Source organism: Dasypus novemcinctus, chromosome 26 (assembly GCF_030445035.2).
Source record: "Dasypus novemcinctus isolate mDasNov1 chromosome 26, mDasNov1.1.hap2, whole genome shotgun sequence".
Lineage (NCBI taxonomy): Eukaryota > Metazoa > Chordata > Mammalia > Cingulata > Dasypodidae > Dasypus > Dasypus novemcinctus.
In genome coordinates, this window is record NC_080698.1 from 55638437 (window position 1) to 55708990 (window position 70554).

The window sequence follows — 70554 nt, forward strand, 5'->3', positions numbered from 1 at the left end:
ATTTTTTCTTTACTTCCTAAAATTTGCGGATTGGATTAATCACCCTCATTTTAAGACTGTTAAAAAGGTTTAAATTGGGGAATTACAGGACAAACCATGGTTTTTAATTCCCTTGCTTACTTTTTTTGTTTTTGTCACATCTAACCCTTTTCCCATTCTTCCTCATTCTCCTCATTTAAGGAAGAGTCCACAGGGCCCCATGCCTTAGAGTCCCACTCAGAGGTGGCCAGTATCCTCCGAACCTGGACTCAAGGCAGCCTGCAGCCCCTAGCCCGAGCATATCAATAGCCAGGGTTTCTAACTGATCATTAACTTGGCATAGGCTATTGGTTAAAGAATCTTTCATCTCTGCCTGTGCCATGTACCTGTTCCTTTTTAATTTTAACTTTTCTTCTAAGTGGTGCACACAGGTTTTTGCAACTTGTTCTGCCTCAGTAGCCACCTGCAAGGCTCCTAACGGGCCTATAGCTATAGCTGCCACTATCTGGCAGTTTCCCTTTTTCTTATTTAAATGCAGCTGCTCTGCTACCTGCTGTTACACAGCCAGTATACCTGCTGGAGATTTTAGGGCATCCCCTTATTCTCTTGGCAGTCCCCACTCATCCTGGAGGGCAGCCACCCCTTCCCACATGGACATTATAGGCTGACTCAGGATGTCGCCCATGGATTCTCCCTTCCAAGAGCTCATGCCCACTACTGCCAGTGGTCCTCAGTCTCCTGACGTGGTGGCTCACCAATTGTTACAACCCAGCTCCTAGAGGGCACGGGTTGGGGCAGTGGCAAAGACCAAAGGATGCACTCAGCAAGGGGCAGATATGAGCTTTATTTATTCAGACTTGTAGACAGGAGAGATTCTTTTCGGTGGCAGCTGTCCAGAGAATGAAGATAGCGCTCCACAAAGAGGTGGGACTATGAGGGGCAATGTAATTATAGGGTGTTTACAGGGGTCTGGTTGCAGGGGCAGAGGGGCAGGGAGCTCACCTTCGACCTGGCCCCTTATTTATACCTTGGTTAGGAACAAAGATAAACCACCAGCCCCTCTTGACACAAACTGGATGTTACTATGGTTTTATACAGTGTTGGGGATTGACTCACACCTTCTTTACAAGACATGCTCAAGTCCTAACCTTCCCTCCTGAGGGTGTGAACCCATTTGTGAATAGAACCTTTGAAGGTAGGCTTTTATCCATTAAGGGGTGGGTTCATTTGCAAATAGGATCTTCAAAGGTCCTTTTTCAATGAGGCCACATTGAACCAGGATGGGCCTTAATCCATATGATTGGAGTCTTCACAAGCAGAGGAAATTCAGATGCAGTTAGCAGAAGCTGGAAGTCAGCAGAAACCAGAGCAGCAGACAGAAGGAGAGAGGGGGTGATGGAGGATGGCCAGAACACCACAGGCATCAGGAGAAAGCACACCCTGCCAACACTTTGATGGACTTCCAGCCTTGTGACAGTTTGAAGCTCTATTTGTGAATCCCAGAAAAGAGCATCTTCTTAGAACTAACCTGTTCCTATGGGTGTGGGGCCATTTGATAGCATTAGATTCAGTTAAGGGATCTTTGATTAGATCACTTTTAATTAGAGCGACTTAGGGCTTTTGATTGGACTACATCAGTGTGGTGTGATCCAGGTTACACCTCCACCCTCCTGACGGGCCTTATATAAACTGAGAGTCAAAAGCAGAAACAGAGAATGACTGCCGCCATTTGACCCTGCCATGTGAGGAAGAGGACTGCAGAAGACAGAGAATCTCCAAGAGGCTGAAAGAGGTCCTGGGGCCTGGAGGCTGTGTATGCTCTAAACCATCAGAGCAGAGTCACAGAAGAGGCCCCCATGAGGCGAGGCCCAAGGAGCAGCTCAAAGCTGAGGAGAGGAGCCCCACCATGAGCTTGCTCACCCACAGCTGAGCTCTCAGAGGAAGAGGACTGGGGCAAAGGCAGAGACCCCGACTGAGAGCTGCCATTTTGCCTGGCCATGTGGCAGGACTCCAGGATCTGTCAGCAGCCGACCTTGGGTGAGAAAGCATCTCCGATGATGCCTTGATTTGGATGTTTTTGTGGCCTTGGAACTGTAAAGCTTTTACCCTAATAAATTTCCCATTATAAAAGCCAACCCATTTCTGGTATTTTGCATCAGCAGTCTTAGCAAATTAAAACAGGCCTCCAAAACCCTGTGCCAATAAATGCCTATTGTTTAAGCCAACCAGTTTGTGGTATTTGTCATAGCAGCATAGCAGATTAAGATGTACAGATTAGAAAACTGAGGTTCCGAGAGGCCAGGGTCTCATAGGTCCTAGCAGGCAGAGTTGGGAGAAACTTAAGGACTATCTGACCTCAAAGCCACACCTTAATTTAGAAGAAATTCTTATTCCATGAAAGAAACACACACCTCCACACCGAGACTCCAGAAAGTAAGTTTCAGCCTCCATAAGCTTTCTCCATTCCTATCAGGCTTAAATTTTATGTTATATTTACTAGAGTTTGGGGTCCCACTGCCAAAGCCTAACCGATGATAACTGGGCCTATCACATGGGTTGCTAAGGACAAGGAGCAGTCACCTCAGTCATCCCTCCTCCCCCATCTCCAAGGCCTGGTCCCATGAAAGGATGTTGGCACAGCGTCTCCTGGATATGGTGGGGTGACAGCAGGTGGAGAACCAGACTCCACTCGGCCTTCTGGAACTTGTCTTGGCTCCCCAAAGTGGCCTGTTCTAGAGAAGTCAAAGGGTTTAGCAAGGGTCTGCCTGCATGAAACCAACAAGACACATGTCCTCACCCCAGCATCCCCTTCTCTGGGATCAGAGGTCAGTGCTGTCCTTGGGGTATCTTTCTCCCACTGCCCCACCACTGGCAACGCATCCTTTGCTCCTATCCCTGGCTCAGTTCAGGTGATGGGCAGTCACTTCCAGGCAAACAGAGCCCCAGATGGAGGGCAGGTGGGGGTAGAAGTTGCAGAGGGGGCACAGGGCAACCAGAGGTCAGGGATGTGGGGGGCCTAAAAGTGGGTGAACCCTTAAAGAAAAAGAAAGAAAGAAATGCCTGCTTCAAAATGAAAGCCTGGGAAAACACGGCTATGTAATTCACTTTGTATCAGAGGCTGGGACTACGGGCTCAACCATGACTGCGTTAGGCATTCTGGGGGAGGGAGGAGGTACAAGAATTGGGAATTAGGGGACAACATTGCTCCTATAGGGTGGCCCAGGCCTTTTGCTTGAACTTCTGGAATATCATGGTGGGGAACCAAGCTCCATTTACTCCCCTTTTTACCTCCAAATTACACACACCCTTTAGGGTAGAGTGAACTACAACCTGTTTCATGGAGCCTTGCCTGCCCCTCATTACCACCAACTCACTTCCACTCTGCCTCCACGAAGCCCTACGGGGATCTCTATTCTAGCATATTTCACGTTGCACTTTAATGATGTGTTTCCCATCTGTCCGACGCCCTCGAATCTTCCACATCATGGGCTTTGCCTTGTTTGTTTGTTTCCCCAGAGCCTGGGGAACTGAGGTCCATGCAGCACTTGGATAGACAAACAGATGGGCAAATAGACAGAAAGATGGATGGATGCATGGATGGAAGAATGGATAGTGGACAGGAGACATAGTGATGTGAGAATAACCTGGCAGAGCAAAAATGTGGCCCCATTTGTAGGAGAAGGAATTGTGTAAGGCTCCAAAGAGACTTAGCTACATACCATGCTCAACCAATATTCATTCCACGCCCAGAAAAATCTCCCTAGCAAGCTTGAGAATTCAGCCATGAGCAAGACTTAATCTCCAACCTCACAGAGTTCCCATGTTGGCTGTGTCCTCATGGTCAAAGGGCTCCACCTCTCAGAGCTCAGCTGCCTCATCTGTACGTGGGCAGTGCTGCCACCCTCTGGGGTTGCTGTAGGGCCAAATGCCATAAGGCGCGTGCCTGACCTCTTCCCTGTGTCATCTCATGCCTGCCCACCCCACGGGGAAGCCAAGGAGACAGAGGGCGAGCAGCGGAAGGTAAGGTGTGGCTGTGAGGGAGAGGAGGGGGCAGCGGAGGGAAAGGGAGAGGGGACCACAGTCAGCCTTCGGGTCCTGCTCACGACGACAGGGCCTTCTGGAGCACACGCTCGTCTGCCACCTCGTGGGGAAGCGTCACCGCCAAGCCCTTGCTCTCCTGCATCGTCTGGCAGATGATCTCGTAGGCCTTCCGGTTTCCAGACCAGCAGCGCCGGGCCACCTGCCAACACATGGGAGAGAGGCAGTGGTTGGTGTGGACATCCCGTCCCAAGATACTCTGAGCATACTTGAGCTCAGTTGCCAAATTTCCTGCCCTCCTCCTCTTCAGGGACTCTCCATTGCTATCTGTGGGACAGGCAGTCTTATTTTATTTTATTATGGTTATATATATCATAAAATTTGCCATTTTAACTATTATTAAGTGGCCTTAATTACAGTTACAATGTTGTGCTACCATCACTGTCATCCATCACCAAAACCTTTTCATCACCCCACGCAGAAGTCTGTACCCATTAAGCATTAACTCTCATACCTCTCATTCCCTGGTGTTCAGTAGCCTCTACTTTACATTCTGTCTCTTTGCCTTTGCTTTTTCTAGATATTTCATGTAAGTGGATTCAACATGTCCTTTTGTGTCTAGCTTATTTTACTTCACATCATGTTTTCAGCTTTCATCCATGTTGTAGCATGGATCAGCTCGTCGTTCCTTTTTATGGCTGAATAATATTCCAGGGCACAGATAGACCACGTTTTGTTTATCCATTTGTCCACTGATGGGCACTTGGGTTGCCCACCTTTTGGCTCTTGTGAATAATGCTGCTTCAAATATTGATATCCAAGTATCTATATAGACCCTGATTTCAATTTTTGGGGGTATATCCCTAGTAGTGGAATTGCCAGGTCATAAGGTAACTCCATGTTTAACTGTGTGATGAACCAGATCAGCGGTCTTTTGCATCTCCATCCCAAGTTTGGGCCCCCTCCTCTCTGTCTGGACCACAGCCGGAACCTCTTCTCTGATCTGAAACCGAACCATCGTTCCACCCAGCCCGAGCTCCCCCACCTTCAGGGATGGCAGCATCTCCACACCAGGCCAGGAGGCTGGAAGTGTTCTCAGCACCTCCCCTGCTCTCCTTCCACCGAGCGCCCTCATCGACCTGGCAGTGCTACCTCCAAAATCTTTCTCCAGTCACTTACTTCTCCCCATCACCGTGACTACCACCTGGCCTAGCCCTCATCACCTCTCTCCTGGATGACAGTCACAGCCCCTCTCCCTGACCCTGCTTCCATGTCCCCCCCCCCCATCCCATCCATACTTCCCACCCATCCATTCTCCAAACTGCAGCCAGTGGGATCTCCTAGAATGAACACTCCATCATAGCCCTCCCTGACTCTCACTGCCTTCACCACCTGCGGATAAAGACTGAACTCTGTGGTAAGCTCACGAGCCTTTGCACTACCAGCTTGAGGTCAGCATCTTCAACACCACCCACCACCCTCATGATCACCTCCTAGGACCCACCGGGCTGGCCTGCTGGTCATCAGAGAGCAAACTCAAATCTGGACCCTTGCACCCAAGCCCCCACCTCCCAATTCACTCACACCTGCACACAGCCACCCTGTTACCCGACCTCCCATTTGTGATGCCTTCCCCTACTCAGTTGCCTGTCATGTGGTCATGGAAAGGAATCACACCCTTCCCCCTCCCCTATGACACCCACCAAGGGAGGCCTCGGCGTGGTGTAACAAAGGTGAGTTAGAGTTGCACAACCAACAGCGGTTATATCTTAAGAACCTCCAGTAAAATGGAGGCCTTGAGAGATGGTGGGGAGATGGTAATCCCCACAATGCCAGCAGTGCCAGAGGCCAGCCTGGGTATTCAGACACCAGACCACCGGGGTAAGGCCAGAGTCAGGGAGACCAACAGAAGACAGTCCGAAGACTCCAGGCGATGAAGGGAGGGTGGCCAGCTGGAGTGGGAGTGGGGGTAGGGAGCTCGAGAGAGGGGACATTATTAAGTAGCAATTGGCAGGCTGCACTCCAGACTTCTGATGGAGAAGAAGGAGGCAGTACTCTGTTTCAGGGGTGGTGTCCATGGAAGAGGCAGAGCCACCAGTCCAAATTAGAAGGGGAGGTGGGGTGGCCTGGGGGCAGGGGTGCTTACCCCGTTGGAGACATCCCAGCTGAGCATCATCTTGGCTTTCTGCTCAGCCTCTTGGGTCCCATCCAGCACGAGGCCAAATCCCCCATTGATCACCTCACCCCTGCAAGAGGCAAAGAGGTTTAGCAGACATACTCTGTGCCCTGACTCTCAGGGGAGCAGGCCAGAAACATGCATTTTGGAAATGTTGCATTCGAGAGGTGAGGCAATGTGAGGCACAACCCTGGTACCACCTGCTTTTGCAACCTGCCCATCCTTTTGACAAACTCTGCTTGAACGCCAGGAATTATGAGGCATGTTGGCAAATGCAAGGCGGCCCTCCAGGACTTGCTGCACACTCCAGTCCCTACCCACTGAGCATGGGTGCTTTGGCACCCTCAACCTTGCACCCACCCTGCAGGACCACCACTCAGACGTCACCTCCACTGTGAAGCCGGCTTTGACCAACGAGTGTGATGTGACCATCTTCTCTTCTAAGTTCTCATACTGCTTCCCCAGAAACATCTTTTCACTTGGAGATACACTTCCTTGGTGGCAGCTCTTGTATTCCTTTATTGACCTGTCATTATTGCTGATTTTCATCTTGATTGCCTTAATCATCCTTATTCCCGCTTTCTTCTTTTTTAGGTTTATTTTGGGGTGCCTCTAATTATTTGAAAACTGAGTTCCTTTATTTACAAAATATCTTGCTTTCTAATTCATGCATTTCTCTGAGTACTTCTGTGACTATCTTGAACAGGTTTTGATATGTCCTTGCTTTCTGTCAGTTTTTAATAGCTGTCATTTGGATCTCTTTTAAAGACATGAGTACTGTTTCACTTTCACTGCATATTTGTCCTATGGCTAATATCCACACACCTGCATTGACCTTCTACTCTCTCTGTCCTTTTCCTTGGAAGGTGTTCTAGTCTGCTAGGCTGCCGAAATGCAGATACTGTGAAGGGGGTCAGCTTTTCACAATGGGGATTTATTAGCTTACAAGATTACGGTTTTGAGCCTGAAAAAAACGTCCAAATCAAGGCATCATCAGGTGATGCTTTCTCCCTGAAGGCCAGCTGCCAGTGATCCTGGATTCCTCTGCCACATGGCAAGGCACACGATGGCATCTGCTGGCCTCTCCCTTCTCTTCCAGTTTTCCAGTGACCTTCAGCTCCTTGCTTCCTGTGGCTTTCTCTCTGTTGAATTTCAATCTTCTTATAAAGGTCTCCAGTAAGAGTATTAAAACCCATCCTGCTTGAGATGGGCCACACCTTAACAGAAGTCACCCCTTAGAGGTCCTGCTTTCAGTGGGTTCACACCCATAGGAATGGATTAGGTTTAAGAACATGCTCTTCTGGGGTACGTACAGCTCGAAGCCACCACAAACCCTAAACATGCTGAGCCCAGGAAGGTGCAGATAATAAAAGTAGCATTGTTGATTGCTACTTTCTTGATTGACAATTGGGGGCTACTCACAGAAGATGTTGGGACAATAGAAGTAGAGCCCTGCCTCACACCGTAGAGTAAAATAAGTTCCAGGTATACCTTAAAGAGGAAACTATCCAAAATTATGAGATTATAAGGAATATTTAGGAGCATTTTTTTTTCCAATTCTGAAGTGAGAAGTGGGGGAGACCTTATAAAGCAATATTTTTTAAAACCAAGAGCAAAAGCATAAAGCTAAGAGTTAGAAAATAGACTAGATAAAAATTTAAAACCTCTTTGTGAGGAGTGGCTGGACAGGCTGTGCAGGTTCCCCTGAAGAAAGTCTGGCTGTAAAGCATGTGGTCGGATGGCAGCCTCCAGCCATTGGCTCCTTAGGGTCCTCCTCGGCTCTCCAGACCATGTTCTGTTTTGGGTAGCTCAGGCAGTGAACGCAATGAGGTGGTGGGTGGGGCTGCCCATTTCTGCCAATGCGGACTTCCCTAATGGGCCATCTTGGCTCTGGGGAGCCCCACTGGGCTGGCAGAGACCTGGTCAGGTCTGCTGAGGGCTCCTCCTACACAATCCTGCTTCCCCCTTTCCTTTCCTAGGTAATATCCCCCTTTTGTGGATTGAAATGTGTCCCTCGAAAGGACATGTTCATGTCTCATCCTAACCCCTTGGCCCTGTGGATGTGACATATTTGGAAATAGGGTCTTAGAGAATTAGTGAAGATGAGGGCAAACTGAAGTACAGTGGGTCCTCAATCCCCTGTGACTGGTGTCCTTTTAAGAAGAGGAAATTTGGACACAGGCACAGAGAGGAGAAGGCCTGGTGACAGTGGAGACCAGGAGAAGGCCAGGTGAGGATGGAGTGACCTGTCTACAAGCCAGGGGATGCCAAGGAGTGCTGCCAGCTGCCAGGAGCTGGGAGAGGGTAGGAAGGGTTCTCCCCTACAGGTTTCAGCGGGAGCATGGACTCCCAACTTCCAGAACTGAGACTAAGTTGTTTTAAGCCAACTAGTCGGTAGTGCTTTATTCCATCAGCCCAATAAACCTTGTGCACACTCCTAACTCCACCTCAACTTCTGCCTCCTGGAAATCCCAACTAGCACAGAAACCGTGAACAAAGTTCAAAGGCAAGTGACAGATTAGAAGAAGATATCTGCAACACATGTCACAAAGGATTAATATGCAGACTACATTAAGAGCTCTTACAAAAAGAAAAATGCATGACAAAAGAGAAATGGGAAAACACTGAGAGCAAGCAAGTCACCAAAGAAGATATGCAATTGACTAATAAACACACAGAAAAGTGGTATAACTACCTGTGACCATTGGTCACTGAAAGCAAAACCACAATGATTTCTTTCTTCTTGCCTGTCGGTGTTTAAAAGAGGGAGGGCATCCAGTGTTGTCATGGTTATACAAACCAGGATGTTTACAGAGGAATTTGGCAGTAGCTATCAAAGTTTAAAATGCCCAGGTATTTTGAACCTGCAAGTCCAATCAACAAATAACATACACGTGATAAAAGTTAATGTTTGTGGAAGATTTGTGATGTGCTGGCTCCTTTCCAAGTGAGCTAAAGTAGCTGAGAGCAGGGATCCAGGCCTGTCTGCCCATATTCCAGTCCCAGCTCTGCCGCTTACACACTGTGACACTTTGGACCAAGTTTCTTATCCTTTCTAGGATAGTACCTGTGACAGTTTGAAGCTTTTGTTTTTTGTGGACCCCAGAAAAGACATATTCTTGGAGCTAACCCATTCCTGTGGGTGTGGGACCCTTTGATTGCATTACTTTCAGTTGTGGGGACTTTGATTAGAGCACTGCAGTAAGGCGTGGCCCAGGGTGGGCCTTGGCCCTCTTGCTGGAGTCATTTATACACAAGAGAAATGTCAGAGACACTCAGGGAAGGAGCTGCCTTTTTACCCTTCCTTGGGAGAGAGGACTCCCGGAAAGCCTGTAGTCACAGAAAGGCAGAGAAACCTTGAGAGTCTGAGAGAGAGCCTGGAGGCTGGAATCAGTGGAGCAGCCAAAAACTGAAGAGACAAGGTCCAGGGAGAGACAAGCCTTATGTCTGATCACCTGCAGCTGAGCTCAGGGAGAAAGTGAGCTTGGAGGAGAGGCTCAGAGAGATGAGCCCAGTCGCCATTTTGCCTTGTCACATGGCAGGAGTTCAGGACCTGCCAGCAGCCAACTTTTGGTGAGACGGCATCTCTGATGAAACTGACGTGGACACCTTCACAACCTCAGACCTGTAAGCTTTTACCCTAATAGATTCCCTTTATAAAAGCCAACCCATTTCTGGTATATTACGTTGGCAGGCTTTAGCAACTAAAACAGTACCTATTTCATAAAAGTGACTGTTGTGGCAGTTAGGTGAGTTAATACACATAAATTGCTTAGAAAAAAGCCTAGCACATATGAAACATGATGTAAGCATTAACTATTATTATTAACATATTGAGTCTCCACCACCATCCCACAAAGCTGTTACTAAAATTAGGACTATTTTGCAGATGAGAAACAAGGGCACAGAAAGCTTCACTTAGGCAAGCCACTAACTTCAGAATCCATGCGCTTAACCATTATGCTACAAAGCTGGACACGTGAGGAAGCTCCCTACTGGCCTGGTGGTAAAAGGGGTGGAGGACACCTGTATGCACAGAATCCTCCAAATCCCGGCGACTCAAGAGTCGTCCTCGAGCCAGCAACGAGGCTTGTTAGTTAGGGTTAACCTCAGGCCCCACCCGAGACCTCCTGAATCAGAAGGTCTGCATTTTAACCAGCTCCCCCAGTGACTCCATGCCCATTCAAGTTTGAGAAGCACTCTGAGACATTGGTTAGGGACGGAAAAAAAAGTCAGTTTCCAGATACATAGATTGAACATGCACATTTACCCCTGCCCCCTGCTAAAATGCCACACAAATAGCTATAAAGGAATTTTTAGCCCACAAGGACAAAGAGAAAGTAAGAGGAGAATCAGCAGTGCAATTCTGGGAGCCAGAGAGCGGTCGCAAGAAAGCCGATACCCCGGCAGCTGTGGGAGAAGGCCAGAAGCAAAAGCCAGGAGCCAGAGGCCCCAAGGACCTCCCAGAGTGGCAGTGAGAGCGGAGCTAAAAGCAGGAAGGACGGCTGCCAACCCGCTGACCACACGAGAAGTTCCCAGATGCCCTGCCCCATATTAGGCTGGCCAGAGGCTGCCTGTCCCTGAACTGCACCCAGAAACAAAGTTGCACCTCGAAGTGGGTGACCCACAGGCCTCTATGTGGGTATCAGGACAGCAGGTGGGAAGATGAGCATGAAAACACAGGGACTGAGGACAAGTCTCCACACTCAACCACGAGGCCCCATCCCTCTTAGCTCCCGGACAGGCCCATACCCTCCCTCTAGCAGGCAGGAGACGAGAAATGTCCTCTCTGAGTTGTCCAACCAGCACAAAAGAAGAGACCAAAAGACAGTAGCCACTGGTCTCCCCCGACACTGCAGCCCAGCCACGTCACCCCACCATGCAGCCCAGGGTCCCGTCTGAGCGCAGGGCCGTGAGCCGTCTCTCGGCAGGAGGAGACTGTCAGGACTGCTGGACAACAGCAGAGACGGGGGCTGGCGATCAGCAGAGGGAACTCTGAGGAGACGGGAGACGAAGGAGGGGACTGAAAACAGCCCAGCTATCATAAATAGTCTCGGGACACCCAGAGCTCCTTGGACATGGGGAGCCAATAGGCAAAGGGAAAAACAGAAGAGGAGAATCGAGACGTTGTAGTCTACATGTGTAACTTTGAAACGTGGATTTAAGGACTGCCGAGGAAAAAAACGCAGTGCTCGTCGAGTTGGAAGTGGTTTCTTCTTGGAGCGGGAATGGCTGTGTGGCAGGTTCTCTCTCCTGTTGCTTTTTGTAATAAGCCTGATAGAAGTGTTTGACTTATGAAATGACGTGCATGTGTACATTTCATGGACTCCAAAGTGAACTATCCCAAAGAGTCCTCGAGAAAAGCAGAGGAAAAGGGTATTGGTTCCATTTGCTTGGGGCATTCTCGAGGGGTGGTGGGAATTCTCTTGGGGGCCCTGAGCACAGGGACTCAGGGGCCACCTGCGTCCTGCCTGGATTCGAGCCCGCTGCCCCTGGCCCGGCCTCCTGGATCTGCTCCGCCCGTCTTGCCCTCTGTCGATGCCGTGAGGCGGCATGTCTGGGCTCAGGTCCTGGACCCACCGCCAGCTCTGTGGCCTTGGGCAGTTTGGGTAGGCTCTGCTCACCTCACTTTCTTCATTTCTGAAGGCAGGGCAGAAAACCCAGCACAGAAACACCAGGTACCCAGTGGCCAGGCGTCTCTCTCCTGGTTTTCCGCAGCCCGGGTATCAGAGAGAGCATGCACTTGGGTCATATTTTCCGTTAATTAAAGCCACCTGACTGGGCAGCTGCACAGAATTCCAGTCCCGCAGGGCGCGAGGCCAAAGTTGCCCCATCTGAAGGCCCTGGGAAGCTCAGCTGCTAACAGTCTTGGCTCTGGAGGGTCAAAAAACTTGATCCGGCCAAAAACTTGACAGTCCAAAAACAGGCTCAGAGGTCACTTGAGGGGGCAGCGGGACGGAAGCTGGGGGACCACGCTCCTTTCTGAGGCCACAGCGCCCCCTGCTGCTGAGTGGCCAGGAATCCCGCTTGCCCGTGAGCCCCAGACCCGGACAACTGGAGGAGGGGGCCTGTCACAGGTGCAACTCCTGAGCGGGGGAAATCTCCTTGTGCCTCAGTTTCCTCATCTGTAAAACGCACTTTCTTCTATTAGGTGAGTGAGTTTAGCAAGCACCTGCCAGATGGCCAATGCTGAACCACAGTTAGTTATTCAGTGTTCTTAGCAGTGACATCTTCGTGACAGAGCTGCAAATGTCAGTGGGAAGTCCCCAAGGAGCTCCTTCCCTAAACTCCAGTGCCCTCGGCTCGCAGATTAGAAACAGGCCTGCCAAGGTCTAGAACCCAGGTCTCCCACCTCCCAGCCCCATCTGCCCTGGGAAACGGGGGCCGGTTCTGCTCTCTCCAGTGAGGCGATCAGAGTGGGAGTAAAAATATCTCAACCAGGAAAGCACCGAGAAAGTTCCATGAGAAAGCACCTGCGAAATCAACTTGAAAATGGAAATGAAAATGGCGTTTGCTCTTCTTACTAAACATCTACAACAGGGTTCTGTTTGAGAGACGAAACCCAAAGAGGTAGAAGAGCCTGTGCAAGGTACTCCCCCGCCTACCCCCAGCCCTAAGGCTCCAGCCCCGTGATCTCCAGCTCAGACAAGGAAGTGGCTGGGGAGGTGGGCCCAGGGCTCCAGCCACCAGGCCTGACCACGGGGGGATTCCCAAGCCCTGTCCTGTAGCACGTCTACATCAGCCCACATCCCACTACTCCAAACCTTCTTACCAGCCCACGCCCCCTCCATTGTGAAGCGCTACCCAGGTGGCTCCGCGAAAGGCATCTCCCACGAAGTTCTGCACGGCCATGTCTACGGAGACACAGAGACCACACACACATCATTCTTTGCATGGCGTAAACCTAGGGGCCAGGCCAGGCTTGGGCCAGGGTGAAAGAGGAAAAATGCAGGCCCCACTGGCTGAGCCACCCCTGCTCTGACCTGAGGGGACAGGGCAACGATGGGACAATTGGGTGACAAGGAATAGGCATTTCTAGTACCAACAATAGTTGACATGTGAGAAGCCCAAGTGCAAGCAGGATGCACTGACAAACACCTCCCCAGTTGCCCACTATTATTCTTTGATATAGTTATACTCTCTAACACTGAATACCAGATAAATTGTCCTAGGAAATGAAAGAGCAAAAGGCTAAAGAAGGATGTGATACCAGTTTTAGCTCAGACATGCAGAGAGTCTAAGAGTGCCATCCCCATCCTTACAACAGCAACAAAAATAGCTGGACAAACTGCAATTTAACAACTTGACCCCATCAGAGTACTTGAAATCTGGGGGCAGACAGGTGCCTGCACAGGGAAACAGAACCGAAGCTGGTTACTTTAAAGTCTCTGACAGATCGCTACCAGACAAGCATGTGCTAGCCTCAGACCCTGGAGCCCCTGGGGCCACTGATATAAGGTCTATGCAGGCTTTTCCTCCAAGAATGCCATTGGATACTCACAGGGAAAATGAAGGAGAATGCTGAGAAGGCTTTCCTCCTAGTGTTGGGCTGGGTAAACTCTGCCCAGACTCATATCTCCTATCTCCTGCATAAAATAAAAGCCTTAATCTTCAAGGAGAAGGGTGACAAAAGCTATCACCTTAGGGCACTGGAGGAAAAGGAAAAGTAAAAAAAGCTCTAGCCCTGGGACGGACTGGAGCACATGTGCAGACTGTATCCCCAAGACCCAGATACAGTGCCTGCCAGGAACTAATTGGGGGGAAACGGACTTGGCCCAGTGGTTAGGGCATCCGTCTACCACATGGGAGGTCCACGGTTCAAACCCTGGGCCTCCTTGACCCATGTGGAGCTGGCCCATGCACAGTGCTGATGCATGCAAGGAGTGCCATGCCACGCAGGGGTGTCCCCTGCGTAGGAGAGCCCCATATGCAATGAGTGCGCCCCCTAAGAATAGCCGCCCAGCGTGAAAGAAAGTGCAGCCTGCCCAGGAATGGCGCTGCACACACGGAGAACTGACACAAGATGACGCAACAAAGAGAAACTCAGATTCCTGGTGCCGCTGGTAAGGATAGAAATGGTCACAGAAGAACACACAGTGAATGGACACAGAGAGCAGACAACTGGGGCGGGGGGAAGGGGAGAGAAATAAATAAAAAATATATCCTTAAAAAAAAAGAACTAATCAGAACATCAGAGAATGCCAGGTGAATAAGCATTGAATTAAAAAATGAATGGAATACAGCTGGGGACAATATGGAGACAGATTCTGGGGCACAGAAGGAACAAACATTGAGAAAATGACCTCTAGTAAACCAACCCACATGCTAAACACAAGGTATCACTAGTTGAATTTGAAGGCTCTGGTATACTGAGGAAACCTACTGCAGCAACATGCCTCAAACTCAGCCCAAATCCTCTTATGATGAACATAAACTTCCACATCTAGCAGAAGGAAAGGTAGGCTCCACTCCAAGTATAAAAATTTTTCCCTCAGTATTGAAACAGAACCAGACACTTATGTAACACAGTTCTTAACACAGGCAATTTAAAATAACTACGATTTATATGTTAAATTCTAATGAAATATGTAGACAACATGCAAGATCAGATGGGGAATCTTTTGCAGAAAGAAATTGAATGGAAAGTCCAGAAATATGAATAAACAATAACAATGCAATAGAGTTGAAGAATGCCTTGAACAGACTCATCAGTAGACTTGACATAGCCAAAGAAAGAATCAGTGAACTCGAAGATTGGACAATGGAAATTACCCAAACAGAACCATGGGGATAAAAGAAAAAGAAAAAAGAACATAGTAACGAGGAGCTATAGGACAATATCAAACAAGAGAGCATATATGTAATCCCAGAAGGAGACTAGGGAGGGGATAGAGCAGAAAAAAATAATTGAACAAAATCTGATCGAGAATTTTCCAAACCACAGATCCAAGAGGCTCAGCGTACATAAATCAGGATAAATAAAGAAATGAAAATCATCACACCTAGGTATATCATATTCAAACTGATAAAAGAGAAAATTGTGAAGGCGGCCAGAAAAAAAAGGTGCAATATCTGCAGAGGAGCATGGATAAGAACAGCATCAGACTTCTCATCAAAAACTGTGCAAGTGGGGAAGTGGCTGTGGCTCAATCACTTGGGCTCCTGTCTACCATTTGGGAGGCCCTGGGTTCATGTCCTAGGGCGTCCTTGTGAAGGCAAGCTGGCCCGCATCCTGTAGAGAGCTGATGGCCTGCACCCACGGAGAGCTGGCACAGCCACATGATGCAACAAAGGGAGACAAGCAAACACAGAAGAACACACAGTGAATGGACACAGAGAGCAGACAGCAAAAAAGCCACAAAGGGGGTAATAAATAAATGAAAAATAAACCTTAAAAAAAACTGTGCAAGTGGACACCAGCAAGATGACAGCAGAGTAAGGAGCTCCTAGAGTCAGCTCCTGCTACAGGGAAGTTAGTAAACACCCAGAGCTATCTGGAGCTAGATGAAGCACCTGCTTGGGGGCTCCAGGAGACCAGAAGAACATCTTGCAACATCCTTGAAGGAATGGAAGGAGGAGACTGCCCATCTGCAGAGATAATTCATGAGTAGAACGCTCCACACTACAGAGGCTGATGCCCATCCTCCACTGGAGGCACAAGCCACTTAGGGAGCTGTTCCAGGGCTGGAATTGAAAGCTCCACATCCCAAAAATGGGGAAGGAAGAGACAGTTGGGCACCAACTTCAGCTACTGGTGAGTACATTGAGTGGGTTAAACTATAATCCTGAGAACAGCTAAAGTTTGAGCCTGTCCAAGTCAGAAAGAGGCCCAGCCACCATCTTAACTCTGCATCTGGCACAAGGGGAAGCAGGGCAGACTGGAAATCACCATGCTGGTAGGGACCAGCTTCTTTCTATCCAGATCAGATTGCAGGTCTAGCCTAAGCCCCAGCCCCACCTCTGGGAGGGAGGAAGCTGGGGGGACCTGCACCAGCCTCTCCAGGAAGTTACCAGCCAAGCTGCAGAGGCCAGTGATTGTCCTACTTTGGCAGTACAAGTTGCCCCAGGAGCTGTTCTGTGGCTGGAATTGGAAGCTCCATTTCCCAAAAATAGGGGAGGAGGAGATGGTTGGCCACTGATTTTTGCAACTGATTAGTAGATTTGGCTGGCTAAGGTATAACCCTAGGAATAGCTAGTGTGTGAATCTGTCCCAGTCTGAAAGAGGCCAGTATCCACCATTTTGACTCCACCCCTAGCTTGAGGGGAAGGCAGGACCAAAAATCAATCACAGTGACAGCAGGAACTGGTTTCTTTCACCCAGATCAGCCTTTAGCCCTGGCCTAGGCTTCAGCCCCACCTCTGGCAGGTAGGAGGCTGGCAGGCCCTTCACCAGCCTTTCCAGCTAACTGCAGGTACCTTTGGTTGGCACAGACTGAAAATAAGAAGTCTACCAGGGCAACTGTGGTCATCTTGGACCCACACTGCCTAAATTGCTGCCCATACCTGCAGCTCCATTCCTGCCCCAGGCAAGAGAGAAAGGGGCATAAAGCCTCATCAGTCTCTCTGGGCAACTACAGTTTAGGCCTGCATGACTTGGATTATTCCACACAGCTGTGACTCTGTCCTAGCCCTGGCAAAGGAGAAAGTTGGGAGAAGCTTCATTGGTCCCTGGGGCAATGAGGGAAGCTTGAGCCTCCACAGCTCATAGTGCCAATTATATCCTTGGCTCCTACTGCACAATTAGCAAGAGAGAAAGAGCAGGAAGCCCTAAACTAAAGAGAAAAACTGTACCAAGAATAAATACTCTACTAAGCCAGATGCCAAGACACCAATAAAAAATTATAATCCACACCAAGAAACAGGAAGCTATGGCCCAGTTAAAGGAAGAAGATAAGCCTCCAGATGACATACATGAGTTGAGAAAACTAATCATAGATGTTCAAACAAATTTCCTTAATAAATTCAATGAGATGGCTAAAGAGATTAAGAATAGTAAGAAGACATTGGATGAGCACGAAGAATTTGAAGCATACGCAGAAAAATAGCATATCTTATGGGAATGAAAGGCAAAACAAATGAAATTTTTAAAAATATTGGAATCATATAATAGCAGATTTGAGGAGGCAGAAGAAAGAATTGGTGAGCTTGAAGAAATGGCCTCTGAAAGTGAACAAACAAAAGAACAGATGATTTCTTTTGCAGAAAGAAATCAAATAAAAAGTCCAAAATGGAAAAAATGGAAAAAATTCAACAAGGTTTCAAAGAACTTAAAGACAGCAAAAGATGTGCAGACATACGTGTCATGGGTGTCCCAGAAGGAGAAGAGAAGGGAAAAGGGGCAGAAAAAAATATTTGAAGAAATAATGGTAGAAAATTTCCCAACCCTATTGAAGGGCATAGATATCCATGTCCAAGAAGCACAATGTACTCCCATCTGAAAAAATCTGAATGGACCAACTCCAAGACATGTGCGCATGAGCATGTCAAATGCCAAAGACAAAGAGAATTCTGAGAACAGCAAGAGAAAAGCAATGCATAACATATAAGGGATCCCCAATAAGATTAAGTGCTGATTTCTCACCTGACACCATGGAGGTAAGAAGACAATAGTATGATATATTTAAGACACTACAAGAGAATAACTTCCAGCCAAGAATCTTATATCTGGCAAGATTGTCTTTTTAAAATGAGGGTGAGTTTAGAATATTCACAGATAAACAGAAACTGAGAGAATTTCTAACCAAGAGACCAGATTTTCAGGAAATGTTAAAGGGTGTGCTAGAGCCTGAAAAGAAAAGACAGGAGAAAAAGGCCTGGAAGACAGTCTAGAAATGAAGATTATATCAATAAAAGTAAAAAAGAGTGTCAAAAGAGTGGAGAAAATAAAATATGACAGATAAAACCCTAAGAGGAATAAACCTAACCAATGATGTAAAGCACTTATATTCAGAAAACCGCAACTCAATGTTAAAAGAAATTTTAAAAAGGCCTAAATAACTAGAAGAACATTCCATGCTAATGGATTGGAAGACTGAATATCATAAAGATGTCAATTCTACTCAAACTGACAAACAGATTCAATGCAATCCTGATATAAATTCTACCAGCATTTTTGTAAAAAATTGAAAACACAATTATCAAATTTATTTGAAAGGGTAAGGGGTCTGGAATTGCCAGAAACATCTTAAAAGGGAAAAGCAAACTCTCATCTCCAGACTTTAAATTATATTACCTGACTATAGTGGTAAAAACAACATGATACTGGCATAAAGACAGACACACAGACCAATGGAACCAAACTGATGGTTCAGAAACAGACCCTCACATGTGTGGTCAAGTGATTTTTGACTGTCAAACCCACACAGCTGCCAAACCCACACAGGTCATGCAGAACAGTCCATTCAACAAATGGTGCTGAAAGAAGTGGATATCCATAGCCAAAAGAAGGAAAGAGGACCCCTATCTCACACCTTATCCAAAAATTAACTCAAAAGGGATCAAAAACCTAAATATAAAAACAAGAGCCATAAAGCTTCTAGAAGAAATTGTAGGAAAATATTTTCAAGCCCTGGTGATAGGTGGTGGATTCTTAAAGGAGATAGGAGGAGGACTGAGATGGACTACTGATATTTACTGTATTTAGTTTTAATTAGCTTTAATGTAAAAGTGTGGAAATGTATAGAGTGGATGGTGAGTAACAGCTAGTTTATAAATGGAGATGTGGATGTAAATGGTAGTCTAGGTATGTAAATGCCAATTGACAGAATGCTAGAGAATAATCTAAGAACTGAATAGCACAGTAAACCAAGAGGTGGCTAAGAATTGTCATTGATGGTGCAGATGCAAGAGTGTCCTTTGTGAGCTAGAGCAAATGTACATCACTACTGCAGGGTGGTGGGAATGTGGAGAAGTACAGGAAAAATACAACTGGAGTGACCTATGGACTGTGGTTAGGAGTAATAATGTAATATGCTTGCATCTATACCGAAGATGTACTGTGTTGATAATGGGGCAGTGTGGAGAATGTGAGCCAAACATACACTATGGACATGGTAACAATCAGATGATATTATTTTATATGTAAGAAATGTTCCACCACAGTGTCATGTGTTGATAGATAGATGTTGTTTGGGAATTCTGCACATGTGCAGGATTGTTTTATAAGTTTACAACTTCTGTCATAAAAAAATATATAAAAATAATAATAGGGTGGTTTGGGGGGAAAATACACCAAATATAAGATAAGGACTATAATTAGTAGTAATATTTTGACAATATTCTTTCAAAATCTGTAACAAATATCTCACAACAATGCAAGGTGTTGGTGGAGGGTTGATGTATGGGACCCCTGTATAATGTTATGCATATTAGTTTTGTAATTCCACAACTTTTACTATACACTTATTGTTTAGGTATGTTCATATATAAATGATAAAAAGATAATAATAATAACAGGGTGGGTTGGGGGAAAATACTTTGGTTAGTAGTGATATTTTGACAATGCTCTTTAATCATTAGTTTAAAATGTTTAACAACAATGCAAGGTATTGGAGGTAGGGTGAGTTATGAGAGTTCTGCATGATGCTATGTAGGTTTGTTTTGTAAGTTCACAACTATTACTATACACTTATTGTTTATGTATGTTTATGTGTGAGTGATATACTTCAATAAATTTTTAATGAAAAAAAAATAAATTTTTAAAAAACTGTGCAAATACTAAAAGAAAAAGAACTGTCAACAAATAATTCTATACCCAGTGAAAAATATCACTCAAAAATGAAGGTAAAATAAAGACTTTCTAACAAAAAAAAACAAAACAAAACTGAAGAAATGCACTATGAGCAGACTTACTCTGTAAGAAAAGCTAAATGAAGTTCCTCAGGCAGAAGGAATATTATATCAGACTAAAATGTGAATCTACATAAAGAAATGAAGAGCATTCAAGATGGAATAAATAACATTAAAATTGAAAATTATTTTTTATTTTACTTGTTCTAAAAGATAAATCACTGTTTAAAGGAAAGGTCTGAAATCAGCAGCCTCAGCTTCCACCTCAAGAAACCAGAGAAAGAAGACAAATTAAACCCTAAGCAAGAAAAAGGAAAGAAATACTAAAGATTAGAGCAGAGATCAACAAATGTCAAAACAGAAAATTAATAGAACAAATATCGATGAAACTAAAAACTTCTTTGAAAGGATCAATAACATTGACAGACTTCTAGCTAGACTGACCAAGCGAAAGAGAGAATACACAAATAACCAATAACAGGAATGAAAAGAAGGGGACAGTACAACTGACCCCACAGACATAAAAGGATAGTAAAGGAATATTACAAACAACTTTGTTCCCATAAAATTGGTAACTTAGATGAAATAGACCAATTCCTGGAAAAAAAGGATGCAGATGGTATTCCTGAGTGTCCCCCTCTTTCCCTTGGGGTCCCATCCATGAAGTAAGGAGCCTTCAAATGCTGGAACAAGAGACCTACCTCAGAATGGAAATCCCATAGCCTCGGTGATTGTAATGGTAATGGTGGCAGCTGCAGCAGCTCACACTCATTCAACACTGACTGTGGGACATTGCTTGAAGTGCTGCACATATATTCAGTCACTTATTCTCCACAGCAACCCTTTGAGGTCAGTGCTGTTATTATTTCCATTTGGCAGATAAGGAAATTGAGGCTCAGAGACAAGTGACAAGTCCAGATACACATCCCCGTCTGGGGTAACCAATTGTCCCAGTTTGCCTGGCACTGGCCCGATTTTAAAACTGGAATTCCTGTGATCCAGGAACCCCCTCAGGCTTGGGTTGGTCATTCTAAGCCCAGTCTCTCAAATCCTGAAGCATTTTTCATGGCACCATGACTGAATGAACTCAAGACTGAGTGAATGAATGAACTGATTTTTAAATAAAATCCCAATCCAATATTGATATGTATTTTTGAAAATTTCATGCCTTCCTCACCTGCACAGAAAGCAGAGCCATCATAAATGTTGGAGGTCTCCCGAAAAGGGCTGTCCGTGCCACTCACATCGTGGTGGTCTCGACTCAGGACCACTGGTGCCTGCAGTGTGGAAGGACATGAGAGGTGAGCCAGTGGTGTCCACCCACCACTGCCAGCAGAGGACAGGAGCCAGGCCACAGCAAGGCCTTCAGAGCCCTTGAAAATAGATTCCCTTCAGCAAGATGCCAAAGGGCACACCACCAGTCTGCACAGGGATGAATGGATATATGTTTATATCGGCATCCAGGAAATGGGGAGGAGGGGTTGCCCTGGGAGAGAGACTGGGGGACTAAGGAATGGAGATACGCTGTGGGTGGGCATGGTGGGGGGAGTGGGGAGGGGAGACAGTGACCTGGGACTACCTAGCTAGATGATCTTGGGCTGCAACTTTATTTCATTTTTTAATACATGTGTTGACAGCACTCCTTGTTCTCCGGAGGGTGTCAGGCAGATTGGAGGTCCATCAAATACAACAAGACCACTTTGCTCCATCACATCCACACTGTGGAATATTCTCAGCCTTCTGCAGGTGAAGTGGAGCCCTATCTGAGGACAGGTCAACTTGGCTGACCTGCAGTAAGGTTATGATATATAGGTGAAGGCACTGGAGCAGAGAGGAACTGAGGCTAGGAGGGTGGAGCAGGGAGGCCGGCGTGCAAGCCGAGCCAGCCAGTCTGGCTCTGTGCCTTCTCGTGGTGCACAAGGCGGGAAAGCAGATCTGTACACGGTTTGCAGAGTCCACACTGGAGAGCGGCCCAGCTGCTTTAGTAGAGCAGGTCCATTTCCAGAGCCGAGTGCTGGGGGCTTTTCTTCCGAGGGTCTCACAGAGGCCGTCTGGCTGGGCTGAGGGCGTTGGTCTTCCCAGCCCTGTCCCTTTGAACTGCTTCTCGTCCCCTCCTCATGTAGGCTGAGCCCACCCCCCATGCTCTTGAATTAGGCAGCCCTGCAAAACCTCCTGCCTCAGCTCCTTCTGCCCGGCCCAACTCCCTTCCCTCTGTGGCCCCAGCTCTGCATTCGTGCACTTGACGGGTTCCCATGGGTGTTCTGGCACATTCTGCTGAGCCAGTCAGCTGCTCAAGTCAGCCTGTCTGGCCACCCATCCTTCTCCACCTGGCCACCTCGCTTCATTTTCTTCGTGGTGCCCACCATCTGCAGCAGCCCCTGCGTCTGCCTGGTGTGTGCTCTCAGCTTCCCCGCACAGTGTTTAGGGGGAGCACAGGGGCCTCCTGCCAGTTCCTTGCATGGCTGGCTTAGAGGTCCAGCATCACTGAATGACAGTGTAAGAGTCTAAAGTTATTTCATGACTCTCAAAAGAAAGATTGTTTTTTAACTCATCCATTCCTGGGGATTTTGAACTAATCCATCCCTTTTGCTTGGACTGTGTCAACGAGGCGTGACTCAGTTGAGTCTCCACCCTCTCGCTAGGCCTAATATAAACAGAGACACAGAAAGAGAGATATGGGTGTGGAGAAAGTGGCCATGGTGGCTGCTGGGGGTAGGGAGTGGGAGGAAGAGATGAGATGCGGGGGCGTTTTCAGGACTTGGAGTTGTCCTGGGTGGTGCTGGAGAGACAATTACTGGACATTGTATGTCCTCCCATGGCCCGCTGGATGGAATGTGGGAGAGTGTGGGCTATGGTGTGGACCACAGACCATGAGGTGCAGCAGTGCTCAGAGATGTATTCACCAAGTGCAATAAATGTCTCATGATGATGGAGGAGGTTGTTGCTATGGGGGAGGAGTGGGGTGAGGGTGGTGGGGGGTATATGAAGACCTCATATTTTCTGAATGTAATAAAAAAAGAAAGAAAGAAAGAGAGAGACATGGAAAAAGGGAGCTCTGCTGTTTTTGATCCTGCCATGTTGCCATGCAGGAACACAGAGAAACCCCAGAGTCTGAGAGAGGCCCTGGAGTCGGGAAGCAGCGGAGCACAGAGCACGGAAGGTCCCCCTGAGGGGCGGGAGCTGCAGGGCCACGCGAGGCTGAGCACCGAGCCCTGCCCGTTGCCTGACCACCACGTGGCAGGACCCCAGGGGCACCAGGAGCTGACTGCGGTGAAAGAGCATCGCTGAGGATGCCTGATTCGGACAGTTCATGGCCTTGGGACGGCAAGCTTTTCCCCAGATAAATCCCCTTTATAAAAGCCTTTGCTCGGCAGCCCCGTGGCAAAGGGCAGCACGCCCGGGCCTCTTTGCGTCGACGGGTTCCTCCAGCTGGGGGTGTGCACCAAGGAAACAGCCTGGCCAGCTCCGGCTGGAGCCCTTTGCAGACACAGTGGGCTTCAGCGCATGCTAAGCAGCAGTGGTTTCTGGGTATGCTCCCCGAGAAGGGAAACCGGCTGCTGTCCACATCACCTGGACCCCCAGGCCCACCCATGGGTACGGCCTTCATGGCACCCATCTTGGTCCTTTTTCTCAGGTCTGATCATGAATGTTCCAGGCACTTCCAATGAGAAAAATGCCAACAAGAATTCTGCAGCAAGAGAGTTGAAGAGAGAGCATGGAGGGAGACCCCCCAGCAGGGGTACCCACAGTTCCACGCTAAGGAACTCCAACTGAGCAGGAAATGGGGGAACCCTGGGGAAGTCTGCAGGAATCTTAAAGAGAGAAATCCTTTTAGGAAAGAGTTGAGGTTAACGTTCTTTCTCCTTTCATAGAAGAAGGGAATGAAAGTGCTCAGAGAGGGTGCCTGCCTTGCCCAAGGCCACCCAGCAAGGGCAGGCCTCATCACCCAGTGAACCCCAGCTCTCAGGGATGGCCCCCAGTCATCCGTGCAGACCAGCTCCTTTGCTCTCTCCTTCCCACCTCCCTCACAGGTCGCCCAAACCCCTCGCCTCCACCAGCAGAGCTTGGGTCCCAGGACAGCTCAACCCCTCTGCAGGTCCAGTCCACAGAGGACAGTAGACAGGCACAAGTTGGGCAGGTGCTAACCCAGCACCCCAGGCGCCAGTCTGCAGAAGCCTGGGCGTGGTGCTTCCTGGGAAGGCTGGGGATGCGGGCAGGAAACTCCCTGTCCTCGAGGCCCCTGTGGGGTCTGGCTGGAGCCAGGCAGTGCCTGAAGCCACCCACAAACATCACCTTGATCTTCCCACGGGCGATGGCTTGGTTAATGGCCATGGCAATGGCCACGCGGCCCCTCTGGTCCGAGTACAGGATCCTTGCCTGGGAGCCCACCACCTGCAGAGAGAAGGGCAACAGGTGCTCAGCCACAAGAGGCAGATACCCGGGGCAGTGCGGATGGCACCTGGGCTGAGGAAAACCCACCAGCAACCAGACGGTCCCTTTCAGGGAGGCCCCGGGGGACCCCGGAAGTGCTCTGGAGCTCCAGAATTGGTGGGCTTGAGACAGGCCCTAACGACCAGCTGCACCAAGACTCCCTGCATGATCCATCACCTAAAGGGTCAATCCTGGAAGGGCCCCAGAGACCCCGAGTTCACCCACACTACAGGGATGTTGTGTCATGAGCATCCCCCAAGATGGTCTAAAGCTCTGTGGACCCCAGAAAAACCACGCTCTTAAAGCTCGTCCACTCCTGTGGGTGTAACCTACTGTGAGTAGGGTTTTTGATGAGGTAACTCCAGTTTAGGTGTGGCCCGGGGTGGGTCTTAATCCTCTTCCTCGTGTCCTTTATAAGACAATGTGACTCAGAGAGAGAAAGAGAGAGCCAGGGAAGCCAGAGGCTGAGAGCAAGGAGACCAGGAAGAGAAGAGAGAGCCGAGCAGACGCCATCTGCCGTGCTGCCTTGCCACGTGGCGGAGGACCCCAGGAGCGCCGGCAGCTGGTCTTGGGGAGAGAGCATCGCCTGATGATGCCTTGGTTTGGCATTTTCTCAGCCTCAGAACTCTAAGCCTGTCAGCTAAGAAATCCTCATTGGAAAAGCCACCCACTTTCAGGTCTGTTTCATTTTGGCAGCCTAGCAAGCTAAAACACCCCCCGCTTTATTTTCCATAAAAATATTAACAGTACGCAATGCTGGTTTTGACGGCCCAGCTCCAGTGCTTTGCACACAGTCTCTTATTGACGAGTTTTAGGAGGAAGATAACTATTATCACACAAGCTCCACTTCATGGCTGGGGACACTGGCTCACGGGCACTAGTGATGGGACTGAACCTCGTGCCTGCTGTCGGCACCTCTGCTCTCGACCAGGGTCGAGCACCTGGTTGAACAGCTGGTTTTCCCAGGAAACAAGAGTTTCTGCAGAAGAAAACAAGGCATTGCTGGGCACCACAGTTCCCACCAGGGGACACCTCTGGAGACATTTTTGGGGTGCTGCTAGCAGCTCGTGAGTCAAGGCCAGTGGTGCTGGTAGCATCCCACAACGGCTTCCCACAAAGAACACCCCGGCCCCAAAAGGCGTAGTGCCGAGGAGGAGAAGCCCTGCTTTCTCCAGAGACCACGAGCCTGTTGGCCAAGACATTGGTCTGCTTGCTTCCTCCACGTGCCCTCCAGTTGCACAGCCTGACTTCACCCAGGCCAGCTGCCTCAACTCCTTCTCAGAGAGACTAGAGTGTAAATCGGTGCAGCAGTTTGGAATTATTTTATGACTCCCCAAAAAGAGAAAGAGCATGTGTGTGGGCTGGTCCACTCCTGTGGGCATGAGGCCTTCTTCGCCTGGACTATCTCCATGAGGCGCCGCTCAGGTGGAGTCTTTGCTTTCTTGCTGGATCTGATTAAAAACTGAGACACACAGGAAAAGAGAGCACTGCCGTTTTTTGATGCCCACAGTTGAGCTGCGAAGAGAAGCCCTGAGAGACAAGCCTTAGGCCAGGTGGGAGGCCTGGAGGATTGCGTAATAGTGAAGGCCCTACGGGCTGGGCCCCTGGAGCAGCTCAGAGGAGAGGAGCCCTGCTGCACCTGAGAGCTTAGAGCTGGATCCGGGAAGAAAGCAGAACAGCCGAGAGCGATACAGGAGCCCTGGAGAGAGACAACCCTGTGCCTGGCTGCCCTCAGCTGAGCTCAGACCTCAGCAGGATTTGGCGGCCATCTCGTTTCAGCACATGGCAGCTGACTTTGGTGAAAAAGTGTCTGGTGGTGCCTTGAGTTGGACTTTTCACGGTCTTAGAACTGTAAGCTTCGACCCTAAATAAATCCCCCTTACAAAGGCCACCCCATTTCTGGTACTTTGCATCAGCAGCCCTTTGGCAAAAAAAACAATAGGTGTGGATGAGATTTTCATATTTCCTGCATCCTGAGGGGAAAAAAATTGAGGAAGGAACTGATACAGGATGGCCAACTTTGTCTTGAGAATACATGAAAAGAGTCCAGTGGAACCTCAAAAAGTTAAATATGGAATTAACCGCAGAATCTGGCAATCCCCCTTCTGGGTATATGCCCCAAGGAATTGAAAGCAGGGACGCGAGCAAATACACAGATACCAGTGTGCATAGCAGCATCGTGCACGCCAGCCAAAAGGTGGAAGCCACCCGGGTGTCCTTCACAGATGGTGGACAAACGAAACACAACACGCACAGAATGCAGTATTATTCGGTGGGGAAAAGGAAAGTAGTTCTGGTCCATATGACATCCTGGAGGAACCTTGAAGACATTAGGCTAAGCGAAAGGCTCCAGGCACAGGACAAATGCGGCATGATCCCACTTCTAGGAAATATCTAGAATGGACAAATCAATAGAGACGGAAAGAATAGTCCAGGGGCTGGGAGCATGGCGGTGGGAGTCATTGCCCAAGGCACATGGAGCTTCTGCGGGGGATGATGGGCATGTCTGGACATAGCAGTGGTGGGTACAACGTACTTATTGTCACTGAAATGTATACTAAAGACAGTTAAATCATCAATTATGTTCCATATATTTTAACACAATAAAAACCAAAAATAAACCAAATTTTAAAAAATGTTTTAAAGGACCACCTTCTGCAAACAGTATCGTTTCATAAGAGAAAGAGCATCAAATTGTGTATGAAGCCGCAATCTCTGAATAATTTTACCTCAGAAAGCTACTCTTGCGCTAGCTGCTTGCCCCGTAGCAGCGCAGCGGCCCTCCTCACCCCTCTCCCTCAGGGCCCCTCCTCAGGGCTGGGCCTCCCCCTCCTCAGCCCACGCTCGCCCCTGGCCCTCTCCTCCACTCCCCTCTGCACGTTTCTCCCGGAGCCTCCAGCCCCAGCCTAACGGCCGTTGGACTCAGGCACCCCAAATTCCATGTGGCCACAGACACTCATTGGCACAGGGTCCATGGCTAGAATGCTGGTGCCCCTCCTCGAGGGGAGGCAGAGCCATCCCCCCGCAGAAGCCCCAAAGCTCCCGGGCAGCTGTGGGCAGGCCCCTCCTGGCCCCAGGTGCAGGCCACGGACCCGCCCCCGTGGTCCTGCCTGGGGACACCAGCCACGGAGGCTGGCGATGCAACGCCCACTTCCTCATTGCTCCCCTCAGTACTCCAAGTCCATTCCCGCCAGAAGTTTCCTTCTGCCTCTCCCTTTGGCCTTAATCAAGCGTCCACTCCTCCAAGAGACCTTTCCTGCCCATTCTATAGGAAGCCGTGCCCACCTGGTATCAGCTGATGGTTTTCTTCATCACACTTAGTGCTTACAGAAATGAGGGCGGGACTCTGGGCCTGCACAGGGCACCTGGCACCGTGCCCTGGGTCTACAGTGAGGGCCACTGAAGACATTCCCAGCACGGCACGTGCTTAAACCCACGGAACAGCCCGTGGTGCCAGGGCTGCTTCATCCTCTCCACGCAGGCTCAGAGGGGTCAAGCCACTGGCCCAAGGTGTCACAGCAGCCGGCACAGCCCTGGGGCAGCCAGGCCTCAGAATCCCCGCACGGGCCTGCCTCCCACGTTTGTTGACTAGCTGGAGGAAGAGTGACCCAACTGACCCTGGCCCCTGCCCCAGCGTCCCAGGTCCCCTGTGATGGCTTCTTTGGCCATCGTCCAAACACAGTCGGCCGCGGCTGCTGCTCCTAGTTTGGCGACTTGGGGCGGCCCCGTAACCAGTCCCACGGGGTCCAGAAGCCACATCCTCAGGGCTCAGGGCTTGAGTCTACAACCCCGGGCCACTGGCAAGCTCGGCAGTGACCCCCGCTCCTGGCGATTGTCCTATACATGAGGCCAAGGTGGCTCTGTGCACTGGGGCCATGTGCTGTTTACGTCTTCACAGCAGCCCAAACCCGTCAGCACCGCACTCAGATTCTTACACACACTGTTGTTTGAAAAAATAGCCCAAACAAGCAGTTTTAGCTACTGAAAGCTCACCTGCTTGGCATACCCTGAGAAACGACACCCTTTAAAAACCCTGCAGTCTCCAAGCCACGTGGGCCCCTTGAAGCTCTCCAGTCCAGAGCGTGACCCGTCTGCTCTGAGACGCCGCCTAGACACGTAAGCGCTCTCCACCGCCGCCTCCTCCACCCCCCGTGTTTCGGTGGTTTCCCCTGGCCCTGCTTTCCGACTCTGATTCAAGTTGTGCCAATGGCGAAGCCACTGCCTCACTAATTAGCTTGGTGTTACTGCCACCTAGCGGTCGAGTGTTTCTCCGGCTCAACTCCGAGATCCTCACATTTGCGCTCACTGCAGAGGTCCCCCTGAGGCCTCTGCCACCTCCCTCTAAGCCCCCGGGGCCACCCCCGCCTCCCATCAGGCCCTGCACCCCTCACCAGCTGGTGCTTGGCGGCCTCTCGGATCCAGTGGATGTTGTCCAAATACTGCAGCTTCACGGAGTCGTTCACTGCAGGCAAAAGGGAAGGGGGTGTCACAGGAGCTGGGGTCCCTACCCCTGCCTCCTCTCCCTGCCCTTCCTCAAGGCTGCTTGGCATCTGCTTCTGTTCTGAACCCACACGGAGCCAGGGAACCCCTACCTCCTGCACCGCAGTGGGCTGCTCCCACCATCTTCCCTAACTTCGCCTCTGCAAGAGGAGGGGGCTCGGATGGGGGCTCTGAGCTGGGGGGGGGGTTGTTGGGGTGCTGAGCCTCATCCCACAGGGCCTTAGAGCAGGCAGGCAGACCGTTTCCGGGAGACCCCCTTGGGGCAGCCGGGGCACTAGAAGCTTGGTGATGCCCCAGCCTGCCAGGGCTTCTGCTTCTGGGGTGCGCCCTGAGGAATTGAAGGCAAAACCAGAAGGAGCTGGGCAGCTGTTTGGGGTGGAGGCACAGCTGTTCTGCAGTGGGCAAGTCAAAGGTTCAGAAAGGAAAGGAACGACATCTGGGCAGAGGCAGGCATGAGAGGGGACCCTAGAAGCTCCCCATCCCACCCCACAATGGACCCACAAAACGACCCAGAGCCACACAGGTGCACAAAGTGCCAGGCTGCTCCAGGATGGAGGCGCCACGGCCATTCCCACACTGGGCTGAAGGACGGTAGCTTGAGACTGTACGGACCAGAAAACCATGTTCTTAAGGCTGGCCCATCGTGGGTGTGGCGTGGCCCAGGGTGAGTCTTAATCCTCCTACTGGCGTCCTTTATAAGCAGGATGAATGCAGAGAGAAGGAGAGGAAACCGTGGGAGCAGGAAGCCGAAAGCAAGGACACCTGGAGAAGGGAGAGCCCAGCAGACGCCACCGTGCGCCCTGCCCCGTGGCAGAGGAGCCAGGATCACGGGCAGCTGGACTTTGGGGAGAAAGCCTTGATTCGGACATTTTCACGTCCTCAGAACTGTAAGCTTGTAAGTTAATATGTCCCTACTGTAAAGCCAAACCATTTCTGGTCTATTCCATCTCGGCAGCCTAGCAGGCTAAACAGACGGGGCGGCTTCCCTTGGACTGGGTTTGGGCCCCGGCCTGTGCTTTGCAATCACACATTCGGATTTCCAGGCCCTCCAGGGATGACGGGGGGGAGCAGGAATGAGGCGGGCTGCTGGGACCTATCCATTTATTTACGTGCCTGGAGATGCTCACCTGACGTCAGTAATTAGGTTATGTGTTACTGCGTGTGGCCCATGCCTGACACACTCGTTCCTTCAACAAATATTTATCAAGTGCCGGTGGTAGGCCAGACACCCTCTAGGCCCGGGGGGAGGGCTGCTATGTGCTACAGAAAAAGAAGTGTGATGAGACAGTCGGATGACATTCAGGACCTGAGAAGGCTCTCGGGGGGTAAAACTAGAGCAGGCTCTAAATGGTAAGAAAGCGGCAGCTGCGTGGAGTTCAGAGGGAACGGAGTCCTAGGAAGAGTAAGAGCAGGCACAAGTGCCCTGAGGTCCCGGTGGCAAACAGAAGGCCCTGGGTCCAAGCACAAAGCGCCTGAGCAAAAGACGGTAGCTGTTCTTCACAGGAACCGGCACATTCTAGCTCTGAGAGCAGGCAGTTAAATTTTCAGGAATTTTAGGAGCCATTCGTTAAATACAGAAATCATTAAACATCTCATTAAATAAACTCATGATTAAATAAATTATATTAAAAACGAAGACAATGCGTACTCAGAACTCACCACTTCCTAATTATTTTACTGCGTGTTACCATCACAGCTGGTCTTGACGCTCTTTATTGCATCTAGGTGTGCTGCTTTGCGTCTTTTAGGAACCCCAGAAAATGATGTTCTTAAGCTAACCCATTCCTGTGTGTGTAAACCTATTTTATGCTGGACCTTTTGGTTAGATTTAAAGGATATTTTCATTAGATTATTTCAGTTAAGGGCCTTTGATTAGAATAGGGGATCAGGGTGGGTTTTAATCCTTTACTGGAGCCTTATATAAATGGACACACAGAGAAAGAGAGCTGCCCTTTACCCTGCCATGGAGTGAGGACTCCAGGATCACCTGCAGCTGAAAAAGACAGAGAAACCTCGAGAGACTGAGGCCAGTGGCTGCAGTCAGCAGAGCAGCCGGAAGCTGGAGAGAAGGCCAGAGGCTGCACTGCAGAGCAGCCGGAAGCTGGAGAGACAGTCATGCGCCTGATGGCCACAGCTGAGCTCGGGGAGAACGTGAGCCTAGAGGAGAAGGCAGAGATTGGGTACCACTGTGCCTGGCCACGGGGCAGGAGTCCAGGACCTGCCAGCAGTCGACCTTTCGTGAGACAGCATCCCCGGTGATGCCTTGATTTGGACATTTTCACAGCCTTGGAACTGTCAACTTTTACCCTAATGAATTCCCTTTACAAAGCTAACCCACTTCTGGTATATTGCATTGGCAACCTTTAGGAAACCAAAACAGTAGCGTAGAAATACTTTGTGATGACGTTACGTCCATCTCTTCCCAGCTCCGTGTTCAGTGGTGGTACAGCGAGAGCTGAAAATCTGCTGGGGTGGAGGATTTACAAAACAGGAACCAGCAAATGCAAAACATCGGGTGGTTTGGTTTTTCTAGAGCTCACCAGCATGCACGTGATAGGCTGGGCAGGGTTTGCCCACCTGCTAAAGAGTGTAAAGCTGTCCTGCCCACCAGGGGACAAGGTTTACCAAGAGAAGGTGTAACGATTAGGTTCATGAGTCAACTTGGCCCGGTGATGGTGCCCAGTTGTTTGGTCAAGCAAGTGCTGGCCTATTTATTACTGTGAGGACATTTTGTGGACTTAAATCATCAGTAAGTTCATTGCAACTGGGGCTGATTACATCTACAATCAGCTGAGGAGATTGCCTTCAGCAATGAGAGATGTCTCATCCAAACATTTGAAGGCATTAAAAGGAGAAGCGATTATTTTATCAGTCAGAAGAGAGAATTTCTGTCTCTAGCTCAGCCAGCTTTTCCTGGGGAATCCATCGAAAGCCTTCCTTGGAGATCCCAGCTTGCAGCCTGCCCTGTGGAATCTGGGCTTCTGCATCCCCACAGTCAGGTGAGACAATTTTATAAAATCTCTTAGTATTTACAGATCAGTCCTATCAGTTCTGTTTCACTAGAGAACCATGACTAACACAGCTTCGGTACCAGGAATGGGGTTTGTGAGAGGAATCATCCTAAGACTGGGGGGTCCCAGCCCTACCAAACCATCACAAAAGGCTCCCCTTTTCCTTGGCCCACTTGCCTTGCCCTACCCCATACTGGGTCCTCCCACATGGGTTACCTCTCCTTCCCTTAGCCTGGTTCTCCAGTCCCTGGTCCCCATACCCAGGACCACTAGGCCCTGCCCACCTAAATTGGATGCTGGCAGCAGAGTTTAAATGTCCTCCGGGGGTGCTGAAATAAGCAGTAAACACTTGACAACCCAACCAGACATAAAAGAGAAGGTCATTCCCACCCTGCAGAAAATCTTTAGAGAAATAGCAGGGAAAACGCTTGGATCGATGAGAGGTTTCACAAAAGAACTGTCTTCTCTAAGTAATAAACACCAATATCACATCCACCAAACAAGAACAGACTGTGGTTAAAAAACAAGAGGCAGGGACATAAGGATGTGGGGAGATCACAATGACCCAAGTAAGAGAGTCAGAGCCAATACTTTGTATCACTGGAATCAAAGCTAAACTTGGGAAACACAGACACAAACACAAGCGAGAGGCATGGGGTGGATGTGGAAGGAAGACCAGGGAGACCTACTGCAGTTAGCAAGCCTTCTCACAAAAGTCATTAAGACGAAACAGAAGTGGTATTGGCAGGCAGAAGCTCGAGGTGACAAGCTGAGGACATGCGTGAGAGAAGCTGGGCCAGCCAGGGACTGTGGCCAGCAGAAGAGCTCATGCTGTGTCCAGGACTGCCCAGAGATGCCAACCCAGCAGGCCCCAACTCAGGAACCGCTCAAGTATTCAAGCTCACAAGCCCTAATCTCCTCCAGGCACTTTGAGTGACTTTCTGTCACTTGCAACCAAAGGGTCCTGACTGGAAGAACCAGAGGGCAGTGCTGGGAGTAGAGAGACTTGGCTGGAAGTGTGAGGTCTGTGCTTTCTCACCCAGAGCTTTGCCACCATTATCAAAAGGAGGCGGGAGGGAAGGACTGCCAGTGGGGGGTGGCTTTGCATGGTACAGACAGGTATTTGGGGATGGAGCTCCTGGCTCACCGCAGGATACTTAGAGCCCCTTGCAGAGCCTACTGAGTGTTCACCACACAAGCATCCTGGGATCCCAGGCAGAATATGCCACAAGCTCCTGGGTAGGACGTTTCCGGGACCCTTTGCACAGAGGCTTGGGGGATACGGGGACAAGTTCAAGTCTTCATCTGTGTGCCTGCAGCTGCATACTCATTTGTACATGGGACTTTTGAAGATATTATTAGTTAAGGCATGGACTCATTTGTGAAGAGGCTCTTCAAAGATCCTACTTAGATGAGAGCAAATTGAACAGGATGGGCCTCGTCCATATGACTGGAGGTCTTATGGCAGAGGAAATCCAGACACAGCCTGAAAAAGCCAGAATCAGCAGAAACCAGAGGAGGAGACACAAAGAGAGATGGCCAGGTGACGGAGGATGGCCGGGTGCTGCTGCCGTCAGGGGAAAGAGGGCTCTACCAAGACCTCGATGTTGGATTTCCAGCCTGCAGGCGGTGGGCCAAGGACTTCCCAAGGTCATCACCCCACGGTGTGCTATTTGTCAGAGCAGCTGGGAGACTAAGGCGGGGGCCGCCCCTCCCGCAGCATCACCTCCAGCGGCGATGGCCTCCTCCAGCACCGACGTGGCCAGCTGGTCCGTGACAGCCAGGTCCCGGGGATCCCCCGAAGTGCACACCCAGCGGAAAGGCCCGAATCCCTGGGAGAATATGTCCCTGCGGGCACAAGACGCCTCATCGCATTGGGGTTCCCAGGCGGACTGCAGCAGCGCTTGGGCCGTCGTGCTCAAACGGGAGGCCAGCAGCTGCCCCGGAACCGGGAGGGTGCTCGGCAGGGTGCTTGCTGGGGGGCACGGCGGGGCGCTTGCTCGGGGGCACGGCCAGGGGGCCTGAGCGATGGGGTGGGGCTCAGCACCCAGCAGGAAGCCCCGAAGGCCCTGAACTGGACAGGAAGCTTCTGAGGTCTTCAGTCTGGAGGAGGCACCCATCGGTCCTGCGAGTGAGGTGCTCTACCCCTCTCCATCCTCCTTCGGGACCCAGGCCCAGCCCCCAGCATTGCTTCTCCCTCCTGAGCCCTGAACCACCAAGCAAGACCCCAACAGGCCTAGCTCCACCTGCTCCCGGTCTGGCCCTCCCCGCCCCCAAGGGGAGAGGCCTGAGGCCTGCGTTCTGCCTGACGCACCCCAGGGGGGCAGGCAGCACCCACCTGGATGGGGCCCCTGGAAGGCCCAAGGCTAAGGCTTCTTCCTGCTTCCGTGATGCTCTTACACACTTGCACGCAAAACTGCTTCATATATTTGCCCTCTGCCCGTACCCACTCCAACCTCTCTGTCCCCCTCCCTGCCCCTCCGTCCCCCTCCCTGCTCCTCGGTCCCCCCCTGACCCTCCGCCCCCCTCTGAGGGGCATAGCTGTGGTCCCTAGCAGTGGCTGCATGGAGCTGGGACACAGAAATTCCCTTAGATCGCTGTTATAAAGACCGCATGAAAATCAGTCCTGCAAGACCAAATCACGGAGAAGCTAGCATTGGGAAGATTCGGCTTTCGGTGTGCCTTCCCCTGGGCTGCCCTCTGCAGGCTCCTTGGAGAGTCCCCAGCCGCCCCCCGGGGCCCAGGACTGGGGACCCCGCTGGCACCTGACTACGCCTCCCACACACAGTGAGCCGAAGAGCACGAGGTGCGGCTTCTCTCTGCCGTGCCGTGCTGCTCCCCTCCTCACGTGCGCCAAGCCCAGCGGACATTCCAGAGCACCTGCCACCCCGATGCCACTGCCCCAGCGGCTCCCCGAGGCCACAGGAGAAGCCCAGCCGCTTGGCTTGGCATCTAAAGCCTCCACACTTGGTGCCACACTGCCCGCCCCAGGCACCGCCCACTCCTGTGCCTGGGCGCTGCCCCCTCCAGCCCCCACCCCACCTGCCCCACACACCCTGGCCCATATTTCAGGTGTGGGGCCGGGGCGTCGGGGCGAGAGGGGGCTTGGCACCTATGGAAAGAGCCAGCACCCATTCCCCCTGTCACCCACAGCCCATGGCCCAGGGGATGGGCTGTCCCCAGAGGCAGCGCAGAGGACAGTGGATTTGCAGAGCAGTGAGCTTGGCCGCGGGTCCCTGCAGCTATCTTGTTCTCCTATTGTGACCCTCCAGCAGGTCTTGCATTTTTCAGCTTCCCGTCACATGCATTTTACAGCAGACAGACCAGCCCTTAGGACACGACCTTGGTGATGGTCAGAGGACGAGGCTTTTCTAGGCTGAAGGTCCAGGACCCAGACCCACCGGGCCCTCCAACTAGCGGCCACCCCCCACTTACCCCATAATGTGCTGGACGTATGAGGGGTAGCGAAATTCTGTCTTATTGGCCCCTTTTTTCTCCACGTCGGCTCCTGCGAACAGAGCAGAGTCACCTGGGGGGGCCTCCGACCCTCCCGCAAGTGAGAGCAGGTGCAGGCGTCAGCGCCACGTCTGGAAGCGCTGCCCAGAAGCAGGCCCGACGGCCACGAGGGGGCCCAAAGCTCCAAAAGCGCTTCCAGGCCCGGCAGGGAAGAGGGGCCCCCTCTTCTGTCAAGCAAAAGAATTGGAAAAGGCAGGGCCAGAAACCTGTACAGGACGGAAGAGACGGGCTCGGGGGGACATATCCAGGCATCGGCTGGCTCCTCTCCTAGGGACAACCAGAAACCCTGAGAGTGTCAGCCAGGTGCAGGGGGCAGGGCTGGGAGGAAAATTTCAACCGGATCTTCTGTGCCTTTTGGATTACAGCTCTGAACGAATGGTCTGTTTGGCAGAAAGAAGAGCCTGTCATCCCAGCTTGATCAGGTTCCATCACAGGAACATAAAGCTGCAGGTCTTCTCGGTTTGTTCTGTTGTGTTTTTCCACACCCTGGAGCATGTGGCCTGAACTCGTACCTGGTGGTTTTGGTTTTTGGTTTTTGGTTTTTAATCTATTCTCCCTCCTCCACCCCACCCCCACCCCCCACTCCACGGCTTGTGCTCGCTGTCTGCTCTCTATGGCTATTCGCTGTGTGTTCTTCTGTGTCTGCTTGTCTTCTCTTTAGGCAGCTCTGGGAACCGATCCTGGGACCTTCCGGAGTGGGAGAGAGGTGCTCAGTCTCTTGCACCACCTCAGCTCCCTGGTCTGCTGCGTCTCTTATTGTCTCTCCTTCGTGTCTCTTTTTGTTGTGTCATCTTGTGCCAGCTCTCCACTCGGGCCAGCTTGTCTTCACCAGGAGGCCCCAGGAATCAAACCCTGGACCTCCTATGTGGTAGATGGGAGCCCAATCACTTGAGCTCTTAAAGCAAATGGGGAAGTGATATGGATTAGAGTGGACTTACTGATATTCTATTCATGAACTATTGTGATTAGTAATCGAAGAAAATGTGGCATTGGTGTGGAGAAAGTGGCTGTGGTGGCTGCTGGGGGTAGGGAGTGGGAGGAAGAGATGAGATGTGCGGGCATTTTCGGGACTTGGAGTTGTCCTGGGTGGTGCTGCAGGGGCAATTACTGGACATTGTAGGTCCTCCTATGGCCCACTGGATGGAACATGGGAGAGTGTGGGCTATGATGTGCACCATTGACCATGAGGTGCAGTGATGCTCAGAGATGTATTCACCAAATGCAATAAATGTCTCATGATAATGGAGGAGATTGTTGCTGTTGGGGGGGAGGAGTAGGGTGAGGGGGGTGGGGGGTATATGGGGACCTCATATTTTTTTAATGTAATATCAAAAAAATAAAGACAAAAAAATAAAATCAAAAGCAAATGGGGACACTGAGGCAAGAGAGGCCAAGCCTTCTGCCAGGACCAGCTTCCCGGAGGCCCAGGCTCCTTGCCCCCAGCTTCCCTGGGCCCTGGCCGGGCCACCCTCTGGCTGCACCTTTCGAGCATGCAGGGCGGAGGGGGAGGCTGCCGGGGCCAGGCTGCGGCCCTCAGCCCGGGGGCCTGGGCGGGCCCCTGGAAGCGCAGGCGCAGCCCCGCCCTCCCTCCTCACCAGCTCTCTGGGCCTCCAGGAGGAAGGCGTTGCCGTAGTCCCAGAAGAAGAACTTCTCCTCCGCCAGCCTGTTGATGGCTGAGACGTGCCTCCGCAGGCTGTGGCCAGAAGGAACGGTCAGCTCGGCCAGGCAAGCGCAGAGGCCCCCAGCGCCGCCCCGCCCCCCGCGCCACCCCAGCCTCCCACCCCGCCTTCCCCGAGATCCGCCGCCCACCATCGGGAGCCCTCTCCCCCCGCCGCTCTGCCCTTCTCAGCTCACAGCTGCCTCCATGCCTGCCCAGGACCTCCTTCCCCTCCTGGACCCCTTTCCCCCCTCTGTACCCTGCAAGGCCCCTGAATGAGCATTTACTGATCACACAGACCCTGGAGGAAAATCGATGACAAGAGACGAGCCCGCGTGTGCCGGGCTGTGAGTGCTGACATATCAGGGCCCCTCTTCCAGAAGCTTCCGCTGGCTGATGGCTCCCCCTGCCACCATTTACTGGGCACGGGCATGTGTCAGAAGTCACTCTGGGTGACTCACAAATATCACTGCATTTTGTCTCCCCAGCATTCCCACGGGGTATATACGTTCGCAGCAGAGGAGCTCAGAGAGGGTAAGGGGCTGGCAGGACACACAGCTGGTGGCTCAGGGCAGAGCAGGACAAGAGTGGGCTGCCCCAACCCAAAGCTCACACACACACACAGACACACAGAGCTGCCCGGCGGCTCGCCCACCTCTCCTGAACCAGGCCCTTGAAGGCAGCAGGGTTGGAGGCCATAAGGCTCTGGGCCTCCGAGAGGCTGAGCTGCACGGGGTAGTAGCCGCCGTTGAAGGGGTTGTGGCAGGACGTCTGGTCAGACCCCAGGTCCACCAAAAGCTCCCCCGTCGTGTCCAGCTCGTGGACCAGGCGCTCCCTGGGAGAGGCCCGGGGCGGTTAGCGAAGGGGCATCCGTGGCCCCGGGGCAGAACCCGGGGAGCCTGGGCCCCCCCATAGGGCCCAGCTAGGAGGGGCACCACAGCACTCAATAGCTGGGGACTGAGCCTAATCCAGCCCCCCCGCCCTGTCCCCAGAAAGAGAATGGACGAGAAGGCTGCGGGGCCAGGGGAGAAGATGCCGTGAGCCCGGCGGGGACCCGGGGCCAGCCAAAGTGGGGCAGAAGCCTCGGGGCCTGGGAGCGCCTGGCCAGCACCGGGACCTTCCCCGAGTCGGCCGACTCCCACCCCTCCCCACCCCACTCACCAAAGATCCACCACGTTCCCATGGTAACCGAGGCTGAGCACTTCCTTCTTACTCCTGGCTTCCCTGAAAGGGCAGAGGAGCAGGACAGATGGCCCCACCGCACCTGCCCCAGGTGCCAGGAGATGAACCTCCATCCCAACAGGCAGAGAGCACGGAGCTGACACACACAGGAAAGGCCCAGGGGGCCCCCAGAAGCACTAGCGAGCCGGTGTGGGGTACAGAGAGCACAGAGGGGAAGGGGCGGGCCAGACCGGAAAGCGGTGGACGGTGGGGACAAGTCTTCCCAAGGTGGCTTATGCAAATAGAGCTCTCACTAGAGTTGACACTGAAAATCAGTCTGAAAAAACCAAAGGACTAGGAAAAGCCAAGTCTGCTTTGGGTGGGAGGGGATTTGAATCTGCCATAGCCCTTTACGGACGCGAGCAGGTAGCACAGAGCAGCCGTGAGGAGAACGGGGCGTGCCGGGCCAAGTGCAGATCAGCCAGGCAGAGGTTATCTTGCTGGGGCCTGAGAACACAGGGCTGGCAGAGGGGCCTCCAGAGGGAGCGGGCAGGGAAGCCCCTAACCTCAGAACTGGGAGGGACCCCAGCCCAAACCCTGAAGAGCTGGGGAGAGCCGAGTTCCCACCGAGGGCGGGGCTGGAGAGGTGGGCACCCCTGGGCTCGCCGCAGGCGCACCTGAGGCTTCCCCAGGTGGGCAGAGTCGCCGCCAGAGGCCGCTCACGGCAGTTTGTTAAAAAGACTTGAAGTGGTTTGGGTGTACGTGTGTGTATGAGCGCGCTAGTGTATATGCATGCGTGCATGTTATGTGTGGCATGAGTATGCGTGCACTTGTGTGCATATACATGTGTGTGCATGTGTGTTCACATGTTCTGTGTGTGCGTGTGCTTGTGTGTAGGTGTGTACATGCGAGTATGTATGTGTGTGTAAATGTGTATATGTTGTGTGTATGTGTAAGTTTATATGCAGGTGTGTACATGTGCTTTTCTGTGTTTTATGTATGTATGTGTATATGCATACCTGTGTTTTGTGTGTGTATGAGTATATGCATCTGTGTTTTGTGTGTATATGTGTGTATAAGCATCTCTGTGTTTTGTGTGTGTGTGTATGTATGTATGCATATCTGTGTTTTGTGTGTATACGTACATGTATATGCATCTCTGTGTTTTGTGTGTATATGTATGTGCATATGTGTATCTGTGTTTTGTGTGTATATGTATGTGTATAGGCATCTCTGTGTTTTGTGTGTATGCATATCTGTGTTCTGTGTATATACATATATATACGAGCACACACGTGCACATGTATGTGTGTGTCTGTGCATATGTGTATATTGCGCATGTGCACACGTGTGTGGTGGGACAACAGAAATTCAGCTGACCCAGACTCTGTGTGGGTGATGGGAGGGAGAAGGGCATCCCGGGTAGAGGGAAGAGGCTACTCAGAGGTGACAAACGCCGAGGCAGCCGGCCGGGGTGGGGGGCCGGGGTGCTCGAAGCAGGGCCGGGCAGGGCCGGGCACACAAGGACTTTGGGGTATCTCCTGCGGTGAATGGGGAGCTACCTGAGAGTTTTGAAAAAAGGCGCAATGTGGTCGGATTGGTATTTTAGAAGGAGCACCATCAAAATGGGGCCCAAGCCAGGGGGCAGGGAGGTTGGGAGTTCATTGTATCATTTTCTCAACTTCTGTGGGAATTCAAAAAAGTTTATATAAAGCGATTTTATATGAATTTTTTAATATTTTATATATCTTTCAAATTATTTGATTTGAATCGTAGCCAGCATTGAGAGCCTGGGCTAACGTCGCTTCCCCACATGGGCTGCCAGTCTTCCAGACAGAAAAATTGAGAGAATGCTTCAAATGGCATGTGGCCAGTCGCCCCCAGTGCCTTTCCTCCTGAGTCAGCTCTTAAATACCCCAGAAGACATCAAACACAAGGGGAAAAGGGCTACCCCAGACAATGTCCCCCCACAACCGGGGCAAGGACTTATGCCGAGTCAGTCGAGGAAACGTGCCATCTCTCAGTGGTCCACCTTCCCCGACAGGCTGGTAGCGCCCCCTGATCACCAGCCCCTGGGCGGGCACCAAGGCCACAGTGGTGCCAGAAATAAAGCACAGTCTTTGCAAAAACTGTGGCTGAGTGCAAGGAACGCCAAGAGAACGACCTGAAACTTATCAGAACCCAGAGATCTGCGTATCAAATATGCAAAATGTGGTGGCTTCCCCCATGCTAGCAGTAACAACCCACAAGAAACGGAATTTTTAGAAGATGCATCCCATACCATTTCTACTGTGTGACCTCAGAGTCACCTGGCACGGGCACCCCCCTGCGGCAAGTGTCAGGCACTAAACAGGCCCATCTGGAGACCTGGCAGTCCCCCACTGTCCATGGGTGTTCTGACGAGCAAGGGGCTGTACCTGAGCCGCGCAATGCAGTGGTCCAAGCTGTCGGTCACCTCCATCAGCCAGCCTTGCTGGTGGCGTTTCACGAGGGCTGCCTTATCCACCTGCACCGTGAGACAGAGCCGCCCTGTTACGTGTCACCTGAGCACCTCACCAAGGCCGCCAGCACAGGTGTGTGCCAAGAGGAGGGTGCCCCTCCCACATTCCTCGTCCCACATTTAAAACGCGGTGTCGGGGCGGATGCTACGTCCTGCCTAGCCAATCTCTATCCCCCTCCAGCCTGCCTCATCAACAGAACCCAGACTTTGTTCAGAATGACGCTGGGCTTGGCGCCAGGGGATGAGCCACGGCTAAACTACTTACAACACCCTGGCCATGGCTCCCACTCCACCTTGCAGACAAGAACGTCCCTTTGATCCAGTAGTAACCAAGGAGTTAACAGGAGGTGTGGACTGGAAGAACTGCTGAGACTTTTTGCCTCCTACTAAAGCAGTTAGATATATAAATAGGCAGATAAACGATGAGATAGAGAGGTAAATAGATAGAGGTAGATTAGATAGATAGATAGATAGATAGATAGATAGATAGATAGATAGATAGATAGATAGATAGAGGATAAACAAAGATAGATATAGATTGATGATAGATGATATAGATGATAGGAGAAGGAAGGAAGGAAGGAAGGAAGGGAAAGAAAAAGAAAATGATATGGCAAATGGACAAAATATAAAAAGTTGGTGGATCTGGGTATCTGGGTGTTGGAGTACTCTGTACAGATTTTGTATTATTTTTGCCACTGTCCAGTAGATTGTAAATTATTTCAAAATAAAGATTTTAAGAAATTATGGCTAGCATTTCCCCTTCTCCTTTCATACTACCTTGAATGTGGATGAGATGGCTGGGGCTGGGGCTGGGGCAGCTATTTCGTATCCATGAGGTTAGCCCCAGAGACTCTAAAGATATTGGCCCTGATATCATTGACCTTCCGAACCAATGCCAGCCCTGCTGGTTTTGTGATGAAAAACAAACTTCGTTTGTCTACAGATTAAAAATTAATTTTTAAAAATACCCTATCTGTTAAGCCACTGTAGTTAGGTTTTCTGCCATCTGCAGTCAAATGCAGGTAGCCATGACACAGATTTACTATCAACTGAGAACAAAGCACCCGACGTATACCACCAAGGCTGTCTCCAAGCTCCTCGCCTCCCCTCCCTCCTGCTTCCCTTGCTCTCCATGGATCTACAAAGAAAGGTGGGAGAGCCATTGAGGGGATCTGCCCCTGCAAGGCTGCCTTGAGCTGCTGGGGCTGGGGAGCCTCCCTTCATTTCCCCACAAATGTTCCAGAAACTGTGCTGGGCTCTGGGGAGGCCGTGGGACACCGGACAGTCCCGGCCTCCTGGGAGGACGCTGACAGCACAGGGTGCTGGGCGTTGGGAAACAGGAAGCACGTGCTGCCCTGAGAACCCGGCCAGGAGGTCTAGGAAAGAGGCGAGCCTGGGTCCGAGCGGCTCCGGAGCAAAGGAGAGAGGGCAGCAGCGAACGGGGCTTGGGTTCGGGCGGCCCCCGAGGCTCACCTCCGCGATCACCCCGATGCACCCCACGATGACCGCGGCCTTGGCCTGGGCCCCGCTCATGCCGCCGAGTCCGGAGGTGACAAAGACCTTCCCGGCCAAGTCCTCGGCGCCCAGGTACCGGCGGCCGGCGTTCAGCACGGTGAGCTGTGGGGAGAGGCGCGGGGAGCACCCGCCCGCCCGGCGGCCCGCCCCCGCCCCGGGGCCAGCGCCCACCCCTGCGGCCGGACGCCCCTCTCACCACTGTCCCGTGCACGATGCCTTGCGGACCGATGTAGCAGTAGCTGCCTGCCGTCATCTGGCCGTACCTGACCACCCAGAGAAGCAAACCCCACACGGGCGTGAGCCAGCGCCCAGGAGCGCTGCCCCCGCGCCCACGCCTGGTTTTCAAAATGAATGCTTAATGACCATAGAAGCCTCAGCACTGTCCTTTATTTTTATTTATTTTTAAGATTTATTTCTCTTCCCTTCCCCCCCGCCACAGTTGTCTGTTCTCTGTGTCTATTTGGTGCGTCTTCTTCTTTGTCCGCCTCTGTTGTCAGAGGCACCGGGAATCTGTGTTTCTTTTGTTGTGTCATCTTGCTGCGTCAGCTCTCCGTGTGTGCAGCGCCATTCCTGGGCAGGCTGCACTTTCTTTGGCGCTGGGCGGCTCTCCTTACAGGTGCACTCCTTGCACGTGGGGCTCCCCTACGTGGGGGACACCCCTGCGTGGCAGGGCACTCCTTGCGTGCATCAGCACTGCGTGTGGGCCAGCTCCACACGGGTCAAGGAGGCCCGGGGTTTGAACCGCGGACCTCCCAGGTGGTAGACGGACGCCCTAACCGCTGAGCCAAGTAGAAAGAAGAAGTAGAACCTTACAGATAAGGAGCTCCCCTGGCCTCCAGACCTTGTACAAACAGATTTGTTCCCTTAAACACCATAGTCCAAACAGGAAGGTCCCTTGGGAAATATCTGGCCATTGCTGGGGACTGAATCAAGTCCTTCGCAAAAGTTGTCTCCATCATCGTAATCCGTGTTCCCAGGGACGGGAAGCCGTGTGTAAACAAGACCTTTTAGAGATGGTATTAGTTAAGGTGTGGCCAATTTGATCGAGGGTGGGCTTTAATCCATAGGACCAGAGGCCTTATCGAGGGAATCTGGATGCAGGTGGTCAGAGAAAACCACAAGAAAAAGCCCAAAGTCAGAAGAAGTGGTATATTAGTCAGCCAAAAGGGTGCTGCTGCAAAATACCCAAAATTGGTTGGTTTTTATAAAGGGTATTTATTTGGGATAGGAGCTTACAGACACCAGGCCATAAAGCAGAAGTTACTTCCTTTACCAAAGTCTATTTTCACGTGTTGGAGCAAGACGGCTGCCGACGGCTGCCAGAGTTCAGGCTTCCTGGGTTCCTCTCTTCCCAGGGTCTTGCTTCTTTATGGGCTCAGGATTCCTCTCTTCCCGGGGCTTTCATCTCTTTCCTCTGTAAGCTTCCTTCCTGGGGCTCCAGCCTAAGGCTCCAGCATCAAACTCCAACATCAAAAACCCTTGCATCAAAAGCTCCAACTCTGTCCTGTGCCGTGCCTTTTATCTGTGAGTCCCCGCCCACCAAGGGGTGGAGACTCAGCAGCATAATGATGTGGCCCAATCAAAGTCCCAATCATAACTCAATCATGCCCAGTAACAGACCAGATCACAAACATAATCCAGTATCTATTTTTGGAATTCCTAACCATATCAAACCACTGTAAGTGGTCCGTGAGAAGAGGCAGGGAGGAGAGAGAGAGATGGCCGTGTGGCGGATAATCACCTTCACCTAGATGCTGCCGAGCCCGGGAGAAAGCATGGCCCTGCCAGCACCTGGAGGCTGGACTCGCAGCCGTCAGCACCAGGAGACAATAAACGCTTGCTGTTTAAGACAACCCCGTGTGCTGGATTTGTCGTAGCAGCTCTGGCGACCTGAGACGGTCATACCCACTGAAGCTGGATGTGCCTCGACGCTGAGCCAGGAGTTCCTCTTTGTATGCTCATGCCCACGTGAAGACACCCCAGGAGTGTGCAAGGCAAATTCACCCGCAGTAGCTGGACACTCACGGAAACACTCCAACGTCCACCGAGAAGGGAAGAGCTACGTAATCGAGGTGGTGGAGCACAGTGGAGCAGGACACTGCAGGGTAAAGGCCAGCTGCTACTACAGTGAAGAAGCCTGGTTCCGTTTTCATGGTGTTCACGAAACTCACTAGGGGTCTATCTCATGGAGGGGAGGGGGCAGGGGCACCTGTGGGGGGGGCCTGGGAGTGACGCACCCCTGAGGGGCAGTGGGTTTGTACATCGTCAGAATTCACGGAGTCATGCCCTCAGGACTTGTGCCTCCGAGTGTGAGTGAGATCCCAGGGAATTGCTCCCGTGAGGGCCGCTGCTCTCGGTGGTACCGCCGTCCTCACCGGGCCTTACACGCGGGGCCTCTGTCTGCAGGAACGAGCCTGCGGCTGGTTTTCCCCTGAACGAACTGGCTGTGAGCCCTTTCCACGGCAGAACAGAGAGTCTTGCTTTCTTGACTACATACCGCACGGCGTCAGAAGCACCGTGTCCTATCTACTGCCCCTTCTGATGATCAGGGAAACTCCTATTCCCACTGCGTGAGCCCCACTGCCAGCACCCTGGCACCTCCCTGGACTCACGGCGTCACGCTCCAGGACAGAAACAAGAAAAGGAACTGTTGGGGTGGTCGGGAGCAAGCATTGGAAATACTCACACAAGATGTCAAATTCCAAAATGTTCCCCACACTCGATCACTAGCAAACACTTTAACCTTTGACACTGGATGGGGAGCAAAGGCGTTTGCTGCCATCTTGTTTGACTCTTCCCTGAGGGCCAGAGCCTCCAAGCGAGCGAGTGCCTAAGTCCCAGGAAGGAGTGGAATTCAGACGCAAGTGTTTTGAGTGTCCAGGGTCCACCCTGGATCCAGAAGGGAGAAGGGACCAAGAAAAGTCTCTGGAATGGGGAGAGGGAGAGGAACCCAATGGAAAAGGGCATTTGGACATGAGCGTTGCAAGGCATTCAACCACTTGGACCCTCTGTCTCATCCTCTAAAAGTGAAACATGGCTCTTACCTTGAAATTTTTGCGACTATGACATAACATAAGAAAATAATGACAAAATGACATCGAGCCAGGGAGACAGGAGGAAGCACTTGCGTCCATGACCCCACGTGCAACATGCTTCCTGTGTCCACTCACTACTGCCCAGGGGCTCACAGGACCCCTTTTGCTTCCCTTGAGCCAGGGCGTCAGAGGCTTTACCTTCATCATTCCATTTAATTCTCACATGACTCTTTGAATCACGAACTAACAAGGTCCTTTCTTTACAGATGAAGATACAGAGGCCCCAACCCAAAGTGACCCAAAGAAGTGGCTGAGTTGGGAATTGATTTCAAGTCTCTCTACCTTGGGTTCTTCACGCTCAGCTGATAGGCCACGTGCCCCTCTTGAAGTCGCTCTTGGAAGTAAAACAATGGGGTCCAAAAGTTTGCAAATGTAAAGCTTTCACACCAAGTACTATGACAGCTCTCCCGGCCACGCCCAGGCTCGCTGAGCTGCCTTCATCCTCCCACCACCACCGGGGACTGCCCGTTTCCCCACCTCTTCACCAGCACTGAATGTTCTCTGTATTTTCATTTTTGTCAATCTGAGAGTGAAAAGGCTTTACTTTTATTAGTATTTCTCAGTTACCAATTTAAACCTTTCCTCTCTCTACAAGCAATTTTCACAGCCATTGCTTACAAGTATGGGTCACTGTGCTTTGCCGATACTGCATCTTTTTAAACTGAAGGTTTGTGGCCACCCTGCGTCGATCAAGTGTGTGGGCGCCGTTTTCCAACAGCGTGTGTGCACATTGTGTCCTGCACCACATTTTAATTAAGAGGTGCACGTTTGCTTTAAGACATAAGGCCATTGCCCCCTCAATACACTGCAGGGTAGTGTAAACATCACTTTTACAGACACTGAGAAACCGAACAATTCGTGTGACTCGCTTCCTGCGACGTTTGCGTTATCGCGGGGGTCTGGAAACACCCCACAACCTCTTCGAGGTAGCCTGTATCTTATCTTTAGTCACTGCCACATGGCACACAGATTAAACTACCTGGATTCCTGCAGCTCCTCCCCCTTTAAACTTGCACCTTTTACCCACGAAAGAGAAGCACAAGGGTCGCATTAGCAAGGGGTGGAGTCGGGAATCGAGCTCTCCTCCCTCTGACCCCACAGCTGCTCCTTTTGCTGAACCCACAGAAGAGGTTTCCAGACACCATCATCGTCATCATCATATCGTGACAATAATGATAGCAATGACAATGAGAACATAACGACAACAGCAGGGAAAAACAACAGCAGCAGCAGTAAGTACTTAGGACCAACCAAAACGCAACTGTGCTTCCGAGCCTCAGTTTCCTCCCCCACAAAATGGGTTAATAAAGAGAACTACTTCTGGGGAGCGTGGGGAGGGCTAAGCGAGATGGCCTCTCTATGTCCTAGCACAACAATCGACGCGCGGTGGCTATCGCTGTTAGATTAGGGAGTGCTCCTCTGAAGCCCGGCTAAACCGCTCCCCAGACCACAGGCTGGATTACCTTACAAAGGTTCTTATCCTAGTTATACTCCCGGACCGCGTGGAGCCGCTTCACAACTTCACAACCGCATCGACGTATAACCGCAAAGAACTGGAAGCAACCCCAGTCAGTTCACTAGGTGAGTGGGCTAATTGGGGTGACTGAACACTCTGCCAGGGGAACAAGAAGGAAGGAGGCCCAAGTTTCCTGGAATGGACCAATGTCCAAGTTAAAGTAGAAGAGACGAGATGCCAAGCAGCGTTTCTCAGTCTGATCTTGCCGGCCCACATACAAGGAAACACGTCTGGGAGGACGCGGGAGAAACCGCTCAGCTAGGGAGGGGCTGGGCTGGGAGAGCGCCTCTTCCTTGCAGCTCCTTTGATAATGTTTGCGGGAGACATCGTCCCATTCCGAGCATGGATTAATTTTACAACAAAGCAAAACTGATAATAGGCTGGGAAGGGACAGGAGGGAACTTTCTGGAGCCCATGGCTGAATCGCCGGTCTTGACGGGGTTGAGTCGCAGGAGAGGACGTGCTTATCAGCACTCGTGGATGGGCCCAGCAGGGTTGGTGGGTTTCAGGACATGGATATCAATGTTGCCTCCAAGTAGAAAAAAGCACTATAAGCACACACTGAACTCTAGGCAAAAGCATTTGCAACTGTCTCTGAAATGCATCAAAAATAAGCTGGATGGGTGGATGGCTGGGGGGGTAGGTGGATGGGGGGGGAAGCCAGGAGAGGAACGTGCTAGTCTCAGGTGCTTGGTGATTCCTTCCATTTTCGTATGTTTGAGAATTTTCTTAATAAAATGGGGGGGAGGGGGGGGAAGGGAGTAGAATCCAAAGTTATACATTTATTTGCTTACAAGTGTGTTAAAAATTGCAGGCACGCTTATATCTATATTTATAGCTATACACACGAGAAAAGAGCATAAAAACCACTAGGGAATTGCTAGAGCTCTACGGCAGCTTCAGAAGAGCGGGCAGTCCAGGAAACAGACTGACGTCCAAAATGAGTCACAGCCTGTGTCGGAACCACCTAAAAGTCCAATTTTGTAAGCATTTCACTGCTCTCTGATTTAATCCATTGTTCCTTTCCTTCTAGATTTCTGGTCAATTAAGTTTCCTTTCGTTAACTAAAACTGAATTATCAATGTAAAAAAAAACCACTAGGGAAGAAAACATAAAAATTATGCTCCTGCGCTACAACTGTGGGTGTTCTTCAAAATCAGATTTAATACGGCACATTGTTTCGATAATGAAACATGATCAGAGAAGGGAAATGCTAGAACATAAATGGAAAGAGAGACTTACATTGTGACTCCCAAGGCGAAGAGCTTCTCATACTCTGCCCTGGAAGAGTAGTTGGGAATGACCTGGAAAAGCGGGGAGATGAGGCTGGAGGCAGAAGCACCGCAGCCTCTGCGGGATGGCAGGGAGCGCTCTCCTGCTGTCTGAGCCCCCACGCCTCCCCCCGCCCCCCACCCCAAGTGTCCCCACGCCCTCCCCCCGCCCCCCCAAGGACCCCCCTGCCTGCCCCTGCCCTCCGAGCACCCCACATCTTCCCCCTGCTCCCCGAGTACCCCCACGCCCTCCCCCACCCCCCCCAAGCGCCCCCACACCAACACATCCTCCTCTGCCACCCACCTCTGAGCACTCACACCCTCCCTCTGCCCCCACCCCTGAGCCCCCATGCTTTCCCCTGCCCCCCCAAGCACCCCCACACCCTTGCCCTGCCCTCCCCTGCCCCCCCCAGTCCTCCCACGCCCTCCCCCTACCCCCCGAGCACCCCCACGGCCTCCCCCACCCGCTGAGCACCCCCACACCCTCCCCTGTCCCCCAGTCCCCCACACACCCAACCCCTGCCCCCTGAGCACCCCCACGGCCTCCCCGCCCCCACGCCCACCCCCTGCCCAGCGACCCCCACGACCCCGGAGCCCGGCCGAGGTGGGCGCCTGCGGGCCGCACCCACCATTCCGTTGGAGATGACGAGCCGCGGGGCGCTGGGGCTGCTGGGGAAGAGGCCCAGCGGGTGTCCACTGTACATGACCAAGGTCTGCTCCTCCGTCATCCGCGACAGGTAGGACATGACCAGCCAGAACTGGGGGGACCGAACAGTGCAGGGCGTGCTAAGGGGGCCCTCCCGCGTCTCCCTGGCTCGACCCAGGCCCAGAGGTCTCCCAACAGGCCCCCCCGCCCCCACCCCTGTTCCCCAAGAATATTCCTGGTGCTGCCCACTCCTGGCCATTCCTGTCGCCTTAAACATCGTCTCTAACGGTGGAGTTTCGGGCGTCGGGGAGGCGTGAAGCTGCCCTTGGACGCTCCTCCCAGGCCAGAGGACGGGGCAGGGCCGCAGCCCACCGTACCTGAGCCCAGTTGCTGAACACCTGCCCATTTCCTCCGTAGGTCACGAGCTCCTGGGGAAACTGGGGAAGGCACAGGTGTCACCTGAGAGGGGCCCGGGGAAGGGGAGAGGAAGGGCCCCACCGCCCAGGTGGGCTCCAGGGGAAAGGGGGTCTGCAGCCTCCAGAGGAGTCGGGGTGGGAGGGTGAGGGGCGAGGCAGGGGGCGCCAGGGACCCGGGGTCGGCGGCTGGGGGAGGCTCGCCGGGCTCGGGTCAGAGCCGGGGCTGCGGTCGGCGTGGGCCGCTGCCCGGGGCAAGGCCAGGGCCACCAGGCTGTGCCCGGGACCCGGGGCCAGAGCCCCATTCTCCCCCGAGGCAGGTCATCGGGTCCACGAGGGTCGCCCTCCCCCAGGTACCCCTCCGCAGGCGAAGGTACTCGCAGGCACGTTGTCCAGACCTGCGCGGCCAGGATGACGGCCCCCGGCCGTGGACAGGGAGCCCCACCCACGTCCAGCCCCTGGTGTGGGTGTCGTGTTAGAACCACGGAAGGGGGACTGCTGGGGGACGCGGCCACCGGCCCCGCGGGACCTCGCCAGGCTGGGTTCACAGCTCCCCGTGACGCCTTCACACGCAAGGTTAAGAAGTGACTCCCGCCTCCCGTCGTGCTTCTGTGGAGCCCGGGACGCAGCCGCAGCCCCGGGACCCCCGGCGGTTACCTGGGCCACGGCAGGGTCCAGGTTGTTCATGATCATGTGCATGATGGCCGCGGCCGCTCGGGTCCGGCAGGGCAGCTGCTCGATGGGGTAGGCCCTGGAAGGACACGCAAGCACCAGGTGACCGCGGGAGACAGTGGGCGCCCCTTCCCGCCCGGAGCGTCGCGGGGCCCCCGCCCAGCTTGGCACCTGCACGCACAGGGGTGGAGGGCGAGACCCTGCTGTTTGCCTAGGGTCTCAGGGCTGGGGAGGTCCAGGGCTAAGGGCCGCCCACCCCCCCGGGCTCAGGCTGTCCCTCTGGCCCCCCACGTCCAGGAGCGTGGAGCGCAGTGCCTCCTGGGCCACCCCTCCGTCCCCACTCGGCAGACCCCCTCCCCCAGTGAGAAGGTTGCCCTCGAAGCGGAGCTCAAGTCTACCCTTCGGAAGCCTTTGCAAACTGCATGGAGTCGGTTCGTTTGTTCTTTTCATTCATTCTACAGAAACTTCTTGGACGGTGTTGGGGTTGGATCACGTTGCCCATAAAGACATGGGGGTGAACCCATTGGGAAATGGGGCTTCCAGAGGCGCTGTTACAGGTGTGGACATGGGCGCACAGGCTCTTCCAAGATCCTGTTTAGATGAGGTCAGACTGACACCCCAGGGTCCTCAGGATGGAGGGATGAAATATGGACTAGAGTGGACTTAGTGTTATTCTACTATGGAATTATCGTGACTCTAGTAATGGAAGAAATTATATCATTCATATGGAGACAGTGGCCATGGGAGCTGCTGAGGGCAGGGAGAGGGAAGAAGAGGTGTGATGTGGGGGCATTTTCAGGACTTGCAGTTGTCCTCAGTGATATTGCAGGGACAGATGCAGGACATCATATATCCTGCCATAACCCACTGAATTGACTGGAGAGACTGTAAACTAAAATGTAAACTATAATCCATGCTGTGTAGCAGTGCTCCCAAATGTTGCATCCATCAGCCATGTGGAATCTAAGCCCCCTCTCGACATAGAGGTGGAGTGGACATCACCATCCCAGAGTCCACAGGATGGAGGAAGAGAGAATGGATTAGAGTGGAATTACTGGTGTTCTACTATAGAACTATAGTGATTAGTAATGGAAGAAATTGTAGCATTGATGTGGAGGAAGTGGCCATGGTAGCTGCTGAGGGCAGGGAGAGGGGAGAAGAGATATGATGTGGGGGTATTTTCAGGACTTGGAGTTGTCCTGGGTGGTACTGCAGGGACAGATGCTGGATGTTGTGTGTCCTGCCATGGCCCACTGGGTGGACTGGGGGAGAGTGTAAACTACAGTGTAAACTATAGTCCATGTAGTGCAACAGTGCTCCAAAATGTATTCACCAAATGCAATGAATGTGCCGTGATGATGAAAGAGGTTGTTGATGTGGGAGGAGTGGGGTGAGGGGGTGGGGGGTATATGGGGACCTCTTATATTTTTTTAATGTAACATTTAAAAAAAAAAATAGAGGGAAGCGGACTTGGCCCAGTGGTTAGGGCATCCGCCTACCACACAGGAAGTCCATGGTTCAAACCCCAGGCCTCCTTGACCCGTGTGGAGCTGGCCCATGCGCAGTGCTGATGCACACAAGGAGTGCCGTGCCACACAGGGGTGTCCCCCACATAGGGGAGCCCCACACACAAGGAGTGTGCCCCATAATAAGGAGAGCTGCCCAGCGCAAAAGAAAGTGCAGCCTGCCCAGGAATGGCAACGCACACACGGAGAGCTGACACAACAAGATGACGCAACAAAAAGAAACACAGATTCCCATGCCACTGACAACAACAGAAGTAGACAAAGAAGAACACACAGCAAATGGACACAGAGAACAGATAACTGGGGGAGCAGGGGGGTGGGGGGAGGGGAGAGAAATTAAATAAACAAATAAATAAACAAAATGTTATTACCTTAAAAAAAAATGTGCTCATCAAATGCAACAAATACACCACTCTAATGAAAGCAGTTGTCAATGTGGGAGGAGTGGGGTGGGTGGGAAGTGGGGTATATGGGAACCTCTTAAATTTTTTAATGTAGCCTTCTGTGTGATCTCTGTACCTTTAAGAAAAGATAATACATTTTAAAATAATAATTTAAAAAAGAGAAAAAAAAAAACTGAATCAGGGTAGGAGTAAACCAAGATGACTCAAGTCCTTTTAAGAAAGGAAACTGGACACAGAAGAAGAAGCCAGAAGCAGGGGAGGCCGGAGAAGGACAAAGCGATCCCCGTGTGCCGGGGCAGAAGCGCAGGCCTGAGGACATGGTGGACTTGCAGCTCCCCGGCCGTGAACCAGCAGACCCCGTTGTTTAGCCAACCCGTGCGTGTACTTGTCGCAGCAGCCCTGGCAAACTGAGACAGGCTCCAGGCTGGGAGGTCCCGGCACAGCTAAGGGACAGGGACCCCACCTTAGAGGGGGCACAGTTCAAAGCCAGGCTGAGCTTCTGAGATATTCAAAGACCGAGGTTCTCCAAGTGCAGCGCTGCACCAGCAACCATTAGACGGACAGATTTGCCAGCCCCCTGCCCCCCAGAGCCACGGACTCGCGATCTGGGGGAGGGGCAGCAGCCTGCGCTTCCACCAGGCCTCCAGCCGCGACCCTCTGGGAACCCCTGCAGGTGTTTTGGGGCACCGGCAGAGACCCTTGGACGCTCTTCTCTGCCTCTCGCAGCATTAGCAGATGGGGGCATTTAGAAGTGGGGTCTGTAGGAACTGGGCCCCCTAATCGCCCGGGGCTGGCGGCCGGGAAGGCCAGGCAGGGACAACGGTCTGATAAAGTGCCCCCCGCCCTTCTTCTGGCCAGGCTCGAGGACGACAGCACCCCCCCACACCCGGCTCCAGACCCCGGAGGCGGCCCCTGCCTCTCCTCTCCTGACAAGAGGGCCCCCCTTGGCGGGCCGTCTGCACGATCCTCCTGGATGTCCCCTCCCGCTGCCGGCCCTCGGGGACTGCTGGCCTCCAGGTGGTCCCGCACAGGATGTTCTCGGCCCGCTCCTGCTCAGGGCCTCTGGGCCCACCTTTACTCACCTCATCTCAATGCTGGGGCAGAACCGGTACATGTAGATGTGCCCATACAGACGCAGCTCCTGGGCGAACTCGGGCGCCAGCTGCTCCTGGACGCCCGGGGGGAAGTAGCGCAGGGCGTTCCTCAGGGCCAGCTGGGGGGCAGGTGGGGAAAGGCAGCAGGGGCTGCGTATGTGTGGCGCAACCCAGGCCAGAGACCCTGGGCCTCCACGATGGACCTCCCACCCCAGGATTTGCCTCTGCTCCTTTCGGACACTCCGGAGGGCTCATCTCAGGCTCCTCTACAATGTCACCTCCTACAGGAAGCCTTCCCTGATGGCGCCCCACCACACACACACACACGTCTGTGACTGCAAGCCTGGCCTCTCCATCTTCTTTGCTCATGTCTCCTGTCCCAGGGGCCAGGCTACTTGACACTAGGCAAGGACAACAGAGAGCACCGGCCTGGTGGGCTATAGTGGGGACCCCCAGGCTGCAGACTCAAGATGGGAGAGAACCGAATTGCCATAAGCCCACATAGGCCCTTCCTGCAAACATGGAGAAGCACCCCTCTTCCAGGCACTCCACTTTGAGAGTGCAGCCTAGGCTGCATTTTCAGCTGCGTGACCTCAGGCCGCGCACAGAGACACACCTGCAGCTCTGGGAGGAGAGCCCAGCAGGTGGGGGAGGCAGAGCCTGGGCTGGAGGTGGGCGGCCGAAGGAAGGGAAACCCTTTCCAAGGGCTCCTCACTGAACAGGAATGAACAACACAGACTCGCTCTTGTCCAGGTATTCTTTTTTTTTTTGAAGATTTTTTATTTCTCTCCCCTCTCCCCACCCCACCCCCAGTTGTCTGTTCTCTGTGTCCATTTGCTGCATGTTCTTGTTTTTGTCCGCTTCTGTTGTTGTCAGCGGCATGGGAATCTGTGTTTCATCTTGTTGCGTCATCTTGCTGTGTCAGCTCTCCTTGTGTGCGTTGCCATTCCTGGGCAGGCTGCACTTTCTTTCGTGCTGGGCGGCTCTCCTTACGGGGCACACTCCTTGCGCGTGGGGCTCCCCTACGTGGGCGACACCCCTGCGTGGCAGGGCACTCCTTGCGTGCATCAGCACTGCGCATGAGCCAGCTCCACACGGGTCAAGGAGGCCCGGGGTTTGAACCCTGGACCTCCCATGTGGTAGACGGATGCCCTAACCACTGGGCCAAGTCCGCTTCCCTGTCCAGACATTCTTGATGTTCCTGAACCATGCCAATGCTGGCCCTGCCTCAGGGCCTTTGCATTTACTCTTCCTTCCACCTAAAGCCCTCTCTTCCCTGTCTGCACTTGGGGGCCCCTTCCCCTCGTTCAGGGGTCAGCCCAAATGCCCTCCCTTCTGACGCAGTGACCGTTTGGCCTTCTTTCCGCGCCGTTCACTGCCTGACGCTGTGATGGTTACTGTTTTCCTTGCTTACGGAGACTCCGAGCTCCGGGAGGGGCAGCCCTGGGTCCCCTCCACTGCAGGTGTACCTCCACATCACGACGGAGCCTGGGCTGAGTGGGGTGAGGTGGGGAGGGCACCCGGGAGACGCCCAGGTGCTGGGAGGACCCTGGGGCGTTTACTCCGCCCGATGGCCCTGGAGAGTGAGCCGCTGTGGGGCTGAAGGCAGATAAAGAGCTGGGCGAGGTGAGTGTATTCACTCACTCATTCTTTTATCCATTCAATGTGTACTCAAGGATGAGCTGGTGCGAGGCTTGGAGGAGACGCGGGCCCAGCTGTGGACCTGGGGGGACAGGGGGTCATGGGAGGAAGGACAAGGGCCCAGCACTGGGCCCTGAGAACAGTGGCTCTGGGGAAGAGGGCGGGCAGGGGCAGGGGTGCCGGCCGGGGAGACACGGTGGCAGCCAGCCCAGGACAGCTGTCAGTCTGGTGGCCCTAGACGGACATGCTCCGGGACAAGTGGCCAGGGCCACCCGCAGCCTCACCGAGGGCTTCAGGGGTGTGGCAGGGTGGACGAAGCGGCAGCCAGGGTGCAGCGCCAGCGGAGGAAACGAAGGAGGCAGCAGGAAAGGAGTTATTCGGAGGGGAGCACAGAGCCTGAGGCAGCCGGAGCTAGCAGCAGCTCAGAGTAGCACAGACGTTTGAAACGGGTCTTGAGTTACCCTCTCATTCAGTTAATTGTCACACAGCAGCCCCTGGAAAGAGAAGCACACAATCCCTTCCCTCTTGGGGAAAAACAAAACTAAAAACTTGATCAGAAATAAGAGTTTCTTCCTAACAAACGGTGGATAGGAGTTCTCCAACTGCGACGGGCCCGCGTGGCTGGGAGGGCTGGTTAAAACCCAGAGGGCTGGGGAGAGGGTGTAGCTCTGTGGTTGAGGGCCTGCCTCCCACACACGAGGGCCCAGGTTCAATCCCCGGTACCTCCTTGGAAAATAATAAAATAACATATGGGAAGGGGCTGTGACTCAAGCAATTGAGCTCCCATTTACCATATGGAGGACCCGGGTTCGATTCCTAGGACCTCCAGGTAAAAACACAAAAAAGGTGTCCCAGACCTGCGGGACACGGAGAGGGACAGGTGGCGAAGCGATGCGCCAAAAACAACAGAGACGGAACAAACCAAAACGGAACCCCAGAGGGCCAAGGCTCTGCTCTGGGGGTCTGGAGGGCGGCGAGCGCACACGGTAGCCCTGTGAGAACTGCTGCGTGGCGGGAGAGCAGGGGAGAGCGCCCCAGGGCCGGGCAGCAGGCGGGCTCACCGGCACCATCTGCCATGGGGGCATCCTGGGTCTCTCCACGCCTGGGACGATCAGGAGCAGGTGCAGCTGGAAGGGAGGACAGTGGGGGCTGAGCACGGAGGAGGACATCCTGGCGTCGTTGTCTGTCCCCCGTGCGCACTTGGGCTGGTTTCCCCGCGTGTGGGAGACACCTCCAGGCGAGAGGGTTTTTTTTCCCTCTTCCCTTCCCCCCCACCCCAGTTGTCTGTTCTCTGTGTCTATTTGCTGCGTGTTCTTCGTCCGCTTCTGTTGTTGTCAGCGGCACGGGAATCTGTGTCTCTTTTTGTTGCATCATCTTGTTGTGTCAGCTCCCTCTCCTGTGTGTGGCACCATTCCTGGGCAGGCTGCACTTTCTTTCGCGCTGGGCGGCTCTCCTCACGGGGCGCACTCCTTCGCGTGGGGCTCCCCTACACGGGGACACCCTGCGTGGCACGGCACTCCTTGCGTGCATCAGCACTGCGCATGGGCCAGCTGCACAGGGGTCAAGGAGGCCCGGGGTTTGAACCGCGGACCTCCCATGTGGTAGACGGACGCCCTAACCACTGAGCCAAGTCCGCTTCCCAAGAGGGTTTTTTAATGGTATAAAGCTGCTAATCAGAGCTGCCAGCAAGACTGAATGCTGAACGAAAGAGTTCATATCCACGCGGGTTTTTAAACCTTCTTGGTGTGAGCCACAGGGAGGCAGTGCCTCCCCCGACGGTCCCAGGACACAGCACACACTGCTCCGACGCCCACACTCCATCCCTTCTCGCTGCTTCTATCTCTGTTCCTAATAAACACTGCCTGCAAGCTCCTAACCGATTTCACGACCCGCCCCGGCTGGCACCTGCAGTCTGACGGCGCCGTACTCCGTTCCCCGGCGCGGCGACGTGCGTGAGCGCTGCTAACCTCCATGTTGGCTACGGCACCAGACAAGGAGGGCTGGTTCACAGCTCAGCTGTGTCAAGTGCTTGCGAAAGACTGTTCAGGTAATTATGTAACTCAAAAAAACAGCGGTTAGTGTGAAAATTAATTTTTAAACTGAGTCCATCGACGGAAATGACTCAGCCTTCCTTAAAGGTGAAACATATTCAAAGGCTCCCAGAAGCTCAAGTTGTCCTAAAATAAAGAACGGACTGACCCCAGGAACATGCAGGAGATTCTGGCCATTTTTCTGCACCCCACACACAGTGTGAAAGCTGTCTGCTGACTTGCATCTAACAAGCCAGATCTCTGATGGGGGAAGGCAGTTTCCAGCATCACAGGGCGAACACGAGGCTCAGAGAGGCGACTTGCTCGGGGTCCCACAGCAGGCCACGGAGGAGCCCCTTCTGCGCCGAGAAGGGTCACCAGGCCAGAGCACGGGCCCGGGGACTGCATCTTGGGCTCAGCGGCGGACAGGCTGGTGCCGGGATGGGCGGGCGGCCTCCTGGTGGCCAGGGCACGGTGGGCACCGCTGAGCCTGCTCCCGCCTCCCGGCTGTGCGAGCACGGACAGGCCACACCGTGGCCTCAGCTCCGCCGTGGCTGGTCACCGCGTATCAGAGGCGTAGCTGGCCGGACTGAACAAGAGGGCGCCTGCGCCGCGCACACGGCAGACGACCGAGGAACGCCAGGCCAGCTCCTCTTCCCACCTGTGCTGGTGAAGACCCCACGCCAGAACGCCTTCTCGAGAGAGGCGCCAGCTCCCGCCGCTGCAGCTTCCTTGCTGCGATGTGTTCGGTTTACTCTGAAATGCTGCCGCATTCGCAGGGAGAGGGCAGCCGCGCGCTGATCGTGCTGCGAGCCCTTCAGCTCCCCATAGCTCGGTGCCACCGGAAGGTCTGCTCTGTGGCATGTTCGCACTTCACCTCTCTGAGCTTCAGTTTCCTCTGCTACAAAATAGTCCCCACTTCATAAGGTTGTCCTGGGAACTAAACAGACCGACACACTTAGCCCCGCACGTACCTTGTGAGTGCCAGCTGGGGGAATCATCGTCACCCCCCACATGCCCTCCGTGCTGCCCACCTCCCCTCCTCGGGGTCTGCACAGAAGCCTCTCCAGTTTCTGGGGGAGTGTTTTTAAGCAGCAGGTCATGCCCCTGCTCCTAAACCTTCACAGGCTCCCCATCACTCATCCCACAATGTTCATGGCATTCAATAATCAGGCCAGGCCTGGCTCTCTAAGCTCTGTACCCAGCTCTGCCTGGGCCATTTCATCCCCAATAATACTTCGGGTTGGCTCCTTTCCACCTCCCCTTGCCTCCCAATGACCTTCTTTCTCTGCTTTCCTGGCCTCAGCACCTTGCCCATGCTTTCCAAGGCCACCACCTCCAAGAAGCCTTCCCAGATCTCTCCTGCCTGCTGGCCCCTTGTAGGATGTTGCCTTGAACCCTGAGCAGCTACTCTTGTCCTTTCACTCAGCATCCCCTCGTGTCCCTGGAGACCCAGAAACACATTCCATAGAGTGCCACCCTCAAGAAGCCCGGGGTGGCGTGGGAGCAGCCTCGGGGGCACAGGCACAGGGTGGAGGTGTGTGGAACTGGTATCTCAGCGCAGACCCCGAGGGTGTGGGAGGATCTGGGGGAAAGCGGCTCAGAGAAACCGCAGGGCGGGGAGGGGGATCCCAAAGACTTTTCTAACAGAGGAACCATACTGTGTCTCAACCTGTCTTCTGGCTATAAAGTTGTCCTGTGTGCACGCTGGGAAGGCACGGCCCGCCCGTGATCGACAGGCCACACTCCCCGTTTAAACCGAGAGGTCTACCGCAAGAAGGGCAAACTGAGGCGCACTCCAGGGCATCTCGGTAACGAGACGCAACGCCACGGTTCTAAGAACGGCGGCAGCGACTCCCAGTGTGCCCTTGGGAGCCCTGCCGAAAGCACTCGTGTACGGGTCACTCGCACGTGGGCTTGCAAGAAGGATCCACGGACGTCTGTGCGCGTGTGTGCACGGATGTGTCTGGAAGGAAATGGACACGCCCAAGTACACAGGCCTAGAGCCCGGGGGGGCTGAGCCGTCGGGGGAGAGGAGATGAAGGGCACGCTTGTATAGCTATTTGTCTCGATTATCTTGCCAAGTTCCTTTCCAAATTTGATGTCAGAAGTCCAAGAAATACATTTAAATGTTTAAAAATCAAGAACAGTTCAAAGCGAGCTGCCCAGGGAGTCGCCTCTGGGTTCGGGGACCACCGAGAGGCACGGGTGACGAGGGACAGAGCCAGGGCTCGGACTGGACGGTCTAGCTGCCGGGACCGTGCCCTCGCACCCAGGTGGCACGGACGTGGCCCAAGGTCGAGGGATTGACGCCCAGAGCGTGAAGGTCACCCAAGGGAGAGAAATCATTAACCCACTGCTCCGACACGGGCACCCTGGGCGAGGGACGAGCAACGCGAGGCCCGCCCGTCCCAGCACGGCTGCCGTTGCGCCTGCCCTCCACCAAGCCTTTCGTGGGCCGGGGGTGGGTGGCCAGGAGGGCGGCCAGCCAAATCGCAGCAGCCGTGATCAGTGGGCAGTGGGATTCCTCTTATTCTCTGTGCTCTTTGGGGGTTGTCTACTTTCACCCCAATGTTCCTGAAAGTCTAGCATCATTTTTGATCAAGGGGAAAAAAGGAGAGAAGGATGTGGGTAACCAGGTGCACGCTGTTTCACCTGGTCCCTCCACTGCCCTGCGCGGTGTTCTCAGCCCTAGTCACACGAGGACGCCGAGTGGCTGCCCCGGGGGCCCAGCTTGCACAGGGCTTCTGGCGTGAGCGCGCGCCCGCTCCTGGTAAAACGGGGCCCGGAGCGCCCCTGGCTCCCGGGGGCTGCTGGGGGATCGAGCGAGGAGGTACTTGGCACATGCCTTGAGCTGGTCACCCCACTCCCGGCAGCTGCAAATTCATTTCAAGTTTGGTTTTTTTTTGGGGGGTGGAGATGGTTTTGGGGGGGTGGAGACGGACATGTATAAACCAAGGCGAGAGCGGCACTCTCCTTTTGCATCCTCCACTAGGTCCTGTGTGCGCTGAAGACACACTGCAAGCCCCGAGCCTGGCGCACCCAGGAGGGTGCGGGTTCTGTTTGCTCGGCTGTGAGTTTGGGGGCTTCACACCTGCCCCGCTCCCCCCTCTGGCCTGGGGGGGCTGCCACAGCTCCACCCCGACGCGGCTAGGAGACCCTGAGCCTCTGGTCCTCGTCTGTACATGGGGAGTCCTACACCCAAGGGGGCTGTTGGGGAGACAGCTGTTGTCTGTGACAGAGCTGGTACACGTGGGGTGCCCCCTCCCTCCCAGCGGGGAGCTCCTGGAGGCCAGGGGCTTCGCTTGAGTTCAGGAAATGCAGAAAGAGCAGGAAGTAGGGGACTGCCCACCGCAGACCGCCGCCCCCCGAGGCCTCCCAGGGGCCGAGGCTCCAGGGGCAAGGAGCCCAGCTTTTCTTACCTGCTCCTCTGCAGGGCTGAGGCCGGGGGTCCTGACCGGGGCATGGGGCACCCCAGCCCAGCGCCCCCGGTTCTCCGGGAGGGGCTGCAGGGGCAAGCCAGAGCAGAGCTCCTGAAGGCTGGACATGTCGGCGCAGGCTGCGGCAGAGCCGGCTCCCGGAGCGGCCAGGGAGGACTGCGCAGCCAGACTGCCTGAATCAGGCCTCTGACCCCAGGGCCGCCTCCTCCCACCCCCTCATTGGGTACAGGGCTGTGCAAGAGGACACTCGAAGGTCAGAGTGTGACCGCCCAGGCTGGCCGCCTGCAGGGCCGACCTGGGGGAGAGGCCAACTGCCTGGGGGCAGAGAGGGCAGGGCTGGGTGGGAGCGGGGGGAGGGGCCTCTGGTCCTTTCAGGGGGCTGCTGACTTATTTTAAAATCAATTTTATTGATACATATTAATAAAGCATAAATCCATCCAAAGTGGACAATCAATAGTACTCAGTATAATCACAAACTATGCCTTCATCACTTCAGTTATTCTTAGAGAACATTCATTATTCCAATAATAATACAAAAACAAAAAACAAACAAGCAAAACTCCTCACCTCTCAATCTCTTCATGCTTTCCCTGCTATACAAAGCTGCTATTCTTTTCCCTTCTCTCCAGTGTATTAGGATTGATATTTTGTATAGTCTTTATATATGTAAAATCACCCATATTCATGTTCTACATGAGGCTTTTCTATTAATATCTTATACCATCCATGTTATATTTCTTTAGCTTCTCTTCTATTAATATACATGACCTTAGAATTTTCCTTTCAACCACTATCATACCCATACAATACCGCTGCTAGTTACAAATATCATGATGCACTTTCACCATTTCTATTCATTTCCAAAAATCTGCAGACAATCTTTTTACCAATTCTGCACAGATTAACCCTCAGCTTTCCATTCTCTAACCCCCTGCATGTTCTAATTATTAATACCATGAGTTTACACAATGTATTTAGTTCATAGTAACACACTCATACAGCATTTGTCCTTGTGTGTCTGGCTTTCTTCACTCAACATAATGTCCTCCAGGTTCATCCATGCTGTCATGTGCTTCACAACTTCATTTCTTCTTACCGCTGCATAGTATTCCATCGTGTGCATACACCACGAATTTTTAATCCATTCATCTGTTAATGGACACCTGAGTTGTTTCCAACTTTTGGTGATCGTGAATAATGCCGCTATGAACATCGGTGTGCAGATGTCTGTTCGTGTCATTGCTCTCAGTTCTTCTGGGTATATACCCAGTACTGGTATTTCAGTGTCACATGGCAACTCTATATTCAACTTCTTTAGGGACTGCCAAACAGTCCTGCACAGGGGCTGAACCATTCTACATTCCCACCAACAGGGAATAAGTGTTCCTATCTCTCCACAACCTCTCCTACATTTACAGTTTTCCAACTTTTTAATAGTGGCCAGTCTAATAGGTGTGAAATGATATATCATTGTAGTTTTGATTTGCATTTCCCTAATCACCAGTAATGTTGAACATTTTTTTCACATGTTTCTTTGCCATTTGTTTATTCTTTGGACAATTGTCTTTTCAAGTCTTTTGCCCATTTTTTAACTGGGTTGTTCGTCTTTTTATTGTTCAGTTGTAAGTTCTCTTTATATATCTTGGATATTAAACCCTTATTGGATATGTGATTGCCAAATATCTCTCCCATCGAGTCAGCTGCCTTTTCGCCCTTTTGACAAAGTCCCTTGAAGTGCAAAAGTTTAATTTTGAGGAGGTCCCATTTATCTGTTTTTTCTTTTGTTGTTTGTGCTTTGGGTGCAAGGTTTAAGAAACTACCACCTACCACAAGATCGTGAAGGTGTTTTCCTATATTTTCTTCTAGGAGTTTCATGGTTGCTGCTTTTATACTTAGGTCCTTGATCCATTTTGAGTTAATTATGTATAAGGCGTGAGATCGGGGTCCCTTTTCTTTCTTTGGGATATGGACATCCAGTTCTCCCAGCACCATCTGTTGAATAGACTGCTCTGGCTCAGCTGGGAGGGCTTGACAGCCTTGTCAAAAATCACTTGACTGTAGATGTGAGGGTTTATTTCTGAGTTCTTGATTCAGTTCCATCGGTCAATCTGCCTGTCTTTTACCACTGTAATTACGTACTATGCTTGAAAGTCCAGAAGTGGGAGTCCTCCAACTCCGTTCTTCTATTTTAAGACACTTTTTACTATTCAGGACCCCTTACCCTTCCAAATAAATTTAATAGTTGGTTTTTCCATTTCTGCAAAAAAAAGCCATTGGGATTTTTATTGGGATTATGTTGATTCTGTAAATCAGTTTGGCTAGAACTGACATCTTAATGATATTTAGTCTTTCAGTCCATGAACACAGAATGTCCTTCCTTTTATTTAAGTTTTCTTTGGTTTCTTTTAGCAATGTTTTGTAATTTTCTGAATACAGGTAATATATATCCTTGATTAAGTTTATTCCTAAATATTTCAATTTTTCAGTTGCTATTATAAATGGATTCTTTTTTCTGATTTCCTCTTCAAATTGCCCATCAGTAATGTATAGAAACACTACTGATTTTTGCATATTACTCTTGTATCCTGCCACTTTGCTGAACTCATCTATTAGTTTTTAGTAGCTTTGTTGTGGATTTTTTCAGGAGATTCTAGATACAAGATCATATCGTAAGCAAACAGTGAAGGTTTTACTTCCTCCTTTTGTATTTGGGTGCCTTTTATGTCTTTATCTAGCCTAATTGCTCTAGATAGAACTTCTAGCACAATGTTGAATAATAATGGTGACAGTGGGCATCCTTGCCTTATTCCTGATCTCAGTGGGAAAGCTTTCAGTCTTTCACCATTGAGTACAAGGCTAGCTGTAGGTTTTTCATATATGTACTTTACCATATTGAGAAAGCTCCCTTCTATTCCATCTTTTGGAGTGATTTTTATCAAGAAATGATGCTGTATTTTGTCAGACAACTTTTCTGCATCAATCGAGAGGCTCATGTGATTTATCTTCAATTTATCAGTGTGGTTTACTACACGAATTGATTTTCCTGTTTTGAACCATCCTTGCATACTTGGGATAAAACCCACTTGATCATGGTGTATAATTCTTTTAATGTGCTTTTGGAGTCTGTTTGCATTTCGTTGAGGATTTTGCATCTACATTCATTAGAGATATTGATCTGTAATTTTCTCTCTTTTTTGTAGTCTTTATCTTGTTTTGGTATTAGGGTGATGTTCGCGTCATAGAATGAGTTTGGTAGTGTTCTTTCCTGTTCAGTTTTTTTGGAAGGACTTGAGCAAGATTGGTACCGAATGATTGGTAGAATTCCCCTGTGAAGCCACCTGTTCCCAGGCTTTTCATCTTTGGGAGGTTTTTGATGACTGTTTCCAACACTTGTGTTTGGTTTGTTGAGGCCTTCTATTTCTTCTAGGGTCAGTATAAGTGGTTCGTGAGTTTCTAGGCATTTGTCCATCTCCTCTACATGGCCTGATTTTTTGGTGTACAGTTCATAGTATCCTCTTCTGATGGCTCTTATTTCCACAGAGTCAGTGGTAATGTGCCTGTCTCATTTCTGATTTTATTTATTTGCATCTTCTCTCTTTTTCCCTTTGTCAGTCTAGCTAAGGGTTTGTCAATTTTGTTAATCTCAAAGAACCAACTTTTGATTTTGTTGAATCTCTTTTTTGTTTTGTTGTTGCTGTTATTGTTCTAGATTTCATGTATTTCTGTTCTGTTCTTTACTATTTCTTTTTTTAAAAGATTTATTTATTTATTTCTCTCCCTTCCCCCCATCCCAGTTGTCTGTTCTCTGTGTCTATTTGCTGCATGTTCTTCTTTGTCCACTTCTGTTGTTGTCAGTTGCACTGGGAATCTGTGTTTCTTTTTGTTGCATCATCTTGTTGTGCCAGCTCTCCGTGTGTGCGGCACCATTCCTGGGCAGGCTGCACTTTCTTTTGCACAGGGTGGCTCTCCTTACGGGGTGCACTCCTTGCGCATGGAGCTCCCCTACGCGGGGGACACCCCTGCGTGGCACGGCACTCCTTGCGTGCATCAGCTCTGTGCATGGGCCAGCTCCACACGGGTCAAGGAGGCCCGGGGTTTGAACCACAGACCTCCCATGTGGTAGACGGATGCCCTAACCACTGGTCCAAGTCCGCTTCCCTACTATTTCTTTACTTTGACTTGGTTTGGGATTAGTTTGCTGTTCTTTCTCTAGTTCCTCCAGGTGTGCATTTAGATCTTCAATTTTAGTTCTTTTTTCTTTGTTAATGTAAGCATTGAGGGCTAAGAATTTCCCCTCTCAGCATTTGCAGTGTCCCATAAGTTTTTGTTTCATTTGTTTTCCTTTTTCTTGAGATACCAGTGGCCAGGGATTGAACCTGGGACCTCTCATGTGGGAAGCCGGCGCTCAACCACCAAACCACATCAGCTTCCCTGAATTGGCCTTCTCATCTAGCCAGCTTGTTTGTTTTTGTTCTTTTAAGAGGCACCAGGAACCAAAGTCAGCATCTCCCATTTGGGAGGCAGGCCCAGAACTGCCTTAGCCACATCTGCTCACTCCCATAGATTTTGATATGTTGTGTTCTCATTTTCATTCATCTCAAGATATTTACTAAATTACCTTGCAGTTTCTTCTTTGGCACAGTGATTATTTAAGAGTGTGTTGTTTAATCTCCAAGTATTTATGAATTTTCCCTTTTTCTGTCCATTATTGATCTCCAGCTTCATTCCTTTATGCTCAGAAAAAGTGTTCTGTATAATATCAATCTTTTTTAATTTATTGAGACTTGTCTTGTGACCCAACATATGGTCTATCTTGGAGAAGGATCTATGAGGATTAATGAATGCATATCCTATTGTTTTGGGGTGTGATGCTCCATAGAGATCCATTAGGTCCAGTTCATTTATCATATTATTCAGACTCTGTGTTTCTTTATTTATCCTCTGTCCTGATGTTTTATCCAATTTTGAGAGTGGTATATTGAAGTCTCCAACCATTATTGTAGAGGCATCTATTTCTCCCTTCAGCTTTGCTAGTGTGTGCCTTGTGTATTCAGGAGCAGTGAGGTTAGGTGCAAAAATACAGTATTTACTATAATTATTTCTCCTTCCTGAATTGCCCCTTTTCTTAATATGTAGTGACCTTCTTCATCCCTTATAACAGTTTTTGCATTTGAAATCTATTTTGCCCAATACTAGTATCACTACTCCAGCTCTTTTTTGGTTACCATTTGCATGGAATACCTTTTTCCAACCTTTCACTTTTAACCTGGTTGTGTCCTTATGTCTGAGGTGTGTCTCTGTAGACAACATAAAGTTGGCTTATATTTTTTTATCCATTCTATCAGTCTATGTCTTTTAATCGGGGAGTTCAATCCATTAATATTCAGTGTTACTACTATAAAGGCATTACTTACTTCATCTATTTTGTCCTTCAGCTATCTGTTTTTGTATTATTCTATTGTCTGTCTTTTTACCCTTTAATTTACCCTTACTGATAATCTTCATTTCTACATCCTTCTCCAAATCTCTCACCTTTCATTTTCCTTTCAGGCTGCAGCACTCCTTTTAATATCTCTTGTAATTCTAGTCTTTTGGTAACATATTCTATCAGTTTTTGTTTGTCTGTGAAGACTTTGACCTCATCCTCATTTTTGAAGGACAGTTTTGCCAGATAGAGAATTCTTGACTGGCAATTTTTTCTCCTTCAGTACCTTAAATAAATTATACTACTTTCATCTTGACTCCATGGTTTCTGATGAGGTGGGGCACTTAATCTTATGTGATGCTTTGCTTTTCTCTTGCTGTTTTCAGGATCCTCTCTTTAGCTCTAATATTTGTCATTCTGAAAAGTTAGTGTCTCAGGGTAGGTTTATTTGAATTTATTCTGTTTGGGATGCTTTGTCCTTCTTGGATACTGATATTTATATCTTTCATAAGGGTTGGGAAGTTTTGGTCATTATTTCCTCAAATATTCTTTCTGCCCCTTTTCCATTCTCCTCTCCTTCTGGGACACTAATAATGTGAATATTTGTGCATTTAGCATTGAATTCAATTCTGAGACTCTTTCATTTTTCATTTTCTTCTCTTTTTTTCTCCTGTCATTTCCAATTCAGATGTTCTGTCTTTGAAATCACTAATTCTATCTTTGAACAATTCAAATCTGCTCTTCTGTGCCTCTAAGTTATTTTTAATCTCATCCATTGTCACTTTCATTCCCATAAGGGCAATTACTTTTTTTTGCAGGCTTTCAAGTTGTTCTTTATGCTCACCCAATGTCTTCTTAATATCCTTTATCTCTTTAGTCATATTTTCTTTAAATTCTTTGAATTGATTCAGAGCGTTGTGTGATTATCACTGATCGTCTTAAATCCCGTGTCTTTTCAGGATATTTGGTTTGTTCCTTTGTCTTCCTATTTCCTAGTATGGCTGGTAATTTTTTTGCTGATGTCTAGGCATCTGAATAGATTGGTGAATTTACTCTGATGGCCAATTTCTCTTTCTTGCCTATTTTTTTTTAACAGTTCTTCTTTGATATTTGGTTCAACTTACACTAAGTCTTTAAAACATCCCAGCTTATGTTATCAAAATTGGGCCAGGAACTCACTAACAGGGAGCAGATTTTGTCCCAGGGGTAGGATACAGAGATTACCAAAAACAGTTTTTGTCAATGCAATTTCCAGGCCAGCCAGCAGATGGCACTCATCACTGTATCTTTCTATAGAGGTGTTTCAGTCTCAGCTTTCCTGTTCCTTTGCTGAGCCTCCAGAGCAGAGATTCAAATGGGCTCTGCTGAAGAAAAGCATCCCGACCTCCCCTCCCCTGAAACAACTGAAAGGGAGGAAGATGTCTGTTCCCCTCTCAGATGGCTGCAATGAGCCAGGGGTTTTACCCCAGCATAATATCTTGGGGGTGAGAGGAGCCCTTCCCAGCGGCCATGGAGACTTAGTAACTCACATTTGTTGTTTTGACTTCTTTGTCTCTCTGTCCCTCATGCTCCTGGGAGTTGTGTAGCACTGTCCTGGTGTGCTGACCCTCAAAGCAGGTCCCTCGGACAGCTTTTGGCTCTTGCTCTATTGTTTTCGTAAGAGCTGAGCCCTGTCTGCTAGTCTGATGCCCAGCTGTTGGCCTTTTTTTTTGGTTTATTTAATTTATGTACTTCTCTCCCCTTCCTTCCCACCCCAGTTGTCTGCTCTTCTGTGTCTATTTGCTGTGTCTTCTTTGTCTGCTTCTGTTATTGTTAGCGGCACGGGAATCTGTGTTTCTTTTTGCTGCGTCATCTTGTTGTGTCAGCTCTCCGTGTGGGCGGCGCCATTCCCAGGCAGGCTGCACTTTCTTTTGCGCTGGGCGGCTCTCCTTACAGGGCGCACTCCTTGTGCATGGAGCTCCCCTACGCAGGGGACACCCCTGCATGGCAGGGCACTCCTTGTGTGCATCAGCACTGCGCATAGGCCAGCTGCACATGGGTCAAGGAGGCCCGGGGTTTGAACCACGGACCTCCCATGTGGTAGACGGACGCCCTAACCACTGGGCCAAGTCCGCCGCCGCTGTTGGCCTTTAGAGTCACGTTTTCTAGGATGTGACTTTGGGAGCTGGGGGCCTCTGATAAAGGGGGTTGCTCTGGCAGTCTTATGGGAGAGAAACACCCAGGCAGAAATTTTGGTGTCAAGAGGTGGGCTGCAGGATGTTCCTGGGGGAGGCGTAACAGCAGAGTGCTGGGGGTCTAGCTCCCTCCTGTCCAACTCAGGGGAGGGGGACTGCGTGATAGGCGTGGCAAGAGGTCACCCCCAGGGGCCAGTGTATCCCCCTCGGCCTCCTGCTGAGGCGCAGGCAGCTGGACCCATGCCCATAGCTCTGGGAGAAGCTCACTTGTCTGACCCAACGCCCCCCAATGGCCCTTATGCCCCATCCCACTGACAGGGTCTGCGAAAAAGTATTCCTTGATTGCCTAGTGCTTAAGCTGGGGAAACTGAGGCCCAAGTTCCACACACAGCCAGGAAGCGGCCCTGTCATTCAAACATGGGATTCAGCTAACACTCCCTTAGCCTCTCGACCCCTCCCTGCTAGGCCCAGTGGTCCTGGGGAAGCAGCAAGACGAGGGCAGGGTCCAGCTCAGATCCCCGCAGCTCCATGGCCTCTGGCCTGTCCCGGTCAGCACAAGGGGGTGTTACTGACGTTTTGGGGCTGGAGGGACCAGAAATAGATCATGTAAGCGCCAGCCCGAGGTACGCCCGTGCAGGCAGCGCTTCCTGAGCGCTTCCCGCACTCGGGCCTCTTCATCCCCTCCTCGGCCTGGGGATTCACTCTCCCGGTTTACTGAAGGCACCCCAAGGTCGCCCAAGGTCGCCCAAGGTCGCGGGCGGAGCTGGGATTTGAACCCTCGGAGCCCCGAGGTCTGGGTCTGGCCCCTCTCTCAGGCTCTCCTGCTCTCGCTGGCTGCTGCAGAGGCTGCCTCCACAGAGTGGAGAGCAGAAAGGCATCACTTTTGCCAGTGGCATGCATCCACTCACGTGACCTTTTGGGCGACATCCAGCTGTCCTGGGCCCTGGGAACAGAGCAAGCAAGTTGGAGAAGTTCTCAGAGGGTCCCTGGGGGTCCCCATCTGCCCTCCCCTGAGATGGACAGGAGGGAGCTCGACCCCCAGCACTCTCTGCTGTTAACCGCTCCCCCCTCCAGGAACTTCCTGCAGCCCACCTCCTGACACCAACATTTCTGCCTGGGTGTGTCTCTCCCATAAGACTGCCAGAGCAACCCACTTTATCAGAGGCCCCCAGCTCCCAAAGTCACATCCTAGAAAACGTGACTCTAAAGGCCAACAGCTGGGCATCCAATTACAAGAAGCGTTTCCCGGTGCCCCAGAGCCCGCGCTGCCTACTCCAGGGCAGGCTGGGAGGACCAGGGGATCAACACCCCACTCCCCACCGGCCCAGCAATGTGGACCGAGGCGGTAGATGAAGCTCTCAGCTCAGGTCCCCGGGGACGCCGGACGCCTCTGAGCACCCTCGTGGTGATAATGCGCCCTGGCTGGCTGCCTTCCCTTCCCCGTCTCACCTCCCACCCAGGAGCTTTCCCAGATGAGCTCCTCAAAAAACTATCTGGACGTGAAACCTGGTCTCCTGACTTGCTTCTGGGGGAGACCTCGACTTCCAGCAGCTCAAGGGAAACCCGTCAAATCCTGCAGGCTGTGCATGATTGTTCTGTTAATTCACAACTTCTCAAATTAAAAATATATATATTTTTTAAAGTGTACTAAAAAAAAGTCGAATCCTGCAACCTGACAGTTTTTGTGAAATCTCCTGACATGTAAATGTTTACAGCCAATTAAAATTTTTAAACAGAATAAGATTGGTGGATTGTATCAATGTCAGTATTCTGGTTGTGATATTTTCTACAGTTCTGCAAAATGTTACTGTCGGGGGAAACTGGGATACAGGTAGGTGGGATCTTATTATTCCTTAGAACTGCATGTGAATTTACAGTGATCCCAAAATAAATAGTTTAATTTTTAAAAATCGTACCAGCTACTTAAAAGAATGAGGGAAACGGACTTTGGCCCAGTGGTTAGGGCGTCCGTCTACCACATGGGAGGTCCGCGGTTCAAGCCCCGGGCCTCCTTGACCCGTGTGGAGCTGGCCCATGCGCGGTGCTGATGCGCGCAAGGAGTGCCGTGCTACACAGGGGTGTCCCCTGCGTAGGGGAGCCCCACGCACAAGGAGTGCACCCATAAGGAGAGCCGCCCAGCGAGAAGGAGGGAGCAGCCTCCCGAGGAATGGCGCCGCCCACACTTCCCGAGCCGCTGACGACAACAGAAGCGGACAAAGAAACGAGACGCAGCAAAAAGACACAGAAAACAGACAACTGGGGGAGGGGAGAGGAATTAAATAAATAAAAATAAATCTTTAAAAAAAAAATAAAAAGTAAAAAAAAAATAAAAGAATGAAACATCTTTTAAAGAGGTTAATTAGGACAAATTTCTCGGTTCAAGCCCAGGCAATACCACTCATTCACTTTGTGATCTTCGGTGAGTTTCTTAACCTCTCTGTACCCCCATTTCCTCATGGGGTGGGCCTGAGAATTAAGTAAGATAATGCAGGTAAAGCTCTTGGAACAGCCCCTGGCACAACATAAGAGTTCTACAGGATACTAATTTTTAAAATTATAGACTGTATTGAAAAGCAAAGAACAGAGCTCTGCTTAGAAGGAAAATAAAAGAAAAAGAATATGCACATTTCGGGTTATCACAGCGATAGATGCAGAAACAATTTCTGATGGATACACGAGGAACTGGGGAAGGGAAAAGGGGGGTTGGGGATTGGGGTGGCAGGAGACTTTTCCATGTAAAACTTTGGTGCTCTTTGAATTTTGACCCTTGGGCATGTACTAACTGGACAAACAAAACCGATAAACTCTGAAAAGCAGGAAGGAGCGATGGAAGGCAGACGAGCCTGCAGGCCCAGGGTTTCTCTGCAGCTCCGCACTCTGCACCCGCCCTGGGCCTCAGGCGCCCGGCGCCCGGGGTGGGCGCCCGTCACAG

At 51.6% G+C, this 70554-nt stretch overlaps 1 protein-coding gene across 4 annotated transcripts; it reads right to left on the reverse strand.

The window, feature by feature from the left end:
• Positions 1-804: 804 nt before the first annotated feature.
• On the reverse strand, positions 805-60218 carry UROC1 (urocanate hydratase 1). 4 transcript variants are annotated; one of them, XM_058288843.2, is made up of 20 exons: positions 60006-60217; positions 52901-53031; positions 49874-49967; positions 49181-49240; positions 48787-48915; positions 48129-48190; positions 42472-42538; positions 42234-42377; positions 40675-40763; positions 38258-38320; positions 37752-37931; positions 37035-37132; positions 35359-35431; positions 33650-33771; positions 28804-28874; positions 24275-24373; positions 21159-21258; positions 12966-13047; positions 6164-6263; positions 805-4219 (listed from the first exon to the last, which is right to left on the reverse strand). In XM_058288843.2, exons 1-20 carry the CDS (start codon positions 60129-60131, stop codon positions 4079-4081), a joined length of 2031 nt encoding a protein of 676 aa, XP_058144826.1. In that variant the 5' UTR covers positions 60132-60217; the 3' UTR covers positions 805-4078. The 4 variants fall into 4 exon arrangements, 2 of the variants coding, with proteins under 2 accessions (XP_058144826.1, XP_058144827.1); XR_009183673.2 differs by lacking the exon at positions 805-4219 and adding an exon at positions 12546-12678 and having other exon boundaries at positions 6162-6263; positions 60006-60218; XR_009183674.2 differs by lacking the exon at positions 12966-13047 and having other exon boundaries at positions 60006-60218.
• Between the last annotated feature and the right edge of the window lie 10336 nt (positions 60219-70554).

Excerpts from the sequence above, each read along its gene's own strand:
- UROC1 (XM_058288843.2), bottom strand. The coding sequence starts at position 60,131 with ATGTCCAGCCTTCAGGAGCTCTGCTCTGGCTTGCCCCTGCAGCCCCTC. Across the intron at positions 35,432-37,034 it reads CCTGGAGGCCCAGAGAGCTG|GAGCCGACGTGGAGAAAAAA; the intron begins GTGAGGAGGGAG and ends CTCTGTTCGCAG. Across the intron at positions 6,264-12,965 it reads AATGGAGGGGGCGTGGGCTG|GGGTGAGGTGATCAATGGGG; the intron begins GTAAGAAGGTTT and ends TGCCTCTTGCAG.